Below are 60948 nucleotides of genomic sequence, written 5' to 3'. Positions count from 1 at the left end.
ATAAATTACAAAAGATTGGAGATGGAAAATAAACAGGGTGAGCAACCAGCTGGAGTTAGCTTTTGATGGATGGTGACCGGGGCAGAGAGTGATCGAGCTTGGTGTGGGTGCTGGATGCAAAAAGAAAAAAGTGGGGAAGAGAGATGGTGGTTTGTGGTGATCACTATCTTCTCACTTCTTAGCAAAAAATTGTTTAAAAGTCTAGAAATATTATGGTCTAGGATAATGTACACGCTCAAAAACTAAGACCGCCAAAATACCAATCTGTACTGGAGATGCATATCTCGATGGGTTTTATTGTCTCAGTATGTGGATTCTTATAATATTCACTCCGCATGACCAATCCCAAGCTAATGTATAGTACATAGGGCCAATCAGCAAACTAGCAAGCATTACTTCTTCCAAACAATAAACTAAATACCAGTTTGATTTTGGGATGTTGAACCAAACTACTGGTTGTTATTTAGTTTTGGCATCCATGAATGTGCGGACCATGCCTTGGATGCCTCAAATGATTCCCTCGTTTGTGCCAGCTCGATCAAGGTTTTGGATAACGAGCTAAGTCAACCCTTTCCGAGATTTTTTTTTCAAAATTGAGTTATTCTTATTTATTACAACCTCCTGTATCTTTTAAGTATAATAGAAGCATTTTCGTAACGAGCCACCAAACCAGCTTAACGAGTTTTTAGTCACATAAGCTCAATCCTCGTTCACACACGGAAATAAATTTTGGAGGTGCTTGAAGAAACACTCTCATTATATTACATGACTGGAAATAAATAGAAAGCTTTTACATCCCTTGGGACGTAAATTATAAATTACGATGCATCAAAATTTAGTACCTAAAATAAATTTTATATATAGTTCCCAAGTTGTAATTCAGTGCTCCCTTAGTCCACTACTAGGGAAATGACCTTCTTTACCAATTGTGAACACCCTTTAGTACCGGTTGTGCAACCGGTACTACTACTTCGGTACTAAAAAGGGATCTTTTAGTACCGGTTGAAATAATCGGTACTAAAGGGTATTAATTTTTTTTTAAAAAAAACAAATCCTGGCCTCCCTCCCCCGCCACCCCTCCGCCCAGCCCCCGCCGCCCACCCCCCACCCCCCCCCCCCCCCGCCCTCCGCTCGGTCGGCCCCCGCCGGCTACCAGCCTCCCCCCTCCCACCTCCAGCCGGCCACTTCCCGCGGATCCCGCCGCCACTCCCACCATCCCCGCCCGCCCGCCGCCGCCGCCTCACCTTACCCCGCCACTGCTCCTCACTGCCGGTGAGGGGTGAGTGGAGGGGGGAGGGGAGGGGAGGCAGAGGAGGAGCGGTGGGTGCTGAGGAGAGAGAGAGGAGGAGGAGGGGGGAAGACGGATGGATAAGAAACTAAGCGACGGTAGCGGGTAGCAAGGGGATCGGCAGATGGGAGCTCTTTAGTACCGGTTGGAGGCCCCAACCGGTACTAAAAGGGGTCACGAGGAACTGTATGTTAGACCCGGTACTAATGTGAGCATTAGTACCGGGTCAAAAACTAACCGGTACTAAGGGCTAGGACCAGTACTCAGTTTTCCAGTAGTGGTCTCTTGTAGCTACTCCCAATGATAATTATATAAAAAGTACATGCATATTTATATAAATTTGCAAGCACGGGAGTATCGTATACATAGTTAAGGGATTCCTTACCGTGAAGATGCTTCCTTCCTTTCCTTGCATGAATTTTTGCCCTACAAGTTGCCGTTCAAGTGGTAGGTTATATTTTTGTGTATGACTGATGAAATGAGCTAACATTTAACAATTAACTCGTGTATATTATTATAATATACACTATGACTCCCAAGTTGTAATTACTATGATATAACATAAAATATTAGGTGGGCCCTATATGACTAATTTTGCATTCCAGCTAGGTCTTGCTTACTGGCTTAGGGCCTCATTTGGCATGGTCTGGCTTACAAGTTACATGCGGAACAAAACATTACCGCGAGCTTGTCTAGAATCTAAGCCAGTAACTAAACCAACCACGGCCTAGGGTAATCGCACTAGGAAATTATTATGAGATAATTCTCTATTTGACATCAGAAAATCTATTAGTTCCTTTCTTGACCCTTAAAAAATTCCAGTTCCCTATTTGATACCGAGTTTAACTTTCGTTTCTTATATGACACTATGTTAGATTTTCCATCCCGGAACCGTTAAATGCCCTGCGAAAAGATGATTTTGCCCCTGTGAGCCCCACCACCCTTCCCCCTCCTCTCCTCCTCCCCTTCTCCCTCCTCTGCTCCACATCGTCGCGTCTGCTGCCCTAAACAACGCGCTCCTTGCCATCATCTTCGCCCTCGGCGTTCTCATGGGCAACTTCTGGCACGACTTCACCAACATGCTTGTGCCCCTAGTCATCGCGTCGCGGCGGTATGGTGGCGAGGTTCAGTTCCTGATCACCAACATGCAGCCGTGGTGGCCAGTGGCGTACAAGACCATCCTGCACGGCCTGTCCAAGTACGACATCGTGGATCTCGACACTGACGTCGCACGCGTCCGGTGCTTCCCGCATGTCACCGTCGGGATCCACCAACACAACGACCTGAGCATCGTTCCCACCGGACGGCCGCCTTACCATGCCCGACTTCACCCAGTTCCTGCGCGAGGTCTACGCGCTCCCGCGCGGCGCGCCGGCGAGCCTGGTCCAGGAGCCGAGCAAGAGGCTGCGTCTGCTACTGGTCCACCGGGGGCACAGCCGCCGAATCATGAACGAGCAGGAGGTACTGCAGGCGGTAGAGGTGGCGGGGTTCGAGATCGAGGCGGTGGTGATGGATCTCCGGCGGTGGTGACCGTTGGGTTCTACTTGGGTCAGATCCTAGCGCCGAACCCGCCGGCCAGCTTGCCCCAGCATTGCGGCCTCCCGCGGGGGCACAGCGGATGGTGGCGCCCGGCCTCCCACTGTGGCGCGTGGCCTCCCGGGGGCACGGCGGCGCACGGCCTCCCGCGGGGGCACGGTGGCTGGCGGTGCCCAGCCTCCCAAGGGCCCGCCGGGGCCAACAAGGCTTGGCCTCCTGCAGGGACACGGCAGCCGGCAAGCCGGTGTAGAGGAGAGGGAGAAGGAGAGGAGAGAAGGGAGAAAGGTGGTGGGACCCGCAGGGGCAAAATCATCTTTTCACAGGTCATTTAACGGTTCACGGATAGAAAATCCAACAGAGTGTCATATAAGGAATGAAAGTTGAACTTGATGTTAAATAGGAAACGAAAATTTTTTGAGGATCAAGAAAGGAACGAGTAGTTTTTTTAGTGTCAAATAAGAAATTCTCTCGATTATTATCCACGCTTTGGACAAAAAAGAATCAACGCCTTCCAATTTTGAAGCCAGTAATCTTGCAGCTGTTATTTCTATGCCAGCAATCCACAAACGTAGTAGTGTGACTGTGTGAGACAAATCAGAAAACTTTTTCAGTGACATTCAGAATATCAGATTTTTTAAGTCCCTAAAATTACTATAACTTGTATGGTTTGATTTGTATCTTGTGATGATTTGAAATTTATCCATAAAACTCATAAAACCTACAAATGACATGTTTAATAAACTATTAATTTTAATGATTATATTGTCATTAAATTACTAAAATCACGAGTATTCAGAGGGTCATTTTCCTTATAGGTGTCTGCCACCGGCAGTAGGTAGGTCGGCCGTCCTACCTCGCCCTATTGCTGAGTCCACCACTGTAGTGGTTTCGTTTCCTAAATTAAGTTGCAGCAAAAAGTATCTACTATTTTACAAACTCAAATCGAATTCGAAACTGATGTAGCGCGTGGTCTATCAGACAAATAGAAAATATATATGTGCTATTAGAATTATTTTTTCCATCATCATAAATCCATGTATTCACATTCAAACTTTTTTGAGTTTTCCTTTCTGCAAACCACAAGAGTGGACACTTACATACACAACACATGCACATTCACCCTTTATGAATACACGCACGCAAACTCTACTTTTATGAGCATCTTCGAAGGATTGAATCCGCAAATCTTGAAATTCATGAAGTTATCATAGATGCCTCGTTATCGGTTGGCGCATCCTTATCACTAAAAGAATAATATTGTTAATTCCTGAAATAAATCAAGGAAAGTTCGAGCACCCCATGCGTTAAGAATATGAACTTAGATGGGCAAGTTCCACCATATGAAACCTAACCAACCATGCTATGCAAGCTCCCGTTTGCAAACTTGTTTGCATTTGTAATTGAAAAAAAACACAGACATAAATGTTCACAACCACACATGCAAAAAAAATGTAACGCAGATCATCAGTAAAAAAAGACACTTTAAGGTAAAGTTCCGTTGCCTTGCACGAATTTTTCCATGTGTATGTGGAAATGGAAACTGATTCACACAGCTATTTCAAGCGCCGCCTCTCCCTGCACCTCTCGATTGTTTTTTTCCCTGAACGTTCGTGTGCCATCCAACGGCAAAAACATCCTCAGATCCTGACCCCTTCGCTTCAGCCGCCGGCTGGCCACGGTCACCGACCGCACGAATGCACCATGCGCCGGCGGCGGCGGCGATTACTGGGTAGTAGCAGTAATATGCCTTTACGCCGCCTGTTCACCGGTCTGGCCCGCTCCCACTTCACACCGACTTCCTCTCCACGGCCTCACAGTCACCGATGGTTTCTCTCCCCCACCCCCTAAAAAATGGTTCATTCTGTTGATTTCTCTACGGCACAGTCCTTGTCTTCAGAAGAAAATATGTCAAATGTTAACTGAATTTTCAAAAAAAATTGAGTTAATGAGTCTATTTTTATACTTTTAAGTATCGTCAGTTTCCGTAGATTCCAGTAACTTTGTCTTGGACATGCGTATTAATTTCTAAGAAAGAAAAGAAAGCTTGTATCCATATCAACATATGTCATATGAGTGCTGCGGATGAAAGGGCATACGTACTGCTATGCATTTCGATGCTGTGGGTGGAAATAATTTTTCTTTTATGTTTCAACTTTAGATGAGATGCCACTTGGAGCAAAGCAAACTAAAGTTTATTACCTGATTTAAGCACATTATCCTGTTCACGGCATTGCTCATTGTTGTGTGCCAATTGTCTTCATCTTTGTGCATGGGAACTATGTTTGATTCGGCATACATCGTAATGTCTAATTCTATATACTATGCTTGCTGACAATCTTTGGTTCTGAACTAGTTGGAGAGTTCAGACCTGATAATTGTATTAGCTGATGTATATTTTGCTATCATTTAATTACTCATGAGAAAACCTTGCTGACCGCCCTCATGTGTCTTTTCCTTGTCATGGGGCAAGTAGAAAGGTGAAAGGCTTTGTGAAGTGATGCAATGCCTAAAAGTTGAGGAATGTTGAATGTAGGGTGTGGAGTCTAGCTCTTTGATGGTCTTTGAGTGATGTAGTGCCTAAAAGTTGAGGAATGTGAAATTGTGAATGCAGGCCGCGTGGAGTCTAGCTCTTTGATGATGTTGGCCAATAAGCCTGGAAATAAGCATGGGGATCTCAATCTGCTTGACTATGTCACGCTTAAAGGGTAACTAGAATTGACCGATACAAATACGTGTAGCAGTTGAAAAGGAGATGGAAAGCTAACCAAGTCTATGTTGTCAAAAACAGAAAACAACAGCTAGTTATTTCTGGTGTCCACTGAAAAAGATGGATCCCAGGGACAGTAGTTCAGTGGCATAATCAGTATTACTAACTCAAATCTTTCACACTATAGAGCCACTTCACCTCTCTTTTTGAGATACTGTGGCCGCCTTTAAGGTAAAATAAGCACAGTGGTTGACGATTTAGAGCATTTTAGAGAATTCATGTAATAGCTTCTGAACTCTTGCATATTGAGTATGGATTGCTGTTTGGGGGGCAGTAAGGATCGTACATGGCCTTTATATTGTAAACGAAAAGAAGACTTCAGGTCATTTCTTTCAGTTTTTATATGCATTTTCTATTTGTTCATGTTGCCCAAAAAACGTACAAATATTCAAAACATAAACTCCTTCAATCTAAAAGATTTAAAATTAAACCCTACAGATAATGATCAAAGTTCCTACCGATCAATCACAGTTGCTCTGCAAGCACTGATTGTATCCTGAACTAAATTACATCCGATCCAAGTCACTATCGCTTATGCATGATTCATGATTGACCTTTTGTGCTTGTCTCTTCACTTTCTCAAATAGGAGAAGTTTCAAACCAGATACAGATGAAACCACTAACTTTTGGCTCAAAGCAGCTGTCAAAAGGGCTTTGCCGCATCGGATACACCGTCATCATCTGGATAATTTCGTCAGACACAGACATGACAACTACAAACAGAGATGATGACAAAGCGTTGCTGGTTTATATGAAATAAGGAACGTAACAAAGCAAATCAAGAAGAAAGGATGGTAAAAGTTTCCTAATAGCTGTAGATCCAGGACTCCACCCTATGAATTACTGTCATATCTATTCTTGTTTAAAACTGTCTCCTTAGCAACCATCCAACATGCCTTGTGTTCATAAATTAATTTTCTTCAAAATTTTGGCACAACTGTGTTCGCTTGTGTGTAGATAAAATTTCTTGGAATTGGTCGTACCAGGAGTGATGCAAAATGTGCAAAACTTTAATTGGAACTAAAAAACTATGTAAAATATGATGCCTGGAACTGAAAAACAGCTGTATTATTTTAAAATATAAATAACTAGATTTAAATAAGATGTTGGTGTTTGACTTCTTAAACCTATGCTACAAACTTCTATACAAATAAAAATAGATTTGTATTGCAATATAGAATAAGAAGGTTTTTATTTATGAGAAGTTATGGTGCTTGCTTCCTACTGTATTTTCAGATTCATCTCTTTTTTTTCAGTAGCAAAGCAAATAGAAGGATTTTGTTGATTTGGATTTGTTTTCAAACAGAACTTGGTTTTACAACACACACCAGAAGCTGATTCAGCCTAGCCTATATGTATGGCTAGTTTATGGGTGGTGCAATATGGAAATTAAATTTCCTTCCAGAGTCCTTTGACGTAGGAATCCAAGTGGATTGTCATTATTCAATGGAGCAATTTGCATCAAGTTAGGCTACCTGACCAATTCAAGCCCACAAAATACCAGATAAACAATTAAGTTTGGCCTCACCTAAAAGTTTGGAAATAATAAGACACCAAGTAGCAACCAAAAGATGAAATTTGGACGTATTATGGACCCTGTCAAAGCTTCAAAGTTTGATAAAGACATCAGGGTCCCTTCCTCCTCTTTGCTTCTTTTCCCACTCTAGTCTGCCAGTCACACCATATTAACAAATTAATTTGTATGTTATGAAGTAATCATGCATATTCATACTACGAATAGCCTAATTGATATGCATTACTTTTTTGTTTCAAAGTTATTTCGTTGTTGATCTTTTTTTACATAAAGCTTTAGCTGTAGCTTATCATTTCAACTATGGCAATTGAATATCTTGGCTTCCTCGTTCAGTTAAATCTGAATGCATTTTTTAGCCCTACTTGGGACCCATGTATATTTTGAAGTTCTTTGGGAAATTGTGTTCTTCCATGTGAAATGTCTGCAAATCCCTTATGAAATCCCATGTTGCAAATTATTGATGTCTAATGCAAGGTACAATGGTACACACGAAACACTACTAATATGGCATGGCACCTACAAAATATGCCGATCTAGCATACCATATACCACTATTATGCTACTGTGGATCACGAGCCACACCATCTCACTATTGTGCTCAATAAAGGTCTAGGAAAATGGCTGAAACAAAGAAATGAGGATGGATTTATGAAACTAACCCATCAAACCCTTCAGTTTTGGACTCCTGATTGCATTCATCGCAATATGATAACTAGCCTACAACAGCATAGCTAGCTAGGATATTTCTAAAAGTGATTAGGGGGTAGCAGACTCTAGCAGTATACTCCTATTGCTTAACTTCATAATAATATGATATTTGCATGTTGCCTGATTTTTTATTAAATCCAACTCACTTTTAAAGTCCCTTGTCAGATAGAGATTAGCAGGTCGTTTGATTGAATGCTGATCTTAATATATGATATATGTGAAACATATAGTGTCCTAGTCTTTCTTGTATGTCTCTGTCAGGTCGGACAAAAATAAACAGATGCATGTACCCTGGACGAGACGTTAACAGAACACTAGACTGTAGGTCACTTTCAGGTTGAAAATCCTGATAAAAGATGTGTGCAATTAGTCGTGGATCATTGATATTAAAAGTTAATATGCGTGAAAATCTATGTGCACGCTAAAAAAAAGTCTAGTTTCAACTGGATCTGACGACATTAGTTATATGGGACTCTCGGGGAGAAAAGAGAAACACTGTTCTGAAAATTGTGGACAAGGTTCAGTTTCACCATTTATAATCACTGTATTTGGTTGGATGTCAAAAAGAGAACGTAACACCATGAGCTCTAGAGAATAAGGTCTAATTATGCCTAGGTAACTAGACTATTTACTGTCCTCGGATTGAACTACCAAAAGGTTAAAAAGAAGACAACAAGAGAGATTGGCCTGGTTTGGAATGCAGAAAATGAAAATTATGTCTTGTACAACAGGAAAGCACCATGTCAAGAATTACTATATATAGGAATAGATGCTTGCATAATTCACATGAAAAAACACACAACCATATGAACAGAGCATACTAGGTTCCGTCAATGAATTGGTGCCTGCTTTTCATTCTCTCCACACATTATTGTCCTTCCAAGTTTTTGTCCAGTCCGTGTTCCAAATAGGCTTTACTTTCTGTCTAGCCCGGACTACTTGGTCAAGACCAAGAAGTATTGTCAGACCCTATATATGTTAAAATTTTGGATCAGGACAGTATCAGCCAAAGTATATGAATTTAACTAAAAAAAGTCTGCAATTCCAGGCTTTATCTAGGCCTAAATAACACATATATATCAGGTTAATTAAGTCATGCCAGCATTGGTCGGGTCAAAGAATTTGCATCCTCTTCTTCAGCAGCTTCCATTTGTAAAGCTCCCAAGCGTCCAAGACACTACCCATCGAGATCCAAGAGCAACGCGTTCACTGTTTACACAAGCAACGAAAGCCATTTCCTCCTCCATCCTTCTTCCTCATACCTTGCTCCACACCCTTATTTATACTCTCTTCACCCACCTCATACCTGGCAGCGAAAGCGTTTCACCTTCACCGTACCTCCAACCATGGCGCTCAAGCGCAAGGCGTCTTCCGGCTTGGCCGACGACCTGATGATCTCCTGCGGCGGCGGCGACCACAGCCACGCGCCGCCGCCCCTTGCTACCGGCAACAGCAGCTTCGTGCCAGCAGCGGCGTCGTCGAGGGCGTCGTGGGCAGAGGCAGTGGGCGCGGCGGCGGCGGCGCAGCGGGGTCGGAAGCGGTTCGTCGGCGTGCGGCAGCGGCCGTCGGGGCGGTGGGTGGCCGAGATCAAGGACACCATACAGAAGATCCGGGTGTGGCTCGGCACCTTCGACACCGCCGAGGAGGCCGCGCGCGCCTACGACGAGGCCGCCTGCCTCCTCCGCGGCGCCAACACCCGCACCAACTTCTGGCCGCGGGCTGCGGGCGCCGCCGCCGCTGCTGCCACGTCGCTGCAACACCCGCCGCCGCCGCCGTCCGCGCTGCCCTCCAAGGTCACCAACCTTCTCCTCCTCCGCCTCAAGAAAGCACGCAGCAGTGCAGGCGCTGTTGCACAACAAGCGGCGCCTCCAGTGCAACACCGGCAAGCCCAGCAAGTGTACGGCGGCCAAGAGGAGTACAGCTTCCATGTCGACGACTTTCTTAGCTACGACGACAACAGCACCGGCGACGAGCTCCAAGCCGTGAAGCACGAGGAGGGGTCCAACTGCTCCCAAGAAACGGAGGACGACGGCGAGGAGGAGGAGGAGGAGGCGCCCCTGGACTTTGGGTTTATGGACAAGCAGCCATCGCCGGCCAGGGAGGCCGATGACGCGGCGGGGCTCTACTCGCCGTTCGAGGTTGTGGCGGACGAGCTCGGTGGCGCGGCGGACGTGGAGCCGTCGTCCGCTTATGGAGGCGAATCCACGGCGAGCGAGCCGTCCGGAGCGATCGACGAGGTGATGAAGAGGATGAAGTACGAGAGGAAACTTTCTGCGTCGCTCTACGCGCTCAGCGGGGTATCGGAGTGTCTCCGCATGCGCCTCGGCGACGGCGGCGATATCGGTACCGGGAGGCACGAGCTGGCGCTCTCCGGCCTGAGGGACGCGTGCAGGAAGCAGCAGCAAGAAGTAGTAGACGAGGGAGGCGTCAACGTCGTTGGCCATGACGAGAGCTCGAGCTGCAGCAACAGCGTCTCGTCGGAAGCGACAAGCTCGTCGCCGGAAGCAGCGAGCCCCCCGCAGGACGCGAAAGCTGTCGACAGCGACATGCTTCTGTGGAGCTCCCTTGATCTACCTCCTATTTGCTAAAGTTTATTGTTACGTTAATGATAAGCTTAATTAATTTATGATTGTAGTATTAGAGGTTGTCATATTGGTTTTATTTGCCGCATCTCGATAGTGAATGATATATGAGTAGCCCTTTTCCAGGCATAGCTTTGCTTACTTCCATAGCATTATCTACTCACTGCAGTGCAGGGAAGTGACGTTTTTGCTTCCAAAAGAAAAGGAATCAATAAGATCCCAATTTAACCAATCTTAGCTTAATTTTCATATACCGTTACAACATTTTCGCAATGTTCTTATAACAATTTTCATATCAGTTCATATTCAGTTATGTATGCTGCACTAACATTAGTCATTCTTAAAATTGTTTGGCTCAATACAAATAACGCCTTAATCAGTATCTATATTAATTTGCTTTATGTTTTCTGATGTTTCTATCCTATCGCCCGATTATCTTTACGGTATAAATTCCCGCTACTATAAACTATACGCGGCAATTATCTATAGAGAAGGCAAATTAAATGAAAAGCAGAAGCACTGTAATAAGAAAATATATAGAATATAAAGGGTACAGAGCACAAACTTAGTTGCATAACTACTTTTTTCCGAGGTCTCGACGGCTTGTCTCTCTCCATCCGATGAAAATTAAGTTGATTCTACTCTCTCACGGTAAAAACTATTCAGTGCACACCACTATTATGAGACTAATCTTAGAATACTAGCAAACCATGTTAGCCGCATTATTGAACATATTGACAACAACAATTACGAAAACAATTAACCATACACTAAGGCCATTGGCCTTATAAAGAAGTCAACATAATTTGACTATTTGACAACGTCATTACTACTCTAGGGCTAGCTTTTTTTTCTATGCAGTTCAGAACACAGGAAAGGTTAGTGCTTATGGTTTGCAAAGAAATTTGTTTTTGAGTTTCTACAATTATGTGCTTGAAGTACGCATGAAAACCTGGGAATAACGGACCATATGTGTCTTGGTCATGACCCTCAGATCAAGGAAAACAACGTTTACAATGGTTTTAAAGTACGTGATGTACTTTCCTTTAATATTTTACTTAAAAAATTAAATAGATTTACACATAATTAAAAAAATATCATAATAATTTCTTAGTACTTGGTCTCGTCAAATTGGTATTTTTATTATTTCTTTTTAGATACTTCACGATACCTGTACTTCTCTTGTTTCCACCGTTCGATTTCTCGAGATGGACTGCTCTTATTTTTACTAATCACTCTAAGATCTCTCTTTATATATTGACAAGTTCGCTAAAATCCACCTTTGCATCTTGGGATTTACTGCATTTTGTGCTGTCCCGGAAATGTTTTGTGGAGAGACAGTGGGCTAAGGTGAGCTCTGCATGCATGTGTATATGTGACCTCTGACCTGGTCAGGATATACCATTTGTGCCTTTGGATATTTTCTCCCCAAGAGGAAAAGGAAGTGCTGAGCTGCCTTCACACATATCTGTGTATTTATTTATCACTTTACGCAAAAACAAAGAATGTTCTGAGCACTTGATATGATTGAACACCAAAAAAAAATATCCAAGACTACATATGGCCTACTGCTCATAAGATTGATAGGCCTCATATCATAGGCCGGCCCGCCATGAAAAAGGTTCACAAACCAGCAGCTGGTGGCGGACAGCCCAAAGACACAGCCCAGCAGGACATCTTTTTTTATTGCCGCAGCCCAGTAGAACTCGGGCGCAGGGAATATGCACCATTCGGTGTGCAAAGCTTTATTTTGTTGCATGCCCTGCCTGGTTTCTTTTTTAAAAAAAAATGAAAACGAACTAGGAGAGCTTCGATTATATTAAAAAGAAGAATAAATTCAAACTGAGTCCATAACAAAGAAACAACACCACTGGTCGGTTGGATTGGAACATCAACCGGATCTCTCTCAACTCTGACCGGTCGGATTGGAACATTGACACGAGTCTCAACAAAAACTCCGCCCGGCCTGATTACTTCTTGTGCTAGAAAAACTTTGGGTAAAGCTAGTCAAAAAGCAGTCATAGAGATCTTGGAGAGATTTGTTCCTGGGCATCTAATGTAAGCAAGAAAAAATATGTAAATCATTGGACAAGAAGGGAGTACCCTGTCGCGTCTTATACACAAGTAGAATGCTCATCTTGTGATGCAGCGGCTAATAAGAAAAAATTATTTTTATTACCAAAAATAAAAGAAAAAATTCCATGTGTTAGTGGTTTAACCTTTACATCGAACCACGGTAGGCGTCAAAATTAACTTCAAATGTTGAAAATCATAGTAAGGAAGTAAAAAATCAGCAGGTTTATGTCAAAAAGAAACATATATACCATCCTACTAAAAAATGTTTTTGCAATGAAAAAATTGAAACAGTATAAAAATTATGGAACAGGTATGTGATGTTGCAATTAAAAATATATAGCAATATTTATATTATATTGCAATAAATATCTAATATGGCCATATATATATGTGCAACCTCCGTTGCAAGAGTTCGGCATGTATTGCAACATAAAAATATGTGTGTGCATTAAGGTGATTGTTTTGCCATATTCTAGTATGGCAGTAGTCCGAAAAATGGTTGTAACAAAAAAACATATTATTGGCACGAATGAAGTATTATTGTTGCCCATATGTTTACTATTGCTATTTTTATTGTGCATTCTCATTCTCATTGTGAAGAGAGGGGATAACACAAGATTATTAGCAAAACCTACGACAAAAGTAGCTCTAGTGTAGTGGTAAAGGACCGTCTATATGGTATGTCCTAAGTTTGATTCCAAAGGTAACAATTGTTATTATTTTGAATTCTAATTTTTTGCCACGGCATCGGCCCAATCTTTTAACCCCGCAAGTACTTACCACGGCCGCCAATGGATTAGCATATTGTGGCAGTTGGTAGATATATTGACATGATTTTGATCCTATTGCAATAATTTTTCACCGTTGTTGAAATACCAAGTTTCCAGTAGTTTGCAGGAGGTGTGTACTGATTGGGGGAAGTGGGCCACCTCATCAGTGACCGCCTTTCAGATGAACAAAGTATACGGTGGACTGATGGTGCCTCCACTTGGCGCGCCCCGGTCTGTTCCTAGGGGTGTAAGCGGGCGCAGGAATGCCTGCCAGCCTGCTAGGCCCTCCTGCGAAAATAGCAATAGCGGGCTCTGCAGACACCCTGCATGTTGCAACGCCGGTTTAAGCGGACGAGCCTGCAAAGACCAGCAGGTTTTAGTGGACGAACCTGCAAGGTCTGCGAACAGCCTGCCAAGGCACCGCCGACGGTAGCTTGGCCGAGCTCGGCCTCGGCGTCCTCGCCGCGGGTGGTGCAGAGTGCTACAGGTTGATCTTCACCAACTCGGTCCAATGACCGAGTCGAACCCCAATCTCGCGTCCTGATCGGGGACGTGCAACCAACTCATGGGTGCGGTCCTCGTCGCGCAGCGCTATAAAGAGAGAGGTGGGGCCGAGGAGGCACGCACGCCAAAGTTCGTCACCGTATCTCACTCGCCCACCTAACAAACCCTAGACCCGATCTACTAGGCGTTGTAGCGGCAGGAAGTTCCACCGCCACCTACGCCGTGCTGCTGCCGCCACACTTGCCGTCGACACCGCCGTCATCGCCCATGGCAACCCGATGGTCGGCGTCTCTAATCTCTCTCTATCTCTCTTTCTCCTTCTCGGTTATTCTTGATTAGCCGTAGGACATATTGATTTTAGCCTAAGGATCAAGTTAATTACCCGCTAGATTCACACCTAGAGATCCAAGTAATTCTATCAATGGTATCAAGAGCCTAACACTAGCGTCTAGATCTAGTCGGGAAGTTTTCGTCTCAGCAATTAGAAGGAGGGGATTTTGATCTCGAGTCAAAAACGGAAGAAAAATTTCAGAATTTTTTTTTCTAAGATTGCGGTCGCCAGATCCACCAACAACCGCCGGCGGCGCTCCGCCGCAAAACCTAAAGTGATGGTCGCCGGATCTCGAACCGGCGGCCACCAGTAGCTAACCCTAACCCTAAGCAGAAGGGGAAGTGAGAAGAGAAAGGGAAAGGGTCAGGAAGACTTACCTCGACATCCACCACTCACCGGATCCACTCCAGGAAGACCCTCTTGAGTCACCGACGTGGCTCACCGGCGCGGCCCAGAGCCACTAAGGGCGCCCACCCGCAGCGCCACTCGACGGCAGCGCGCTCACCATCGGGTGAACTCGTGTGCCGGCGAGGGGCCTACGGGGGGACCCACAGGCCTACCGAGGGAAAGCCTCGGGCCAGCGCTGCGCCGTCAGCCTTCTTCGTCAGTGCCGCTCTGCCACTCACTCGACGCTTGCTCGCACTCGCCACCGCCGCTCCCTCTCGCGGGGGAGGAGGTTGTTCCTCCAGAAGCAGCGCGCGACCATTCGATCGCGACGAACGGCTGAGATTCACCGGGCCAGCTTTCGGCCCAGGTGGGAGGTCGAATTGGCGGCCCAAGCCTAGGTTGCGGCCTGGGAGAGCGACGCGAGCGAACGCGCCAAGCAGGTCAAGCCACATTGTCGCGTGGGCCGGCAAGAACAGTAGACTTTTGGCCTGCCAGGCGAAGCGGCCGCTCGTGCCGGTTTGGGCCGGGCCGTTTCCTCGGGTGGGCTGAAAGCGCAAAAAAGATTGCACCCTTTTCTTTTTTTTCTTTTTCCAGTGAGAAATTGATTTATGGCTCAAATAAAATTAGTTTTGGGGAGTTTTTCCTGTGGGTAAAATCCACAAATTAAGTTTAAGGCTCAGTAAGCTTCCGCTGCATTAAGTTTGAGATAAGTTGAATTTTTAGCATTATTTTGTCAATTTATGCATTAAGTTAAGGATTTTAATCTATTTTTCTAATTGAATCGGAACCAACGGGGAAATTTAATTAGAAAATAAATAATTTTTCTGAGTATAATAATTTTATCTACTGACCAACATTGTTGATAAGATTATTATAGTAGTAAGTTTTATTTTATCATTATTGATTCTATTTCTGCCCAACAGTGATATAGAATTAATATTGAGAAGTTTCTTGTTTTAATTTGACCAACATTGAATTAACTCAATGTTTTTCTGAATTTTGTTTTCAGGCAATCCATTAAGTTATATCCCGTCCATAGAGCCCCTCAACGGAAGGAATTACAGCTCATGGCAAGAGAAGATTGAGATAGCGCTTGCGCTGTCAGACATTGATCTCGCACTAACGGCTGCGTGTCCCATTGCTCCTGAGGACCCTGTGAGGGTTGAAAATGAGAGCGATGACAATTTCACTGCCCGAGTACATGAGCATGCACCTGTTAGAATGAAGTACGATCTTGATCGTGCGCAGTGGGATCAGTCGAACCGCAAGTGCTTGATGGTGATTAAGAGCTCCATTGTGGAGGCAATAAGAGGAGCAATCCCAGAGCGTACCACTGCCAGGGAGTACCTAAGGAAGGTGGATAGCTCTTCAAAAGCTTATGTAAGCACTCTTATTAAGAGGCTTGTCACTGAGAAATACACTGGTGGAGGGGTAAGAGAGCATATATTGAGGATGAGCAACATGGCATCCAAGCTCAAGCCCATGGACATGGAGCTCAGTGATAAGTTTCTAGTCCATTTGATCTTTGCCTCTTTACCCAAGGAGTTTGAGGCTTTTTGTTGTTAATTACAACTCACAGCTAGACAAGTGGGGTATTGAAAAACTTATTGCCATGTGTGTGCAAGAAGAGGAGAGAATTAAGGGTTCATGTGGTGATTCTATCAACTACGTGGGGAAAAATAAGAAGAGGAATTGTAATTCTAAGCCACAAGGGAAACCTCAGTGGGACAATACCTTCTCTTCTAAGGCACATGGAAAGGCTCCACAAAATGATCACTATCAGAGATCAAACCATGAAGTGGTGGACAAGGACACTTGCAAGTGTTGCAAAACGAAGGGACACTATTAGAAGGATTGTATGGATTTCTTGAAGCATCTGTGTAAGAAAGGTGAGGATCTTATTACATTCGTAGATGAGTCCTTCTATTTAAGTTATGCAAAATCTACTTGGTGGATTGATTCAGGTGCAACTATTCATGTTGCAAATTCATTACAAAGATTCCATACGAGTAGGACCCTACAAAGAGGAGAAAGAACCATTAAGGTAGAAAATGGTGTCAAAGCTGAAGTCGAAGCTATTAGAGAACTCCCATTAGAATTAATTGATTGTTTTGTACTTCATCTACGAGATGTTCTCTATGTACCATCTTTGTGTAGAAATTTAATAAGTGTCTCACACCTAGACAGTGACGGATTTGCTTGTTACTTTGGTGATGGACAATGTAAGATTAAGTTTAATAACAAGTGTATTGGTCTTGCCTTCAGATAAGATGAGCTTTATTTGCTATCACTTGGTGAGAATCTGAATGTTGTAAGCACTGAGAATGTGAACACCTCCTCGCCTATGAATGTAAGAAATAAGCGGAAAAGAATTGATGACGTACCTCCAAAATTATGGCACTATCGTTTATCGTTTAGGCCATGTTTCGAGGAGGAGAATTGAATGATTAATTAAGGAATCAATTCTTCCACCCTTAAAATTTTAAGATTTAGAGCAATGCACTAATTGTATTAAGGGAAAGTATGTTAAGAAAATTAAGAAAGACGCTAAATGAAGTGCAAGAATTTTAGAAATAATTCACACAGACATCTGTGGTCTATTTCCTGTGATATCTGTGGATGGTTATGATTCATTCATAACATTCACAGATGATTATTCACATTATGGCTATATTTATCCAATTAAGGAACAATCAGAAGCATTGGATAAATTTAAGATATTTAAGGCTAAAGTGGAAAATCAGCATAATTTAAAGATTACGATAGTAAGATCCGATCGGGGGGCAATACTATGGTCAACATAACTCATGTGGGCAAGTTCCTGGACCTTTTGCATGGTTTCTACAAGAAAATGGCAAAGTTGCCCAGTACTCCACACCGGGCGAGCCTCAGCAGAACGGAGTAGCTGAAAGATGCAACCGTACCTTAATGGATATGGTAAGAAGTATGATAAGTTACTCCACTTTACCAATTAATTTGTGGATGGAGGCATTAAAAACCGTCATTCACGTTCTTAATCGGATTCCCATTAAGTCGGTGTCTAAAACACCATATGAGTTGCGGAAGAAGAGAGCCCTCACTGAACTATTTGCGTGTGTGGGGCTATCTGGTTGAGGCTAAAGTATTTAACCCAAACATTCGGAAACTAGATCCTAAGATATTCGGTTGCCATTTCATTGGCTATCCAGATAAGTCAAAAGGTTATCGTTTCTATTGTCCTAACAGACATACTAAGTTTGTAGAAACGAGACATGCTGTCTATTTGGAGGATGAGATGATTAGGGGGAGCATGGTAGCCTAAGAAATTAACCTTGAGGAGAAGCAAGTATACGTACCCACTCCGATGATTCAGGAACCGTTTTTCTCGATACCTGTTGTTGCTGCACCGACAATGTAGGACACTGTGGTAACATCACCTGTTGTTAGTTCTTCCGTGGCAACAACAAATGAAGATAAGGAACTTATCCTTCAGTATCCTATAAAACATGTTGTCACACATGAGGAAGAGCTGCAACAGCCCCATATGGAAGATGCGCCAAATGTTGAGGCCCCCAGAAGGTCTCAAAGAATTAGAAAACCAACTTTTTTTGATGACTACGAAGTCTATGTTAGTGAACAAGTTCAAATGGAGGGAGATCCCACCTCACTTGAAGAAGCCATGAGAAGCGCTCACTCATCGAAATGGCTTGAAGCTATGGAAGATGAAATGAGATCTATGAGTAGCAATAAAGTTTCAGATTTAGAAGAAATTGCTAAAGGAGCCAAGAAAGTAGGCTGTAAATGGGTTTACAAAATAAAATGTGACTCCAAAGGGAATGTGGAAAGATATAAAGCGTGACTTGTGGCAAAAGACTTCACACAGAGAGAAGGAATAGATTATAATGAGATATTTTCTCTAGTCTCATGTAAGGATTCTTTTAGAATCATAATGGCTTTAGTGGCGCACTATGACTTGGAATTACATCAGATGGATGTAAAGACGGTATTTCTCAATGGAGATTTATATGAAGATGTTTAAATGGCATAACCCAAAGGTTTTGTCATGAAAGGAAAAGAATATATGGGATGCCGCTTAAAGAACTCCATTTACAGATTAAAACAAGCCTCTAGACGATGGTATTTGAAATTTGATGAAATAATAAGAAAATTTGGGTTTAATGAGAATAAGGAGGACAACTACGTTTATGCAAAGTTCAAGAATGGGAAATTCATTTTCCTCGTCCTGTAAGTAGATGACATCTTACTCGCTAGTAGTAATGTTAATCTGCTATTGGAGACGAAGAAGTTTTTTTTTCCTCGAATTTTGATATGAAAGATCTCGGTGAACCTTCATCCTTCATTCGTTTTAGGAATTGAAATTCACCAAGATAGAAGAAAAGGAGTTTTAGGATTATCGCAAAAGGCATACTTGGAATAATTAGATTACCTAGCTGGCTGATGCGCGTGGCTTGCGGACGCCTGCAGACAGGCCCGCTTGCATCCTTACTGTTCCTGAGCTTCGCCCCGGTTCAGGCCCGGTCCCGAGAATTTTGTGGCCTGGAGCGAAACTAAAAGAGGGATCCTATACTATAAAAGTAGTAAAGGCAGTAATAATTATAATAAAACATTTAAAGCATGTGTCCAAAGCTAACATTCATATCAAGCAATTTATATTACATCAAAAATTTCTTCTAACATTTCTAAATGTGAAGTCATTGATGATGGCATCAATATCGATCTAATCCAAAAGGAGGCAAGTTATTAGATGGGATCGACTTAATCAAATTATTAGTAAATTATATAAGTTACAGTACAAATGAATTTTGAACTTCGAAAATCAATGGAGGGGGTAAGTTTGTGTTACCTATTTTACTTCTAGCCATGGCTCGGTGGCTGCCTGTGGTGTTTCCGCGTTTGTCGGCGTCGGACAGTCGGAGGCGAGTTCCTGGAGATCAGATCCCAGATCAGGCAGAGGGAGCGGTCTCGGGCCTGTTCGCTTCAGCTTATAAGCCGGCTGAAAAGCTGAAACGGCTGATTTGTTGTGAGAGGAAAATACTGTTTGGTGGCTGATAAGCCGGCTGAAGCAGCTGGAGGATACAGGCATACAGGCACCGCACAGCCAGGCCGTTGCCCGTCAAGCGTCACCGGCGGCGGCACTCATCGCGTCAGGGACTCAGGGTTTCGGCGGAGGCGCGCACAGAGCTGCAGAGGAGGTGAGGAGTCGCGACTCGCCAGTCGGGCGTCAGGCGTCATGTGAGGGCTCAGGCGTCAGGGTTTCGGCAGCATGCGAACAGTCATCGATGATTCATGATCGATCCGTTCGTCAGTTTGTGCCTTCGTGGATTTAGATGCTGCAGCCTATGGGCCTGGCCCAACTGATTAACTGAACGTCTGAAGTCTGAACCACGCAAGTAAGCAAGCAGGAGCTCAATACCCTATACGTATGTATACATGAGGATGGGCCCCTCCGTTTTTGGAGCCCAAGGCGACCGCACTGCTCGACCCCCCAGGGCCGTGCCTACCCCGGTCCTTTCTTGGCGCGCGCGAGCTCCACCGGGCTGCCGGCGAAGGGGCCGGCTAGGGCCGCTGGCGCTGGGGCGAGTCCGCTTGTGGAGGGCCGTTGGGCGACGCTGCCCACTACACGCCAGGCCTCACGGGCGCACGGCAACCCCTCTTGCGAGGTCAACAAGGAGTGAAGGATCGATTCCAGCTCGCCTCCGATGGATCTGGCGCTCCTTGAGAAGCCACTTCTTAGAATGGCACGTATATATTTACCACCAGAGAGATGTTCTACTAACAAATTTATCATTTTGTTCGACGTGGCACGTCAAGTCACCCTTCCACGCTAGAATCCGCTTGCCAAATGACCCCCATGCCCCTAGCCTTTATGCTCCTTGCGCACCGCTCTTCTCTCTTCGTCTCCCCCTCAGGACCCGCCGCCGTCACCTCCTCCGCCGGCCGTCAAGCCCGCTTCGCTGCTCACGGGTCACCGCCGTCATCGGGGTCGCGCCTCCGCCGGCGTCGATTCTGCTCCTCAGCCCCCTCAGCCTCTCGGCGGACGAGGCGCTTGTGCGCGGGGCACTCTATGCCATGCTCTTGGGCGCGCCCGTGGCGCCCGCGGACATGGCGCACCTAGCGGCCGCGGTGGTCGCCGGCGGGGAGAAGGCGCGGGCGACGAGGAGGAGGATGAGGCCAGCGGCGTCACCCGCTGCCACGGCCAAGGTAGATGGGGAACAAGCCGAGGATGAGGTCGAGGTTGGAGGTCGGGAGCACGGCCGGGAAGCCCCGTGGCGGGTCAGACGCCCGCACCAGCGTCCCCGTGGCGCGTGGGAAGCAGAAAGCTAAGGACACGGGAGTCATTTCGTGTGGCGATTCCAGCGTGGAGGGATGACTTGGCATGCCACGTCGGACAAAATGGCAAATTTGTTAGTAAAACATCTCTCTGGTGGCAAATATATAGGTACCATTCTAAAAGTGACTTGTCAAGGAGTGCCAATTATAAGGATGGCACCCGCATCCGACCCGCACTTTAAGTAGACCCGTTTCGCCCCGCCCCAGTCACCACGACGACGCCCGGGCGACGGTGACCGGTGCTACGAGCTTCCTGCGACTGCGAGGCAGCTGCTGGTCGATAGCAATCTGCATTCAGAGCATTGCCGTCATTGGTAGCAACTGAATCTAGCTAGGCTAGGCCCTCCCGGTGCCGCCGTCGTCGCTGCCATGCGTGCCGGCCCAACGAAATCCAAGAGTGGTGGAGGGTCGAAGGCGGGAGCCACTGCGCTTGCAGTACTGCAGGTTGGTTGACTGAATCGAATAGGTTCTACTAGAGGTGGTGGCGGTCGCAGGCTGCCGCGTCCTGATTGCCTGAATTCTGCCCCGTCTCTTCGGCGTCGTTTAGAGCTGTTTCCAGAAGCTCCATCATCGCCCTCTCATATGCAAACAAACAGCATGCGCAGCTGAATATTCCCGCTCCGTGCTCTCGAGACATTACACGCTTTTTTGTTATTGTTTTTCTAGGATAGAGACGTGATTTGCTTTTGCGCGAATTTTTTATTATTAGAGGTGTTTGGTTGAGTCAATCTCTTTGATCGTCACAAAATGCGCCGATATATCCTCAGGATCGAGTGTTTAGAAAACGGGAAAAAAATGCCCAGCTTCTGCAATCGCACGCAGTGATGCGTTAAATTTTGTAAGGGATGTGTTTAATCAGTTGACACAATCTCTTTGACGTCCAGAAACCCTCCGATAATTTAGCGAGGGAATCAAAGTGTTTTGACCAACAATATATAAAAAGAAAAACTTGAATTGCAAATAAGGCCTCGGTTATCTCGACCTGATAAGATTCAAGATACGGACCTTAATTACAAAGTGCTCGATGTTAATCTACCTATGCTATGCATCACAGCCTAATTTGGCACACCAGCCCATCCTTTCTGTAGCAAAGCAAATTAACACACTCGTTAATTCACCAGCTTAATCAACAGCTGGATCGCTTCAAAAGCATTTTCACACCCCAAAAACCTTTGTCCAGCACCGACCGACTCCTGCAACTAATTACCACACACACACACACCCTCTGCTGAACTCCCTCTCTGTCTCTCTGCACAGTTACATCTTCTTACAAGAAAGAAAGAAGGGCGATGACACGGTCACGGTCAGTCAGTTGAAGAGGTTCAGCAGCGCCGGCGCCCTGGGCTCCACGTCGCCGCCGGTGGCCTGCAGGTCCTCGCACGTCGTCGTGGCCGAGTACTCGTCCGACGCGCCGCAGCCCCGCCGCCCTCCCGCCATCGGCGACGCCGGCGTCAGGCAGAGGTCGAGCTCGCACGACTGCAGCAGCCCCGCCGGCGGCGGCTGCTGGCAGGCGCCCGTGGCGCGGACGGCGTCGAAGCAGGCGATGCCGCCGCCGCCGTTGTTCCTGCGCTTCTTGGACGGCGTGGAGGAGGAGTTCTCGGGCGATGCGGAGGAGGCGGCGGCAGCGCCGACGTTGCCGTAGAGGCCGTCCATGTCGCGGTCCTTGAACGCGGCGGGGATGGTGGAGAGCGCGCGGAGGGACGACTCGCCGCGGAGGACGGCGTCGGCGGCGGCCTGGCAGAGGTCCCAGTTGCCCGTCCACATGAGCCCGATGGCGCCGCTCACCGGGTTGATGGTCCGCCCGCAGGCCTCGTACAGCAGGGACCGGAACAGGGCTGCATTTTTCCATTGTGCATGGCACGTCAGTTCACTTAACCAAGCCCCATACGCATACAGTTTGCACACAATATAAACATGATGCAGCTAATTAAAACTTTTTTTAGAGTCCGGCTAAAACTTAAACCCTTCAGTAACCAAGCGTGCTCTACATCATACCTAGTTAACTGGCTCTTAGTCACCCATCAAAGGTCGAATCACAACCAAAAAAATCCCATGAATTAATTATGTAGCATATCTGTGCCAGGGCACATATAATCGAGTCGGTTTGGTGAAGTAGCAAAGGGGTTGGGGCCTGACCATAAAGATTCTGCTTTTGCGGCCTTGTCCCATGGGACGTCGGAAGGCCGCGTCCGCCATAAAGAAATGTTAAGACGATGGTACTTGGGCAGATACCTTTGTGGACAGGTCAGGTCGTCAAGATAACATTGTTGGACTAGGCGCCTAGCTAGACGATGGAAACAAAGTACCGGCGGTAAACAGACACTAAGGTTGAGCTTATCTTACCCATGCCATTACTAATTACTTCACACCAAACTTTGAAGTAGTAGGCTAGTAGCTAATGGTTTCGCAAAAAAAAGAAAAAGTAGTAGCTAATGGAGTAGTAGGAGGAGGGCTATCAATTAGTAAGCAGCTAGTATTAGTTACCTGGGCGGTGGTGCAGCGGGACTGCGGCGAGCGATGCGACGAGGCCGGCGCGGCCGAAGAACTTGGCGACGAAGACGGTGGCGTTGGCCTGCGGCTGGGCGCCGTCGATCCACTCGATGCTGGGCCGGAGCACGCAGGCGTCGCTGCAGCCCTTGCGCAGGACGCGGCAGCCGTTGCAGCTCATCTCGCGAGATGATCGATCAATTCCCTCGCCTCGCCTTCTAGCTAATAATCTTAATCTCCTCCTCCTCCTCCTCCTCCTCAGCCGGCGCGCACCGCACGGTGTGTCTGCGACGAGGGCGCGGAGCTACCGGAGCCCTGTGGCTGCAGTGCCTTAGCTTGTAACGATCGAGCTAGCTAGCTGTCGGCAATGGACGGAGACAGGAGCTACTAAGAACCAAGCTCTGGTGTGTGAACCAGGTAAGACGAGCAGTAGCAGCTATAGCTAGGAGAGGAGGAGGCCGGGGGTGGTTGCTTATATAGAGGGATGGAGGCGGTCCTCCGGGGTGTCAGGGGGCTGATGATGGACGGAGGAGGAAATGGATGTTCGGCTGCCACAGGTTGGGGGTTCCGCTCCAATGACATTGGCGGTCGTTGGCGCCTCCGTGTTGCCGCAACGCCCCCACTGTCCGCCCTATTGTCACTTCCCCAGGATCCTCTACGCATGCACGCAGAGACACTATGATACACACACACGCCCAGCAAGGCCAGCTTCAGTAGCTAGCCAGCCAGCCACAAGCCACTTGCATGTTTGCCGACGACGTCCGTCCCCTCAAGCATAGTATTGCCGCTATCGCTGTGAGAGGTAGTGTCTGAATTTTGCGGGCTGAAACTTTGTGACCGCAATTCTAAATAGCATGCTGCTATAGCGGGTCGCAATTGCATGTAGCAAACCACAATAGCGTGGAAGCAAATAACTCTAACTAGTCCAGCTCACTACGACTCACACAGTTACACCCTCAACTCAGACACTCCACCCATCGACTGCCTGTAGGTTGCCACCACCCTTCGCCTCCAAATTCGGTGGCGCCGTTGCCCGTCGGTGTGCTGGTCGGCCGCTGCCGAGTTGCTAGTGCACGCCCACATGGAACGCCATGTTTGTTTTCTTAATTTAAGTATGTGAGACATCAGTTTGTTTATACTTATTATTCATGATATATATAATTAAAATAAGTGAGATTATTAGGTGCCACTATTGGAACTTAGCGTCCGCTATCCGTAATCCACTACCTCGACGCCAACCCGCTGCCAACCCGCTGTACGCTATTTATTACCTTGACCGTGGGGCTGGAATGGAACAAGATGCCGACCAAACCAGTACATGAAAACAACTAATTGACCTGTACTGTATGTATGACTACAGTACCTAAGAAATGATTGATACCAGATAATTATGAATATCAACATCCCCCACCCAACACAGTGCACATGCGCACATCCTATTTCTGTGACTTCGTCAATATTGGAAATCCACTAGCCTGACTTTGTTATTCCACTCGGTGTATGGCTTCGTTATTCCTTCTATATGATGATAAATGATGTCTACTGCAATGTTGATATATGTAATCTAGGACTTAGAGCTTAGTACATTTATACTTTTTACCTCCGCACCACTATCCTTACGTTTAAGCTGGTAAGGCTAAGGATATGTCCAATGATATCGATGGTTGCTATCTATAGATGGTACAATAGAACCCATCGTGTGAGTTGTCGTCCACGAGTAATCTAAAATAGCACCGAACCGAATGGTTTAATAAAATGTGACCGTGCCTTTAAAATGGGAAAAATGTTGTCAATGCAATATTCCTCTTATCTCAAAAAAAAACATTGACTAAAATGCACCTCTTCTGGATAGCTAATGGCATGCCACCGTGCACTCCCTAAGCGTGTCGGCATCTATCCATGCGAATGCAACCGCGCGCATGAGGCACTGAGGCGACCGGAGACGCACAGAGGATCCGAGCTGGGGGCGGGGCTTATTAGTGCGGATGTTTAGGGGTAATCTAAGCCGCGGAAGGGGGTTGTGGATAGGAACAAAGGGAGCGCAGAAGAAAGCCGGAAAGCGACGCGCCGCGGGGGGCCCCAAATGCAAATGCAAGGCGAGGCAGGCAAAAGGCATATAGGGACGAGAGCGAGATGGCCCCCCTGGCCCTGCCCCTGCCCCTTGGCGGCCGCCAAGAGCTGAGGTCGCCGACCTCGCAGCCGGTTGCCATCACCACAAACAAACCGGCCCCGGCCCCGGCCTCCGCGGTGCTTAGCTTTATTTCCTTCTCGTCCCTGGCTGGCCTCCGATTGCCTGGCCCTTCCGTCGCCCGTAGAACCCGCGCCCGCGTGCGGGTTCTGGCTGACTCCGGAGTCGCTGGCGCCCCCCACCCCCACCACGCCGCTCTCCCACGTATCTGGCGCGGGTGCAACTTGGCGCCTTTTCGGCTAGCTAGCTGGTAGCTGCGTTTCCCTTTTGGCGGGAGCTGGAGGGTGGGCCTACTCCTCCTGCAACTTGCGCTCTCTCGGAGACTGATTACTCCATAGATAATCCGGCTAGCTGGGCCATTAGTACTAATCATTTCAGATTGGCACTTTTAATTTTCGTAGTAGCGCGCCTTGTTAATCTGTGTGTGGGTCACCAGTGGGTGTGGTGTGGCTGCGCGGTGCGCGCCGGTGGTGGTGGAGACGTGGGGTGCGGCGTGACGTACGCCGCCGGGCAATTCGATGGAATCGGTGGCTCCGCAGGCCGCATCAGATTCACATCTTATGCAGCCTGCCCGCGCGCGCGCTCGGGTTTCTCCGGCTTTTCTTTCTCTTTTTGGGCGACGCACAATGCATGGCTGGTGGTGATCGCCGGCGCCACCCGACGCGGCAACCAAACAGGCCCATCCAGAGCCACACACACACACACCCGGGCGGGCCGTCCCAGCGTATATAGTATGCGCTCATGATTTTGTCTCAGCGGCGGCCTAAACACTCCAGGTGCTCTCGTGGCTAGCGCGGCCATCACCAGACAACAGCAACCTCGAGGGCTCGAGGCGTGGTCTCTTGCCGTACGTGCACGAGCTCGGTGCTCGACTGTCGATATGTACGGTCTGCAGGAGCAGGGCGGATTCAGAACGGAGCTGGGCCCAGGCTGAGCTGTTGAATCACGTCCAAAACAGTCTAATCTTGTCTTCTAAACCTCATTTTGTTAGGTTAAACATCACATATGTTAAAGGGACTCCATGGTCTCGTTCCGGGCTGCAGCCTGGGCAGCCCGGGCCCTAGATCCACCCCTGTGTAGGAGAATGTACATGTACGAGTAGGAAGGAATCATATAATTATTCATGAGGGGTGCACGCAGACAACACGCTTACACACACGCACCGCTAGCTGGGGCGGATCTAGAACCCGGGCTGGGGGTTGCAGCCCGGGTCCAGCCCATGCATGTAGCTCCTAGCTAGTACCCCATGTATGGTTAGCTCAGGGGAAAAAAAAGGGTCCAGCAGAGAGCGTCAAACAAGACAACAACCCAACCTGTAAGAGACCCGCGTAAGGAAAATATCAATGCTGCTATTGGCTACTTCGTTCCTCAAATTCTTTGCGTAGGATAGACGGATGGTAGAGGGTTCAGCCCGGGTCCAAATTAAACTGATTCCTGGGTCCGCCGGCCCCCGACCACTAGTTCCAATCGTAAGTACCAGCAGCTACCATCCAACCATGTACGTCGTATTCGCAAATAATCACGACGTGGATGTGGCATTTCACCCATCGAAAAATCCAATGAATGAAGTCTCGCGCTTGGTAATCGAATAGGATTTTCTAAAATCACCATGCATGTTTACTTTTTTTTTCGAGAATAAATGTTACTGGTAAAAATAACCATTTCGATATGTTGATCGTAGTATTATCTACTAGTGTCATTTGTTGATTTGCATGTGACAAACCTTTTTTTTAGTTTTGCATATGCTAGTAAATCTCGACCATTCACGCTCATCTGATCCAATATCATCTAAGTCCAAATGATTGTAGCAAGCAACGAAGCAACTAGGACATCAAGGGCGAAGGCCAATTACTCCACCGGGGTCGGCTCCATTGCATTGGGACCCCTATGGGCTAAGGCAGCTTCGCGCCTGTAGATACAGGACCTCATACTGTATTTAGAAGGAAGGTTAGGGGGCAGAAGATGGGCTGCTCGTGGCAAGTGGTAGGTGGGTAGGGGTCAGAGAAATGTCGAAGAACCGGGCCGGCGGTTCATCATGACGCACGCTTGGATTTGTTTCCTGTTCCAACGACGCTGCAGCTGTCGGACGGAGTACTGATAGAGGCGAGGGAGGCTCTCGGTGCCGGCCGGAGAAATGACCTTGAATGCCTCGGCAGCTGACGACCTGGAACCCGGCTCGCTGCAGAGCGTGCCCGAGCCCAAACGTTTCCAATCCGAAAATGCATGATAAACAAACCTTTCTTGCAAGTTGCAAACGATAATATAGGATCACTGTGCAAAGAGAGAGCCTAAACACATATTCTCTTTTAAGATTAGCACAGTACTGAGAAGCAAAACTAATCTAGAAGATATTATATGCAATGCAACATGTCGGTGTTCCTCTTTGCACGTGCACATACAGAGAAACCAAATGACCAAGGAATCATGTGCAGCCAGGAAAAAAGAATTGGCAAACAAAGGATAGGCAAGGCCAGATATCTTCTGGGTACAAAAAAAAACACCAAGACTCTTAACCACAACTCAAATATACAAAAAAAAAACAAACATGAAAATGGTTCGGAGAATTTAAGCTAGTGTATTAGCCTTCACCTCACCAATGGCCAGCATGGAAATATATAAGCAAATGACAACGGCGTTTATTCTGTCTTTCGCAGAAAAACAACAGCGCTTATTCTCATCTGGATCACATATATGTTTATATAATAGCAGGCCAAAAATAATGGAAAACCTAAATAACTTTGGTTCAGATTAGGCATAACAGGAGCAACAAGATTAACCTTGGTGCACACGAAATTTTGTTAGCTGCCTGCACTCAGGTGCAACTGCGCCCATGATCGAGATGACTCTTCATGTCATACTGTGGCGGAACCGTCCAAATTAACCTAACTAAAATGCATTGAAGTCACCTGACACGCGATTATGCACTTTAAGCAAGTCAACTTGGTCGACCGTCGGATTTCATCCGATTAACCACATAAACAGGATCGAGAAGCATCGCTCACGTGACGGTGAGTAGCACAGAGGTTACAACATTCCATCACAACAACAAGTTCCACATTTTATTACATCAGAGTTTTCGAAATTCAGACCGAAATTGCAAGGTTCGAAGTCAAATTAAACTAGCGGAAGCTAAACATCGATACATGACATCACGACGGAGCCGATCATGACATCAAAAATTCCTTCCTTCGCCGTCCGAGGAGGGATCCCACTCGATTGTCCAGCCTGGAGGAAGCTGGGTCGGCCAAGTGGTACCAGCAACCAAACTAATGGCATTACCTGAAAAAGATTAGCCACAACAAGGCTGAGAAACTAGTACTCAGCAAGACTGACCCATCGGAAAGACACGACCGAGACCTAGACATGCAAGGCCTTCTGGCTCTGGGTTTTCCTTGCCAAAGCGTCTAAAGTCAGTCCTTACTTTCAATATTTTAGCTCATGTTCTACATTCTTTATCCAGTCTAGATTAGCAACTTATTCTAAACAAGCATGATTTCCAAGCAATTACTTAACAAGCATCAACTTAATCTCATAATCATGTTTTATTGTTACTCAGTGCAGAATAGCGATCAAGTAGTCCCAAACTGTGAGAGGCAGACGAATCGATTCGAATTTATTAACCATGCATGGCAAACCTAATCTCACGACATCCGCGCACCATGAAGGGTCACTTCATCTGTCCGCCGTCCCCATCGATCCCTTAGGCACGTGTTAGGGCCAACTGCCTTTGGCGTGCAATGCTCCATAATCCCGGCCTCTGCCATACTATGACCGCACTTGCACCCACATGATGCACCATGGGAACGACGTTCCAAGGACAGCCGGAGGGTATGCCACGCCCCAGTTCAATCAGGTACTAGGCTTCCCCATCCCATATTGGTATGAGATTAGTGCTTTCAAACACTTGATCACGAACGCCGACACGTTTCGACCTTAGTTCATTTTCATTTAGACAGACGGGGTAATCCACCAAGTATCGAACATAAGCCTGACCCCATCTGTCGTCCTTATAGTTGCGACATAACTGAAACATTCAACTCCTATAACTCGCGAGTGACAAGAGATCACTCGACTTTTACCGAAACCTATTAAGCATTGCACTACTCGACCTTAGCAACTAGTAATCAGTAATCAGACAAGGTACTAAGTTTATGCATCTAAGGTTTTATTACAACTCCTAGAAACGTAAATGCGCAATCAAGTAATCAATAAGTGACATGAAAGTAAAACAGGGAGTTTATGCACCGGGGCTTGCTTTCAGGAAAAGTTTGCGGGTCCTCGGGGTCTGGCTCTGGTTCGGGCTCTCCTTCGAAAGGGTGCAGTTCCTCGACGGGGTCTTCTTCCGGTGCCAGGTGAAGCTCGTACGTTTCGTCGGCGAGATTCAACTCTACACGGAGATGCAATGCAGGGGTTAAACATTTTAGATGGTTATTTCAACACACTCATGTTTTAACTCGGACACTTGTAGCAAAGCTACAGGAAAGGTGGGGGAGTTCAACTTCTGTTGGTGGAGAACAGGCTGAGAGGGTTGGATTGGGAGAAACTTAGGGTCTGACCCTCAGATTTAAGGAAAAACCGTACCGAGATCCTCAGACTCAACACAGAGAAATTCCCAAAAATATTTCACCGATACCCTCGGGTCATAGAAAAAGTTACAGCCGAGCCCTCGGGTGAGGCAGAGAAAGGGTCGGTGAAACTTGGCAGGGTCGGGCGAGACGAAAGGAAAAAGGGGTCGGGCGAACCGAACAGAGAGGGGTCGGACGAACCGAAACAAAAGGGGTCGGCCGAGACGAAACACAAGGGGTCGGTCGCTTACCTCCAGGTCTACCGGTGAATCCTTGGGGCCGAACGGAGTAGGCTGGGCGGAAGGCCGTACGCACGAAGGCTTGGGCGGCGGCGAGACTTCAAGGGTGCTCCGGTGGCGGCGGTGCTTCTTGCGGACACAAGCGAGCTCGAGTACCGCGCGGAGGAGCGGGCAGCTGGTGGGTTGGAAGAAGCGGCTGGAGCGGAGAGGGGAACCTTCTCAAGAGTGTGGCGGCGAAGTCGCCGGAGTGTGGGGTGGCGCAAAGGGGTGAGCTCCATGGAAGCTCAGCGGCGGCGCAGAGGAGAAAGCAGTGGCGCAGGTGCGGGCGGTGGCAAGGGGTGGCATTGCCGGTGAGGGGGTTCCCTTTTATAGGGCCGGGGTGGCGCGGAGGGTCGAGGCGGGGCTCCTGTGGGGAAAGGATAAGGCCGTGAGCGGCGAGTGCGTGGGCAAGGCGGCCATTGGCCGGCGGCACCATTGAGCAGAGGAGGCGGAGCTCCGGGTGGTCTTCGGCGGCGATTGGCCTTGAGCGGCGCGCGTCTGGGGCTTCCGGTCTGTCGGGCGGGCGAGGCGGAGGGCTACCATGGAGGTTGGGCGAGCAGGCGGAGGCACGGGACGCCGTGGCCGTGGCAGCTTTCCCGTCGAACGGGCGGAACGGGGTTGGCGGAGCGGAGCCGTGGCAGGCGGAAGGCCACTTGCGCACGGCCGGCAGTTGGCTAGCCCGGCGTTCGCTCCGTCCTGTCGCGGGCGCAGGTTGGGCGTCGTGGCTCTCGTCCTGTCGCTATCGCGCTGGTGATAGGGCGCCGACGAGCTGCCGGTGGCCGGCGGCCACGCAGCGCGCGAGCGAACGTGCTCTGGCGCGCGGGCGTCGAGGCTCCCCTTTCGGGTAGTAAGCTTGGCCAGCTTTGGAGCGATCCTCCTCCGAATCTTTCAACACAACTTCCGAAACTCCCTTAAACAAACTTGCTCAACTCTGATCGTTCTTCAAACTTTGTTTAAGGTGTTGGTTTAGATTGTGAAAGGATTCAAAGATATTTCCTGCCAAGGTTAGCCAAAAATCTGGAATTTCAGACCTAGGATTCTTAAGGCATTAGGGGTGAGTTGACTGGTTTACCTCACTTTGACCGGGATTTTGAATAAGTTCGGACCCGATTTGGATCTGGGTCAGTGTAACAAAGTTGGAACACACTCGAGGTACTACAACTTTCAGTTAGGTCCTAACTTGAGTTTAGATAGGAAAATCGGGAGATGAAAGCTTGCAAAGATGGAGGAAAACTCGAATCCCTGGACTTAAGAGATTTTTAGGGTCCTTTAGTAAACCGGTTTTGGATTGCTGTTTTTGTCTCCCTTCCACTCCGATTTAGTCAAGGTGTCTTTAACAAAAGTTGTTTAAATTAAAATGTTTTACAACTCTTATTTAGGCAGAAACTCAAGTTTGCATATAAAATTTCAAGCTTTATCCCAAACTCCAAAAAGAGCTTCTTAGGGTTATAAAGGTCATTTCAATTCTTTAATTAGGAAATTATCACTGGTTTATAGTTAAAAGTACTTAATTTAGGTAGAGTTGTTACACATACACTCCAACATATTCTACAATAAAAATGTGGGTTTTCTCAGCGGTCCTTGGGCACCGCATCGGTCGGCAGCAACCTTTTCCGTCTCCGCACATGGCGATGCGGACTTTCATCAGACCATACGTTTTTCTCCTCCTCCTCTTCTGCAGGCTAAGCTTGCGGTTTCCTTCTGCCCGGGGTGGCAGGGTCACCGCTAAGGATGCAAGCGGGCCTTTCTGCAGGCGTCCGCAGGCCACCCGCATCAGCCAGCTAGGTAATCTAATTGTTTCTGCAGAATCCCGCCAATACCTGCTTCTCGTGCTGCAATGTCCTGCTGGGCTTCGCCGGAAAAAAAAAAAGCAGCCTGCAGGCGCCTGCTGGAGCCCGCGCACGCGCACGGCAAGTTCAATTCAAACACGCCGGAAAAAATAAAAGCAGTCCGCGGGGCGACAGAGCTCGACGACGGCGCATGCTTCGGCGGCCTGGCTCCTCCGCACGCCCGGCCTCTGCGATTTTCATCCTGGCATGATTCAGAGTGAAAAAAGCTATGTGCCTATGCGTATGCTCGGATCGATGGAGGTTGCCTACGATGCGTGCGGCTCGGCGGAGCAGCTGACGGCGGCGGATGCGGCGCCGCTCGACGATACAGCAGCCCGTAACGGAGCCCGTGCAGCTCACATCGGACCCGGCGCCCCGCAGCCACGCCGGCCGCGGCGCTTCTCCTTGCCAACGCCCATACCGGCTACCGCGCCCACGTCGGCCGCCGCGGGCCGTCCTCTCTGCACCACCCGCGGCGAGGACGCCGAGGCCGAGCTCGGCCAAGCCACCGTCCGCGGTGCCTTGGCAGGCTGTTCGCAGACCTTGCAGGTTCGTCCACTAAAACCTGCTGGTCTCTGCAGGCTCGTCCGCTTAAACCGGCGTTGCAACATGCAGGGTGTCTGCAGAGCCCGCTATTGCTATTTTCGCAGGAGGGCCTAGCAGGCTGGCAAGCATTCCTGCGCCCGCTTACACCCGTAGTCACCGCCGTCAGCTGCACGGCCGCCGCGGTCAGCAGCGGGGGCGGACGTGCATGCGCTGCGCCGACTGCTGCCGTGACTCTGACGCAACAGCCAACACCAGAGCACAAGTAATGCCTCTATACATCGTTGCATTTCGGTTCATCATAATCGTACGCTTGGATTTGTTTCGTTCCGACAACGACGCTGACCTGGAACACAGCCCGCTGGAACCGATGTGCAAGATGTTGCCATCGGGCACACCGTGCAGGCTTACCCAAATAATTCCAGTCCAAAGATGCATGATTACAAGCCTTAGCTTTCGGAAAGATGCAAACGATAATCTAAGCTACGATCGATCTTCAGTAGAACCAAAACATCATTAGGAAAAAAGACAAAGTGGCGTTATTATAGTATACACTACTTTCTTGTTACTGCAAAACAGCAGTAAAATACCTTCCGAGCCTAAGCGCATGTTGTTTTTTTTAGGATTAGCAGAGTACTGACAAGCAAAAGTAAGAAAAACCAAGCTACGTCCTACATATCTGCACAGCCATCAACGAGCTTCAACCAATATCAAAGACAACCCTCAGTGTTCCTCCATCTCTTGCACGTGCACAAACTGAGCAGAAACCAAATAATCAGGGAATCCTGTGCAGCGCGGCCAGGAAAAAAAAAGAACCGGAAAACAAATGAATGAAGAATTGAGAAACGATAGGCAAGGACAGATATCTTCTGGGAGAAAAACACCATGAATTAAGCAAACAGTAAAACAAACATGCTCACGGACGCGTGAGTTTGCTGAAAGACTATAACCACAGTCCATAACTCCAGTAAAAAACAAAGATGAAAATGGTTCAGAGCATTTAAGCTAGTGTATTAGCCACAACCCAACAATGGCCACCGAAATAAGAAAATGCCAACCGCGGGTTTTCTCATCTGGTATGTTTATACACCAGGGGAAAAAAAAGACAACCTAAAACTTTGGTTCAGATAAGTATGTGTGTACACCAGGGGAAAAAAAAGAGAGAATCTAACAAACTTTGGCTCAGTTTAGACGTAACAAGAGCAAGAAGAAGATAACCTTGGTACACTGGAAATTTTGTTAGCTGCACTCACGTGCAACTGCGCTAATGAGATGGCTCTTGATATCATATATAATATATTCTTACAATAAAAATGTGAGTTTTCTTTTCCTGACATAGCTTTTCATAATGTGTGGGATGCAGTCTGAACTCTGAAATTTAGTAACAAATGCTACAGATACATGTGAGATTCCCGTTTTGCTATCCTGCCTCACCGTAAATAAGAAAAAAAAAGCAAAACTAATCACCCTTTATTCGAAGACCTTTTCGCCGGTCGAGAAGGCCAAAAAAATCACAGAACTAAAAATACAAAGGTATGCTGGAACAAAAAAGACTGTTTTCCAGGTTTCCGTGTTTGTTAGATCCTTGTTAGAAGCCTTTGCCCCCTCCAGAATATTCCCAGTGAGGCCAACACCAACAATTCCAGCCAGTGTACCCGCCGTATTTGAGACCCCCATTACTATCCCTGCAAACTTTGGAGCAACATCCATATGGTTTACAGCAAACCCTGCTCTTCCTAGAGCCAGAAAACCAAGAGATATCGCTGAACATGTTACAGTGCCTGAGGGTGTACTGAAAAAAGGAAGGGCCATGAGTGCAAATGCTGAGACAACGAACCCAATGGTGTTCAGAAGCTTCCTTGTCTTGGTAACAGATAAAATCCTCCTTGTAATCAAGTGATCAGCAACCACACCACCGATATTGGAGAAAATGAACATGTTGAAATAGGGAAGCATCTTTGAGGAACCCATATCCTGGAGCCTAAGTCTAAGGCCTAGCTCAAAATAGGTAGGGAGCCAGTTCATAAGAACATACAGGGCATAGTGGAAGGTGAAGTTGTTGACAACAATTGCCCAAACAGGAAGACTGAAGATTATCCTTCGCCATGGGATCTTTACAGTGCGAGGTGCGACAACCCCTCCTGCTTGTGCCTTGATCATGTCTCGAGATGCCACTTTTGGCATTGATACCTTTGGAAGATCAGTACGAGGTGGATCACTGGAAAATTTCAACCATATTACAGACCATACTACTCCCAATACCGCTTCAACAAAGAAAACTGACTGGGGTCCCATATTCTTCACCAGACTTGGGAAAAAAAGCATGCCACAGGCTGCACCAAGATACATCCCTGAGGTAGTAAGAGATACTGAGCGAGAGCGTTCCTGTGGTGGCACCCATTGCGCCAGAACAGTGTGAATGGCAGGAAATATGAAACCTTGTGCTACACCAACAAATAGTCGAGAAAGGACCAGAATGGTTACTCTGTTGGGATCCAGTGGCATTAAACCACATATCAAAGACCACAATATGAATGACAGTAGCAGAACACGTCTACCTCCTATTCTCTGTGCTGCCCACCCACCAGGAATCTGTGATAAAACATAACCATAATAGAACATTGAGAGTATCATGCCCTTGTTTGCTTGATTCACACTGATGGCATCAGCTGCGACAGTGTAAGCAATTGAGAAACCAACACGCTCGATGTAGCAAACATTTGTGCAGATGAACGTCAACAATACTATGACATATCGTTTTGGGAACTTCATCCTCATCATTAATGATCTAAGATGAATCACACTGTTTTTTTACCACACTTAGTCAGGCCAGAACTTGCTGACCTCCCATGAATATTCACCAGGATTTACCATAAGCCCGATTCTCTTCCCCCCATCATCTCAGAGGATACTACAATCTGAAAATGAGAAATTACTGATCATCAGTGCTTCTTCACTTGTGCTTCAAATGCCCTTATCAGTCTGCTAATCTCATAAGCAAATTAACATAGAAATTCTTGATATCCAACGCATTAACCGAAAGACAAAGACCTGCCAGATGACAATCGAAGGAGCTAAAGTTAGATATATCAAGAACTGGATATGTTTACACTCTTGGGCTGACTAACAAAAGGAATAGATGAAATCCTGCATAATAATCAATCATGGCCGAAATACAAAGAATGTCATATAGTCAATATAATTCTGATTGGCACAAGCTCAACACAGCAGGAAAGGAAAAACAAGACACTGAAAATGGATTTTGGCTTCTAGAGGAGAAGAACTGTTACTCCTGTAAGATGGCTGAATGAACCAGTCTAGAAGCCTGCACTTTCAGAGACAGATCTTGCTAAAATCCAAGTAGTCAGGATCAAACTTTTGCTAGTGTAACGTATCGCAAACCTTGGCTCGGGAAAAAAGACCTGACGCTGCAATGTCTGAGCTAGATCTTACTCTGCATTCCAAGCTCTTTTGTTTCCTTTGCAAGATACTAGGAACCGAAGGCTGAGAGCTAGAACTAACTCGACCCCTAGCTCAAATTCGCCACTGGAGCTGCTTCAACGCAGTCAGATAGCATTGGCATCGTGCACTACACCCAGAGATTCAATCAAGCAAAGCAAGAACAAAAGGCAGGAGCAGTACCCCGGAACCGTACAGCTAAACAAATCAGCAACAAACAAACAAACACGCAGCGCTCTCTCGCAAATTGCCACTGCCCCCGTGAGATTCAGGCCAGCGTCGACTCAGTGGTGAAATCACGTTCGCGGGGATCTATGATAAGCAGATCCAGCACTCACCTTGCGGGGAGACGGGCCGGATCTGGATGCCTCGGGTGCCGGCGAGCAGGGGCGGGCAGATACGACCCAGCAGCGCGGCTGGCGCTGGTGGCGGCGAGCGGGCGGGCGGCGGGGGCGGGAGCGGGCGGGAGGGCGTGCGCTCCGGGAGTCTGCGCGTCGGGGGGGGGGGGGGGGGGGGGGGGGGGGGGGGGGGGGGGGGTCGCGGGTGGAGGGGAGGAAGGGGGTTTTGTACCACTGGTACCAGATGCTGAAATCGCCGGGAGGGCACAACCAGCAGAGCTCGGCGGTTGGTCAGTCCATCCACGATTCCACATGGAACCACCGGCCTCGGCACTTACACCAAAATCAGCTAGGCAGTCAGCAAATTGCCTGCTTTTTTTTTGTTACAAAATCAAAGTACAAATTTGCCTGCTTTTTTTTTACAGAATCAAAGTGCAAAATTATTTTCCTGGTTCTTAGATCCTTTCGCATCATTAATGCTAAGAAGAAGATTAGTAATTAGGCTTTTTCTGACGGTAATATCTTTATAAATAGAGGGAGTATAAATTTTATTTGATCGTATATGCCTTGGATGCTTAGTAGTAAGTTAGTTTGTACTACTCCATATTCTATGGGAATTGCATACGAATCCTCGTACGTAGTGGATCACAAACTTCCAACTTGCTGTTTATAATATGGGCGCTGGATCACATGTTCCGATCTCATTCAGTGATGCCTTAACAATATCTGTTTGAGTGAGACTGATGATGGGCTGTTAACGCCCACATGAGAGCCCATTGCACACACAATTGGGCCGTGCATGATGAAATCAAATGACCTAGTGGATTCCAGCTACGAAGATCTAAAAGGCCAGGCCAGCATGTTCACCGACTCTAAGAACTCGAGGAAACCTCTCAAAAACATATTTTCAAAAAAAAATGTGTTTCTGCTTTACCGCAACAATTTAAGACCGTTTCACTTTAATATGATGCTATGAGTGCAACGGATGTAATAGCAATGAGCAAACTACAGAACATTCTGATTCCACCTTCAAAAACACCAGCTATAAAGGCCTGTACTTTCATCATATTCCTACCAGGAAAAGATGATGACAGAAATAACCCCTGCAACTGTGCTGAAAACATCACCAATGACCAAACCTACTCCAATTACAATCATTTCATGCTAAAATGTATCATTGGCGATATCACAAGTGAGGCTAGTAGTAGTACTCTGCATTTTGAGATAGCTACTACTGTCAAGTGAAGGCAAATCAAGAGCAAGAACAAAACTATGGCTGTGACCCCGTTAACCCCCGTGACTAGGACACCGAGTGCCTTGTGATCCGCGACTGCGTGGACTTCACCTCCTCTGGGTTCACCGACCCAGGGCTCTCCGACGTGTCTGAGCTGCTGTTCTCACCAGCGTTCGTTTTGCCAGACCAGAGCTTGCTCAGTATCTTCTTCGGCATCAGCATCCCCTTTGCCTTCCCTGAGGCGCTCTTGTCATCACCGTTCTTGTTCATGTCGCTGCTGCCACTGCTCCTCTCGCTGCCGCCGCTGTTGTTGGCCAGCCTCATCGACCTCAAAGAGTTGATGTCACTTGATGTCGGGACCCCACACTCCTCCTCCGTTGTCGTTGTGGCAGCTGACCTGGAGCTACCAATGGAGTTGCCATTCTCTCTGGGAAGAAGCGAGCGAACAACAGATGGTAGCTCAACTGAAGGGTCGCTCCTTGCAGAAGCAACTGATGCCCTGACTTGCTCAAAGAAGAGAACTTGCACAACCACGCGCAGGGGGAGGCGCTCATTCTGCACGGCATGCATGCACGCATCCTGCGATAGCTGCTTGCAGTCCATCAGTCCGCATAATTTCTTCTTTTCGCTCTTCGATAGGCTTGGGTGCTCCTGTAAGCATGCAAAGCAGCGTTAAGTTTTCTAACTCCCAACGATGCAAATACTCAGTGGAAGTAGAAAGAGGTACCTTCAGATACATGTCAATGGCACGATAGAGCCCATCATGTGTTGGTCGGGGTAGAGATGACGCCATTTCAGCAAGCGCCATCAACTTTGGAAGAGGAAGGTTGGGATCTTTGGCGATCTCAGCAAGATATCCATCGATCAGCTTCGCAACTGCCAGTTTCGATGCACTGGGAACAGTCGTCACACTCACATTCTCGACCTCCACGATTTCTTCATCATCTTGAAATTTTGCCTTGCCATTATCACTATTCTGCGACATGAACTCCTCCACAATTGCCATAATCAAATCTATGTTATATACACTGTTTTCATCTGTATTTACTGGTATAAGGAGATCCGAAACTGATGCACCATCCAATTGTGTACCTATTCTCTTGATCAAGTCACTGCGATGGGACTCCCCAGATTCCAACAAGCATGCAGCTCTTAACAGCTTAAGAAGAAAACCACATGACACTGAACCTTCCTCAGTGGGCAAGAGAAATACAATAGCATCAAGAGCTGCACGACGCTTTGTGCAATCAACTCCATTACTCACAGCATCTTCCAGGGAACCAAGAAGTCGCCGATATGCATAGGCCCTCAATGCTTCTCCAATTACAACAGCTGGTGTTCTTCCCTTTGCCTTGATCGCCATGATCACCCGCTTGTACAAATCCACCTCGAGCTCACAAAGGTCCTCAACCCACCAGTCGTTAGGGACAGTCGGTTGCTTCCTGACACCATTCCAATGAGAATCAATACCATTCTCAGATGGGAGTTTCCTTCTGTTGTAAGTGTATGACCACTCAACCTCTGATGGATCAATTGAAGCCTTCGATGCAATAGAGTCAATGCAGTGGTTGATTACCTTCAAATTCTCACACCAAGGTAGCAGTGACTTTGTGCTCTGTAAAACTATGATTGAGTCCTTCCAGGTGCGAAACACACTTGATGTCAGGAAAACATCAATTTTGTATATGAGGTTTCCTTTATCAATTGTCTCGAACATCTCGAGATACTCAGCTGCACAACGGGCAGCGAGGACATTGTATGCATTGAGTGTTACAATCATGCCATAGCAGAACTTAGCACAAATTTCAAATGCTGAATGTCCACCAGGGATGTCAGAGATATCCACTTCATCATTTTTCTCCTCATTGCTTGAAGCCACTAATCTTTGCAATCGCGAACTCTTTGATAGAAGAGGGAACTGAAAATAATTTGCACAAACTGTGAACTTTTTTCCTTCGTACATAAAAGAATTTAAACTAATTATTTGACACAGAACAAAGCTGCACTATATGTAAACCAGCTGCTAATCAAATGAATATAGCTAGAACTGAACCACAGTTGGCAGAAGGTGTGCAGTACATCTACCACCTGGGTCAAGTCTCTTTAGCTGAAAATCTGCCTTCTTTGTAAGAAAGATAACTAGTTTCTTTCAAGTTACTATTGAAGGAAAAGACATATATTGTAAAACACATGTATAACATTTCATTCTGTTGTAATGCAAGAGTTCATGGTAAACAAAGATGACAAACTATGAAAGCTTTCATGAACCTGAAGATGGAATATCCAAACAAAAGTAGGATGTCGTGCACTAGCAGACAAAAAAAACAAGGCATCAATATCATCATCTACACGTAGGCACCGTTAAGATTTTCATGTGGCACAGCACAAAATGTCTCTTCCACAATGAGGGCTTGGCAGTAGTGTACACTGTACAGTCTAGCTTGTTCAATGATTCTGGGGCTAATAATGCGTGAAGCATATAGAAGTTGCTACCTTGTGAAGATAAAACTTGACATCCCCAATGGAGATAACAATGTCCGTTGCCAGCTCTGTTGCAACAAACCTGAAAAGCATGATTGCAGTTAACATTAGCATGGAAGCAAAGTGACACAAGTGGAGGAAAGGCACATCCTTACAAAGCAGAATAGCAATAGGAGCAAATATGTGAAAATATTGCATGATAAACAGAATTACGCAATGCATGAAAGCAGCATAGTTTAGAAAGTGCACATGTATTATTACATGAAGATATGATTAGATACGTTAGCGGATAAAAATATTTTTCTTATGGATGCAAAGATGGTTAGGTGAATCCTTATACTCCAAATTGTGCAATAATGCAGAGCTGAAATGACATGATGTAACAAAATCGCCACTCGAATCAGCTAGAGTTTAGACTACAGTGACAGAGTATTCACGATTTGGCCCAAGTACATGAAGAAAAACTAGAAAAAGGCAAAAGCAAGTTCACATATAGAAGCAGTGTGCATCAAAGGCATAACTAATTGAACTGATATGTGGTCCAACAAAAATGACTAAAGAATAAATAGTTTATCAAGGTAAGAGAACGCATTGAGCTCTCAGATTTAAATTTGCATGATGGACCACACAATGTCACCAACCAATCCACTAATCAAAAAGGTCAATACTAAGCAATGCAGAGAAAGGAACTATGAGTAAATCGTCACAAGCCTCCAAAGTACAGATGAACTTTAAGAACATATGCCATTGAAAAGAATCAAGGACAACTAAGCCCATAAATAATCTCAGTAAGGCAATTAGCCATCTGCGTGTCATCATAAAATGTGCTACTTAGCATGCCAGGTCATTAGTTTCATGGTGACTGTTAAATGAGAGGGCAATCCACAGCTTCATAACTGGCACACACGCCACATGATATAATGCACGCTATGAAACACAGAGTAGTTATATAGTCTTAAGAAGATGGAACTGATCCAAAAAATGTTTGTTCTAGGAGTACACTTAAAACCATAATTAGCTTAGTGGTGTTCAAATATTATAACACTAGTTTTCCATACGTCAAAATTATTGGATGCTCCATGCTGAATTCCAAAATCAAATAAGTATAAAAGAAAGTAATAGCACCTATGGATATTGTGCTTCCTTTCTTTTGGTTTAAGAATAGAGTGCAGAAAACTACAGAATTAGGCCCTCTTTCCATCTGATCTACATGTGACCAGTTACCAGTATGATTAGCCCATTGAGCAACTCCATTAATTTAAATTTTCTTTTCTAAAAATAGTCAAAAGTAGATCCACTAAAACTTGGCGCATTAGAAGATTCAAGATGCATACTAAGCCACGAAAACATAAGGAAAATGGAACCAATTTCGCTGAGTCTTCTTTCCACAAAGTGAAATCAATCTCAAAATTCATACCATAAGATCTCTAGAACAATTCATCAGACTAACATTCAGCAAAACATGACCAAGCAGAGTAAATCAATGAGACGATTTTAGAATGCCCAGTAAAAGACAAGGCATGTCTCTATAATCTGAAAGAACTGTGGAGCCAAGACAGGAACAAATCAACTAACCTGATATTACTGCCCTCTGTCTGAAAGGCATCCGGCTTTGATCCAAGCTTCATGTACTTCATCGTGCCACGCCAAGAAATGACCGAAGAACAAGAGAGAAAAACTTCCTACTTCCTTTCTGTTCCCCTAGCTCTTCTTCTTCCCCACACCAATCACCACCAAATGAGACGCAAGGAGGAGGAGCACAACAACCCCACAGACAGCGCTTAACCAATCCGTCAAGAAAGTACCAAACCGGTGGCCACCGGCATGTGAATGCTTCCCAGCCCAACGGAAAGGACAGGACCAACAACTGGTGATAAAGATCCAGCAGGCCTAACTGTCCCCCTATCCCAGTGGCAAAGCCCCCACCAAATCGGGTCAATAACCCAACCCCTCCTCTAGATCAGTAAACTACTCTCCGCAGACGCATCAAGATCTGGGTCGCAACGTCTAGAAGGCAAGAGCTCCTCCTCCTCCTCCGAGCTGGATGGATCTCACACCACGCGGGCGGCAGAGGGAGCAGCAGCACCTGCAGAGCACAAGGGCAGCATCTCGTGGTGAGGGGACAGTGGGAATAATTGGCGACTCGATGTTGGGAGACCATGGGAACAAGCACCAGTGAGGGGAGGAATCTTATCTCGTTAATTTTGCAAGCAAGCACATGAATGAATGGCAAAACGGGTTGCAACAGGGAATTTTTTTTAAGGATCTAGCACATGTAGGCAGTCAAACGGGTGACTAAAGAATTGCAATCCACAGACCACAGGTTTTGGATTTTTTTTTTCCGTAGACAACAGGATTGGAATGCGCACAAGGAAATTGACAGAGAAAAATTTCCTGTGGGTTGATCCCCATTACTCATCCCGACACCACACACACTCACCCCCCCCCCCCCCCCCCCCCCCCACCCCCGATCTCCTGTCTCCTCACCGTGGAAGAAAAGGAAGAACACACGTGGCTCCGAGAAAAAATTGCGAATTTCTTTCAGCTAACCTGAAGCACAAGTTCAGCAATGCTAGCCTGAGTGTGCAACCAATCTTGCCAAACCACAAATTCACTCCAATTAGAAGAATTTGTGACAAATTAGTCAAAAGAGAAAAAAAAGATATCTCGCTGGATGAGACCGAAGTGATTCCCAAGAACGCGGGGGAGCGGATGGGGGCGACGGCAATGGCGCGACCTACCTGCGCCGGCAACGAGACGAGCCTGCTGGCGGCGCCAAGGAGGCAGCTTGTGGGAGGATTTGCGGAGCGAAACGGGGGGTTCTTGGGACGGAGCTTTTGCGCCCCAAAGATGGCAACAGAAAAACTGCGATTTTTTTCAGAGGGGGGAAGTGGACAAAGGGCAAAAGAAGAGGCAGCTTTTCAGGACGAGGAAATGACCGAACCAACATCATCAAGAAACATTCCTAACCAACTCCAGTACTACCAGAAAACAGCAGCTGATCCCAGACAATTTTTCTTTTTTAAAAAAGAAAATTTTAAATAGAGAAAAACTTTGATGCAGATTTGAGAAAAAGGCTTGCTCGACGCCAAAATAAATTCCAACTTCTTCTCTTCAGAATTGTACCGCAGGGGGGGGGGGGGGGGGGGGGGGGGGGGGTTGCAAATCAGCAGGAGCAGCTCACCTCCCTCCTCCGGGCAGTGCCGCCGCCCTACACGAGCTAGCTGCTCCAGGCGAAGCTCGCGGTAGCCGGGGCGCGGCGCGGCGGCAAGCAGGCGCCGATAAGGGCAGCGCGGGTAGCGGAGGCGGAAGCGATCAAATCGCGCTTTCTCTTTTGGCCGTTGCTCATCAGCCGTGCCTTCCTTCTAGAGCAAGTTGCAGCTTCTCTGCTGCGGCGACGCAGGAGGGGCCATGGATTTGGTTTATCTTTAAAAGCTGGTGCGGTGGGGGTTGTGGTGGGGTGGGGTGGCGATGCATGGCCATGGGGACATGGGGGTGGGCTTGTGAATGGACAGCTTTGCCCCTCCTCCAAAATGTTTCATGGCCATCCTTCTTGCTCTCGCTGGCCCCTCCTTTTTCTCCCTAGATCATGTAGCTGAATTTATTTTATAATCATATGTTTCTGCTTTTTATCTCGCTTTCCCATGCTTAATTAAGTTCTTGGTCATGGTTTTTCTTGCTGGAGGATTTAGTTTTGTATAGGAGAAGAAAGTAGGTACACTTTTGGTATATATTCAGCTTCCTTTTCTCTCCAAAAAAAAGAAAGTACTTCAGATGAGACCTGAGAGGGTGAATATAATTGATTTGTTGCACAGTAGTACTAATGCTCCTTTGGAATTTTATCAGTGTTGGCTGAACAGTGGCTAGACTTTAACTCTTTGATGAAGTGTGCAGTGGTTAGACTTGGGGTCAGTCCCATGGAGCCCTGCTGGACCAGGATGAAATGAAATATCTGCATGAGAAATGGCCACAATTCATTAGGCTGTCGCAAAGGCAATCAATTGCATGCAACAAAACCGTCCATCGTCCTATGCTCCTATGGTTGAACCCAGCTAAACGTCTAAATTCAGCTAAAGTGATAAAAGATCAAACTGCTCCTCCACCTTCCTCAGAAAAAATATTTAAAGTGGGAGAGGAGAGAGGAATATGCTAGATAAATACCTTTTAAACTATTATTTAGCTAGAGGATCCAAACATCCCTAAATAAACTTTAGCTAGCTAAAAGAAAGTTTCTAAACTTTAGTTGGGTGGATCCAAACATGCTCTATGTGTGATTTTCAGTGCAACAGTAGTGTGGTTCTTGTGAACTGTCCCAACTAGCAAATTGTTAGCCAATAATCACAGAAAAGCAAATTTTCCAGCAATATATGATGTGGCCAGGTTTACATATTGTATTGCCATTTACAAAAAAAAAATGATGCCAACTCCATTTGCGTTTTCTTAAATTAGCACGTATTGATTTTGCTGATTTGTATTAGAGAACACTTAATTTGAGTAAAGTTTGGCCAAATACAATATTTATGTTTGATATTTATTTTTCCCCTTTTCCTATCGAAGAAACTGAACACACTTTTGAGCGGACACTCCAAGGTTCGATACAAATTTCGGTGGAGCTCTTCTTATTACACAAATGTTAAAGAAAAAAAGGTCGGAAATGCCATCTACGCACGCACAAGCACACAAACCACACACCACCACAGGTCTAACAAGATTGAAGCCTAGTCTCACTTAGCACCGGCACGTGCTTAGAGCCATAGGACACTTATAACTCACTTACGTGTGCCTAAGATAAAGAATAACTCTGAAGCTTTAATATTGAATACATGACTTAAATCCAGACGAACAAGCTCCACCATAGGGATCACTTGGGTTCGTGTTGTCTTTCTTTTCAATAAATTTTGTCTACACACCCATCTAGTGGCTCGCATTGGTTCCGTACGTGTCCTTCCTTTAGTTCATGAACTAGTAGTAACACCCAACTTGATCATCACCCACCCTAATTCCACGCATCCATAACCAATCAGTTCACCAGGTAATCCCCATCATTCATGCACGCTGATCGTTTCAACCAGTTGCTTTCGACGAAAGGCACACTGCCGCGGATGGTGTGCACATGTTGCCCATCGACCGATGGGAGTCGTCTTGACGTTTTCCCAATCCCATCTCGCGTGTACGTCGGCGCAGTACATGCAGTCCACAAAAAGTTAACTGCAGTTTATCCTCGTATGCTAAAACCTGGATTTTTTTTTCCTGCCTGGATTTTCTCTCCCGTGAATGGTGACATGACAGTGCACGTAGCCTTCGGTGGGCAGACACAATCCTCCCTGTCGCTGCCAGCGGGGGACACAGGTTCCCTTGACAATTGACCCTGCTGCTGGTCAAAATTTGTCTCTAGTACACTATTTGAGCTCTTGCTTTTTTTTTTCTCGCTCCGGAGAGGATTTTTTATGGTGCCTAGATATAAGTACTGTTTTGAAATCTTTTTTTCATATATTTTATTTTTTTTATAGCTTTCTGAAGATATTCATAGTGTGTTTGCTTTAAGATGAGGTGTGGTGCATCATGAGTCCATTTTACGAATTTTAGTGAGATAAAAAAATTTACATTCCTTATATGCTTATACTATTAGCTTATTAGCTTAGGAGGGGCGAGGTGGTAATGAATAATAATCTCATTCCATCTTACAAACCAAAAAGCAAAAAAGAAATATGAAGACGATAAACTATCTTAGAGCTCCATTTTCGGGGTGCTCCGGCTTCAGTATTGTAGCCGGCTCCTTGTGATTTTGTAAGGGAGAGGGAGATGAGAGAGAAAAGAGACTTTATTGAATAGTAGATGAATAGTAACATGGCAGGTGAAGCTGGAGTCGTTTGGAGCTCGACTAAAGGAGCCCTTGTTCCTCAAATGAGATATTTTTTTAAAAATCTTTACAGTATTATTATTATGAACGTATGGTTCGTAGATATGTACAGGGTCTGTTGTCTCCTCGACCAAACGATTGATGGTATATCTCGGGGGTTGTTTGGCTGAAATCCAAACCCACTGCTGGCCGAGCGATCGATCGACGGCCGGCGTTGGCAAGAAAAAGAATAAGCTTAGTGGGCTGAATACAATTGTCATGTCCGCGAGATATATCTGTGGCAGACAACGTATCTCGATCACCTCAACCTCCCAGTGGCATGGAAGGCACGGATGACTGCGACGTCTGAGGCCCAGCGCCGCACCAAGATTTCTGCGGTGTACACGCCTTCGTGAAGCCTTTCGTTCTGTGTCTGATCTTTTTTTGGCTATTACCACTCTCGGCTCGTGTGCTTTCAGCTACTTGCTGCATACTTCGTGAAGCCTTTGGCCGTTGGACAACACAAGTGGCCGGTGAACAGGACAAGTGGCCGGAGAAGCAACATAACCTAGTGGAAGGTCTATCAGATACGAGAGTGACCAGAGACCCCAGGTAACTGGCGTGACGTGACCCTGTGGTTACCTTTTATGGGTAAAAGTCATTGCAAGTGCTGTTTTGCGCTGGCTGTTGGTGTTAAAATATGGTAGTCAATTTACTAGCTTAGCGGTACTACTGTTATAGTCCCTCCGTTCCAAAACGTACTAGCGTGTATGCAGAATATGGATCTCACGTTACTTCAAACTATACCCTTGCATTGGCTACATTTCCACAAATTTTATGAACACGCAAACTTGTGTAAATTTGGTCTACTAAGCATTACTTTTACAGGAATTTAAAACGAAACATCCCATTCGTACAGGGATCTTGCATGTGTATGTGCTTGGATGGGGTATCAACAGGAGAACTTTTGTGCATGTTCTTTTTGTGAGCAACTCATCCATGTTCATGTTGAATGGATGTATTCACTGATGAATATACAGTTCGTACGTACGTTTCAGTGCAACAGTTATCAGAGAGGGATAGATGTATAAAGGTTGGCATGCTAACCAGTAGCCGGGTTGGCATGGAGTGGCCAAAGTCAAAAGTGTGATTTGGATCACTCTTCCTGTCTGCTTGGAATGGGTAGGCAGCAGCTGCGCGAAGCAATCCACCCTGCATGGCTTCATTTGGCATTCAGTTAGTGGCATCGAATCTTTAATTTGAGACCTCCGTGTGCGTGGTAACCTTATATTAATCATTAGTTCCCACTTTTCTTCGAGTGCTGATGGCTGTTAATAGGTTTAACGTAAACCTAAGCCTAACTACCTCGGATAATACAAGCTAGGCGTGTTCAAGTATTACTAAATTAATTTGTTTATTTATTAGTCACTAGTACTAAAGAACACGTCGTCGTCAGTTAATTTGTCTCTTATATTAATTGGAGGTAAACAAGGGACAGCATCGGTCGACATCGCTTTGTAGTAACATGCTTTAATAACGAAGAAACAGGGTATTTGTTCATCTTCCTTAATCAAATGACTACCAGTATAGTTGGAAAGGACGTGTCACTGTCGGATAACTGACCTTCTAGGTGCTTTTGTTCCGGTTAACGTTAGACCCGGGATTAAAGTGTCTTTAGTCCCAGATTAAAAATGAGGCACCGAAGGCCACCGCCGGGGAGAGTTTGTCCCGGTTGTAAAGATCAACCGGAACTAAAATCCCCCTTTAGTTTTGATTGTAACGGCTAAAAAATCTAGCACCAACGCCCCCCTATCCCGGTTGGAACCGGTTGGAAATTCCAACGGGACAAAAGGCGGCTTTTGTCCCGGTTGGTAATTCCAACCAAGAGTAAATCTTTTGTCCCGGTTGGTGCCACCAACCGGGACAAAACGTCCTTCCCACGTGGCCCCCCTCTCTCTCCACATTAATATCTTCTCCTCACACCGGCGCAGATCCCCTCTCTCTCCTTTTCCTTATCCTCGCGTAGATCTCCTCCACCGGCGCCTCCTCTCCTTCATCTCCTCCTCTCTCGCGCAGATCTCCTCCATTGGCGCCCCCTCCCTTCCCTCTCTTCCTCTCCCACTTCCTCCACCTCTGCTGCCCCTCCCCTTCCCCCTCTGCTCGCGTCTTGGCAGTGAGGAGCAGTAGCGAGGCGAGGGCGGGTGGCGGTGCGCAGGGGAGCGGCGCCAGCCAGCCAGAGGTGGCCCCGCGAGCTGGCGCCCCCGAGTGGCGACGGGCGCGGGTGCGGGCGGAGCCGAGGCGGGGTGGCGACGGCTAGTGGCCCATTTTTTTTATTTTTTTAACTTTTAATCCCGGTTTGTAATACCAAACACGACTAAAGAGGATCTTTAGTCTCGGGTGAATGATCCGGGATCAAAAGATCCCTTTTTTATCTCAAAACTTTAGTTCCGATTGGATTTTAGGATCTATGGTTGTATCCTACCGGGATTAATGCGGCGTTTTCCAGTAGCGTGGATGACCTCGTAAAATCTCAAATGATCAACGTAGACACACGGAAAGTAGTTATCTTTTGAAATAATGCAAGCACACCGGATTTTGAACGCGATTAGCCTTACTTACTGTGGTTTGGTAGGTCCGATGCATGTATCGTCCGTGCGTGCTGCAGTGCAGTGTCACAGTGTGTGAATCGCATATAGCGGCTTGACGGCAGAGTACCATCTAACTTTGCGTACTGGTTGGCCAGGCTGGTTTCTTTTGCCGGTCCAATAATTAACTTGGACGGCCCATTTCTGTTTGGAGGAGGAGCTATCCCAATTTATTGATGACAACAACGTTTGTAGTACAATCTCGTCTCTCCATGTCCATGTCCCGACGTCCGTCTGTACTGTGGGCACATTCAGCACAGGTCCTCCAAGTTTCGGCTTCTTCTACAGTAGCAAGTAGCAACGACTTGATGAAGGGAAAAACACTGACTTTATCGGCTCTTGGTTCATTTTAGGGGTCCAGCTCTTTCTACATTGCTTTTGATCGACTACTGCTACAGTGCATCTTTTTAAAGAATCCGGAACCAGCGTAAACCCTGGCAAACGGGATATACAGCCGCAGTTCAATATATGGGGCACTAACTCTAACGAGGAAAATTATTAGAAATATCAAATGACACTAGAAACACCGCATTAAATGAAAATAACACAATCTATTTTTAGCATATATACGAATTTCACACACCAAGATTATGGGGTATCTTTATGTGGAGTTCGATAGAATTCACGTACCCCTTCCCTCCGTTCCAAATTGTAGGTCGTTTTGTTTTTCCTAAATACATAAATTTTGCACATAATTTATATCTAGATGTATAGCAATAATCATGTATGTAGAAAAGCCAAAACGACCTACAATTCGAAACAAAAGAAGTATTAAACATATGCTTGCAACTAGCTAGTCATCCTCAGCAGGTATTTTCGTCTCAAAGTTATCCACGACGAACATGCTCCAATAAACATCTCGATCACATTCACTCACATCACACATGGACCTCATGACCTACACGGCTCCACCTGTGAATCCATAATACAGTCTATAGTGTCCTATCCCACCCCGCATCTGGCCTGCAGAGGCCGATCTTCTTGTCACGGCTATCCCAATTCGACGCCGCGCGCGGTCCTAACTTCAAATTTACTACTACTACAAGAACTCAAGAAGAGCAAATTAAAAAAGAATACCAGTTGACATTTTATTTCCCGAGACAGTTACAGTTAGGCCGTGCCCAACGAACCGTATCCCTACCCACTCAGTACAATACTAAAGCTTTAGCTTTTCTATATACTAACGTCAAAAGAATTTAAACAAAGGACATCTAAAAAACAATTAATTAATTCAACTAATCAAGAAGCATGAGCATCCAAAGGAGGAGGAGAAAAAGAGATAGATGCATTCACATGCATGCACGCACTAGCATGGGATGATGCCACATAGGATGCCACTGACTAACCTCAATAAACTAAATAACGATTTCTCGAGGAACCAAAAAGAAATAAAGAAATAAACACATTGAACTTGGTATCATCAATCTGAAGAGAGAACAATGGAATCCCATGCATAAGCAGTGTGCTGCATCGAATAATTATGTAATTAACTTGACTTGTGGTTCGATCGCTTCCTGGGTTTCTTTAAAATTCAGGTCGGTTGACATCATGTGGCGCCGGGGTTTAAACTAAGGGCGCCTTGTCCCCCTGCGGCGGGGGAGCTGGCCGGAAATGGCGCCTCGCCGAACGTGGCTGCTGGCTAGCAGAGAGGAGGGCCGTCCCTTACAAGCGGGGGTGACTTTCCGACCCTTGCCGTGTTTAGCTACCAAAAAAAAATGTATTTTCTTTTAACAATTTTTGCATTGAATTCTTCAGGAGACATATATACTTGTGTCTAGATTTTACTACATATACTATTGTCCATACAAGAGCGAGGCTTCTAAAGAATTGATCCACAAGTAGCATTTCTTTTTGAAAGGAAGTAGCAAAGTATATTTTTCTTTTCTTTTGTATACTGTCTATACCTATTTGTGTTAAACTCATGTGAGTTACGTTCGTTCGTCTACCGTTTCAAAGGAGAGAAATATCTAGAAGCCCAATTCTTATCCTCGGGCTAGATGTCTGTGCGTGCGTATGGATATACAAGAAAGGAAACATGGCTTGTGGATCCATATATAATGCCAGTTCAGCCCATATACATACAAAGAAAGGAAACAAACGAAAGAATCAATCCCTTCACTTCAGCCCAACAACACACACGACCACGACGAGTTCTCTCCAACTTTTCCTTACCGATCAACCCACGCAAATCCGAATATACATCGATACATTCTAGCTTTTCTCTCTCTCTCTCGTAAAGCCTGAACTGGATATATGCGGTCAGCTTACAAAAAGATCGATAATAAAAGCAAGCACTAGTATAGTACGTAGTGTCGATCGTGTGGTGGAACATGTTGTTGTTAGATTAAATGGGATTAAATCCCAAGACCCATTCACCCGGTGGTATACAATCGTAATAAAATCGGGTCTCTAACCAACTTATAATGAGGAGCTTGCACTTGTTGAGAAGTTGAGAAAGGGATAGTAGGATGCCACGCACGCTCGCTCGCCGCACCACGACGTGTGGGCTAGGCTTGGTCTAATTTTGTAGTTTTTAGGCTTGGTCTAATTTTGCAATTTTTAATCACGAGTTGATGACTAGTAACTGACGCAATGCTTAGTGACCAGTAACTTACGTGGATTAAAAGGCTGACAACAACGGTTGCCCGTTAACGATTGGGGTTACTAGTAACTCACCATTTGATGGTAGCCGAATAACGGCAATAAATCTGGACACCCAAAAGGTTTGTGGTGCCTATAAGAGTGGCGCTCCTTCTTAGTCTTCCATGCACAATACACCAGCCAACGAGCTCTCTCCACTGCTCCACTGTTTTTGCTATTCCCGTTCCGGTGCCCTGTGTGCACAGATCACGTCGGAAGAGCAGGCCTCCGCCCTTACATGAGACTCTGCACCTGAGGAGTAGAAGGGCGATTAAGTTTTTGAAGAGCGCATCTGTGCGACTGCTCGCTGCGAACCACATCAAACAGTCTCATGCTATATCGACATCTGATCGACTACATCAAACAGTCTCGACTACCAATGTCAGGTAACGACGCATTCGATTCCTCCAGAAATGGCCTCGTCTCAGGGTACTTTCTTGTGAACTTTCCGATTCAGTCCTTGTGTTTCATAATTTCCATTGCATGTTTTATGTTTGTTGCTATAGACACAAAGTTTCATGCTCTATTGTTTATGTCATGTTTTTATTTAATATTTAGAATTAAAATAAACCGTAAAATGACTCCGATTGCAACACATGTAATCAGTCCGCCTCGTCTTCCCCCGTGGCGAGGAACTGCCCGCAGATGCTCGCCTTCTTGTCCTGCCAGGTCTGGTGCGCCGCGACGCAGCTCTCGGCGATCTCGAAGAGCTCCAGGCCGATCTCGAGCATCTCGGGGTCCTCCGGGTTCCAGAGCTCGGGGTCGAAGCGGGGGAGGGGACGCCCATCGCCATGAAGCCGTCGATCTGCGCCTGCGACAGCTTCACCCTCTTTGTCTTCTTCTTCGTCTCCATCTTTCTCGTCTCGTCCTCCTCTCGCGTCGTACCCTTCGCCTCCAACTCCGCGCGTGCAGCTGTAGCCATATCCCCTCCTCCATCTCGCCGGACCAAAACCCTAGATCGAGCGGAATTACCCATCCGAGGGATTATATGGTTGGCGGCCGGCCAACACAATTGGATAGAGTCGGAGACGGCAAGAAAAGCCCGCCCAAGTCCATGGGTGGGCTTCAGCGGCGCGGCAGCCCAAAAAGGTCGCCCATGGCCCAAAATATTGAATTGAGGCATCAAGCTTTTCTGTCTTTCACTCTTTCTGCTTCAACGGTTTTGACATGTATGCTGAGGTCTATAAGAAAGGAGACGTTACATATCAAGATGTTCTAGAATTTCTATTTTCCTGACATGTACTCATCGGATCCCTCCGGTCAGCAAAAGCTGACATTCGAAAAGGTGAGCTAAATGCAAGCGAATATGTATTCCTGTACGAAACATCAAATAAAGTTGAGTGGAGTTAGTAGCATTTCTGATTTAACTAGACGGATTAGTAACACTGATACGCCACACTATTTCTTTACCAAACACACAAAAGCTTACAGCAACCAATGAAACAAAAAATCTTTGTACGGAATTAAATACATGAGCATATACAGCAATCAAAGACCTATAGTTGACCGGTACTCCTGTGCAAGAAGCGTACAACTGCTCACCAAGCAAGACGGCATTCAGCAACTCAAACAGGAGGAAAATCGACTTGCAGCAACCAACTAGCCAACTACCTACGCTACGCCAGGATCATTAGCCTCGGCTTCTTGAAGGCCAAGGGGCTGAGCACCTCCTTCTCTTCTTCCGCGGCCGCCGGCATGCACCGATCGCCGAGGATCATTTCCGGCAGGGCGGGTATGTTGAGATCGAACCCGCGGCTGAAGCCTGTGGTGCTGGTGGTGGAGGCGCCGGCGGCGGTGCCGTCGTAGTGGCAGCGCTTGTGGCCTCCCAGCGCCTGCCCCGTCGGGAACGTCTTCCTGCACATGGAGCACTCGTGCACCCTGCTGCCGGCGCCGGACGTGGACGAGGACGCCGCGGGCGAGGCCGCTGGCGCCGGCTGCTCGGCGGCTGGGGTCGGTGGTGCTGCCGCCGGCGGCCTGGTGCGGTGGCTGGACTTGTGGCCGCCGAGGGCCTGGTGGGAGGGGAAGGACTTGCCGCAGACGGAGCACCTGTGCTCCTGCGCGGGAACGCGGGGAGCGCGGGCGTCGCGCTGCCCGCGCGCCAGCATGAGGAGGCAGAGCGCGAGGTGCTCCTCCTCGGTGGGCGCGCGGCGGAGGTGGCGCCGCCTGGAGCGCTTCCCCCTGGCGCACCTCTCCTGCGCGTAGACGACAGCACGCTCCTCCTCGTCGTCTCCCTCCTGATGGCGCGGCGGCCACGGCACCGCCGCCGCGTCGAGAACCGCCGCCTCCACCGTGGCTGCCATTCCTGTAGACGATCTATCGATCTCAACGAGGCGCGCGCGTGCACGCCTTGTTGCCTTGTTGGCACAGGATTAATGAAGCAGAGTAGTGGGGTAGCAGGTGGAGGAAGCGGAGGAGCTTGGGTTGCTTGTGTGTGAGTTGACAGAGGAGGCAGAGTGGCTGGCTCGTCTTATACTAGTAGAAGAAGCTGGGAGAGGGAGGTGAGTGGCAGCAGGGAAGTTGGTGGTTTGCTGGTGTGAGCAGCGACTGGACTGATCCACTACTGGTGGTTGGTTGATTGGTTCCAAAGGATGGATGCAAGTGTGGAGTACAGAGTGCTTGCAGACTTGCAGTGTTTGGTCAACTAGGGAGATGGATGATGATGCTCACACACACACTTCCATATCATGTGGTGACAGCCCGGTGGACAAATTAAAGGCCCTCGCTGTTTGGAGGAGGTCCGGTCAACAAGAGGGTGTAATGTAATATGGACAGCGAAGATCAGGGGTGGATCTAGTGGTGGGACGGACGGGCGGAGCTCAAGCCCTTCTACCGCTGTTCGGGTAATGGAGCTCCATAAGTTTATCCATAATTTTTTAAGGAAGAAGAGAAGAAGGGAAGGAAAAGAGGAAGAAGAGGAAGCCCCTCTTAACTCATAGGCTGCATCCGCCACTGGTGAAGACCAGTATAGTGAGTAAAATTGAAGGAGTGAGTTAGTTTTGCTTCGCGTGGAATGCAGACTGATTCTCGAGTCCACGCCGTGGATAGAAAAGAAGATTCAAGATGGAGCACGTCAGTGGAGTGGACCAGGGCGTTGGCATGGCCGGGATGGTGGCATGGTGCATGCCAAATGGGCGGGCATATGCGATTGCGAGAACAGGTGCATTTCGAGTGTGAGTAGTGGTAGTTGGGGTCGGCAGCGAGCAAAGGCATATTTGTCCCCGGGCGGCAGGGCTGTGCGTCCAGCGCGTCGCCGCGTGGAATCAAAGGAACGCGGCCGACTCGGCGGCGCTATAGCGGCTTACCTTTTCCACTCGGGGAGCTGGACTTGGAGTCTTGGACACAGGTGTGACGACGACCCGGCGAGTGTAGTAGGAGGCCGGCGGCTTACCTTTCCAGAAACTGCAGGCTGGCCGGCCACCAGCTCGTTCCTCCTGGGAAGAGGACAAGGGCACGTCACGGCTGTTCTTCATCAGCTGTGGCTGGCGCGAGAGCTACACCGTCACGACGGTCGGCCGTCACGACGTGCTAGCCTAGCCTTTTCTTTGCCTAGTAGTCGGCCAGCACTACTCTTCTAGTGCGTGGTCTCTACCTGCATCCACAGCCACAGACCCAGCAGGTTGACGGATTAATGTAAATCTTTTGTTTTTGAGTTCCGTTCGTTCAAAAAAAGTATAAAGCTTTTTGAGTCCACTGATATGATTGGACCCAGGCTACCGGCGGTTATGCACAAAATTAAACTTCACCGACGATCCTGCAGCATCAACGACGTTTACGTGGTTGCTAGCAGATAGGCGTTGCGTGCAGCGTTGGTGGCTGCGGCGTAACGATTGGAACTGCCGGATCACCGGATGGGACTGGGAGAACGGCGATAGCCGCAGTCTGAGACCAACGCGTTAGTAGTTACTAGCACAAGCAAGCAAGGTGATCAGCTGCGTGGAGCGCACCACAGTAGATGCAATGCGCGTCTCGATCTGCTCGATCTTGTTCCTAGCTGGCGCCGAGATCTCGGCCGTCGTCGTCGTCGCCAGGCCAGCGCGGTCACCGACACAGCCCGGCCGCGTCCGGGTTCGCAGTGCAGGGTTACGCAGAATAGCCTAGCTCTAGGTAGCTGGGGAAGCACATGCATCCACCGAATCCCGCCGTGGAATCCACCGCCGACTCGCGTTCGGTGCGCCAAGCACCACAACACCGCAACAACCCAACTCTTTTTCACGCCGTCCTCGAAAAAAAAGAACACTCTTTTCACGCCACATCTGCGGCGCCTGTCTGCGCGCCGGGGCGGTGGCAACGTGCAGAGCGAACGAGTGTACTATATGGGCCTGACAGGCCCGCGTGTTAGAAATGCGTGGTCCGGTTGCGATTTTCTGGGCCTGTTAGGCTGGATTTTTTTTTATCTGGACGCATGCATTCTGTCAGGCCCATATATCCCGGTATTTAACACGCAGGCCCCCGGACCAGCACGACAAACGATTCAACGTTCAAACCCCTCCGCCCGTCCAGAAAGAAGAAACAAGCACCACCGGACCCCCGCCCCCCGCCGTGTGGGGGTAGCAGCTAGCAACGGGGGAGGGACCCCAGTGTGTGCTGCCAACATCGCCGGAGCTCCTTTGGCGGAAGTGGAGATCTTGGTCGCACGAGCGAAGCCACGCGCCATGACTACCCAGCTAGTAGAGTTAGTTTGTTTCGGTAGAGTTAGCTCCAACTTGTTAGCAATGTGAGAATCAATTAGTACAGTTAGTTTGTTTAGTAGAGTTAGCTCAAGCTTGTTAGTAGAGTTTTGTAAGAATCAATTAATCAATAGAGTTAGTTTGTTTAGTAGAATTAGCTAAGTAGAGAGAGTGCTCAAATTGTAAGCTGGCAACCTAGTATCTCGATCATCTGTATTCTCATTACTTTCTAATAAAACTAGGCGAATGCTTTTGATCTAAAAAGATGCCCGCCAGCAAAGAACCATTTGTGCGGTACTCACCAGCGCAAACGACATTTGTGGTGGCGGATGCGGTACGTGCAGCAAAAATGTTTTCTAGCCTAGTAGTTTTGTACGTATGGGATCGTGCGCAATCATGACGATCGAATACGATTCGGGTTCGCGTAGCGTATCTCCTGGACCGCGTGCGCTGTGCATACGACCATGCACAAAAACCCAGTTAGTCCGATGACAAACCCAAGTCCGAGACGTACGCGATCCCTCATCTTCCCCGTCCATAAATAGGCGCGACGACCCGCGCCGATGTCGATGGCTCCATCCACGCCGTACAACGGTACAAGGCCAAGAACTAACGATCCACTCCCCCACTCGACACGGCCATGGCGGCGGCGGCGGCGGCCGATCACCCCAACGACCACGACCTGATCGCGTTCGTCCTGCGCCCGATGGCGGTCGCCGGGCATCATCACGGCTTCGTCGGCGGCGGCATCATCCACCTGGCCGACGTCTACTCCGTCGCCCCCGAGAGGCTCGCCGAGCGGTACGCGCCCGCGCCGGGCACCGGCGGCTGGATCTGGTACTTCCTCTGCCCCGCCCGCTGCCGACACAGGGCCGCCGCGGCGGGCGCCCTGGGCCAGGGGTGCTGGGCCTCGTCCTCGGAGACCGGCGGCGTGGCCGCCAGGCCCGTCAGGGGACCGGGCGGCCGACGCGTCGGGCAGTCGCGCGCGCTGTCCTACTCCTCCTACGGCGCGAGGACGGCGGCGGCGCCGTGGGCGGCCGCGGTCACCAGGCACGGCTGGTGCATGGTGGAGCTCGAGCTCGACAAGCAAGGCGGCGGCGGCGGTAGGGCAGGAGGGGATTTCGTCCTGTGCAAGCTGTTCAGGTCGCCTCGCAACGAGGCGCCCACCACGGCGGTGCCGGGGCTCGTCTCCGGCTGCAAGAGGAAGGCGGCGGTCGACGACCACCCGGATACTCCACCCGGCGTGCGGCAGCACCTGATGCAGCGTTCATACTGATAGCTTCTCCACTCTCCACCAGCACGAAGGGATGCTATATGCTACGCTGTTCCTGTTGGGATAGGAGAGTAGTAGAGATACGAAAAGCTTTAATTCATTACGAATAAGCCCCAAAGGTGGAATGAACTGGGAGCTGAATCACAATCCACAATCAGATGCTTCAAGCAGCAGCACGCAAGCAGGTGCAGCTGCTTTGCAGCTATTCTGTTCGGCTGGCTGCTTTGCAGCTGGCTGCTGCTGCTCGGCAGAGAGCAAGCAGCTGCAGCAGCACGCACCAGCAGGCAGCGGCAGCAGCAGCAGCAGCCATGCAAATACGCTTCAAAGAGTCAGACATGAGAGGATCTTTTTGTTTCTAACACAAACATCTATGACTATGAGCTCTTTATACTTTTATATAGCAGACTATGTATATGTGGTCACGACAAAAAAGCTGCACAACTAATTCGATATTTTCTTGATCGGCCGATCCTTTTATCAGCCTTCTTACTCTTCTATCAGTATGATACGCGCCCCTCTACATCATCTAAACTCGACTAATGACTGCGATTGCTTTTGTTCTGCGATAGCAGAGAGCAGCTATACATAACCCAAAACGAACTACGACGTCAGCAGCGGCCAAAATTACCTCCACTAATCGACCTACAAGCCTATCGCCTTAATGTTTTGTTTTTGGCTTCATTTTTCAGGTGCAAGAGTTGGATCCTCAGGCCGTCTTCCATCACCTACACAGTTGGGAATGTCCAAAACTGTCAGTTCAACGAGTATGTAAAAAAACCTAAGTGTATAGCCACATAGGAATGATTGAATAGAAATAAATTTGTGCCGATCAAAGGTATTCATTTTGTTTCTGGTAAAACCGCACCTGAATATTGTGCGCTTGATGTAAGAGCTCAGCACACTCTTCGAGCAACATTTGTTCACTTCCCATCACCTCAACAAGGTCAGAGGCCACATCCTCAACGTCTTGAACCTTAATTACAAGATTGTCAATTAGTTCCAGCAAAGAACTCGAAAGAAAAATGACCATATAGAAAATTGTTTTCTTGAATGGGAGTGGGTGAAAATCAGCAATTCATCTGCCCAGACCATGTTCCCTTTTACTAACGTTATTAGTTTTACTAATACCTTGTTTTTAAAAAACTTCTATATTCTTGTTTGTTTCATCTCCAGGCTACCCTAACTTGCTTGGTACTAGAAAGGCTTCTTTGTCATTGTATATTGCATCGACCACATCAATCATTACAATATGATGAATTACTTCTAGCAAACAACTCCTAAATAAAAATGACTATAAAATCATATACTACGTCAGTTTGTTCCAGAAGGTATATTCTAGATATTGCTATTTCCATGAACGAAGCCGCTGTCAAACAATCAAACTTGCAACAGTTTTAGCTCATATTCATTTGTGGTTGCATTATTCATGGACGCAGAAAACTGAGGATACTGAGTTTTATAAAATTGAATGTTATATGAGTTCACAGACCCAAATGCAGTACATGAATCATAGCTACAGCAAAGTTTTACATTTCTCTTACCTTTCCTGAAAAATTTTCAACAGAATGAGACAATTCTTCCAGAATTTTCATTCCAGATTGAAGAGTTTCATTGACTCCTCCAATATTGGTCTGAAATATTATGAAAAGCATAAGTCAATAAACCATGTACACAATAAGAAATTTAAAAAATTGATATGAAGCACAATGAAAAAACTGGATCAATTAAAGCTTACCCTAATGTTCCCTATGGTTGGTACACGTGATGAAGCATCACGGATGGCTGCTGTTCCTCGTTCAAGGCAATTTAAATGTTCTTTCTCAAGATCACTCCATTTTTCCAAGAAAGGCACCTGACGGTTTAGAAAGCACATTTTGTGATGTGCGCAAGTCAAGAATTTGAATCGCTTATTTGCAGAAGTCTTCAATTCATAGACTTTCAGAAGGCATTGTGTGTCAATTTTATTACATGAAGCTAGCAGTTAAAACAATTTTGTGATTTAGATTTAACTTTTAGTTGATAGAATCCAATATGCTTTCACTGATAGGTAGATACAGATTTATCAAATGGCTCTATTTTGAGGACCATTACGATGAGATGAGTGAGAGAAGCAGAGGATTGTTACAGAAATTAGAGGTCAGAAAAATGTACATAAAGGAAAATCCATGCTAAACCATAATTTTGTTTTGAATTGGAGAACTACCAAACTTATGCAATATACATGCCTAGTTGGGTAAGGGTCAGAAAGGCAGAAGAACAGCCGTGAGCTCTTGTTTCATGTTGGTCAGGATTCTAAGGCTACTTGAAGTAAGTAAACAACTTCAAAATCAAACAATCTTGACCCTAAAGAATCAAGGAAACCAGAACTTATCCATCTAAAGAACAACTATTGACATATCTCCCAAGCAAACCTTCTAGCTACATTCCCGTTGCGCAAGGCCACACAGTGGGCCTGCCTCATAAGTAATTATTGTTGTCGGACCCTAGCCACAGAAACTTCTATTCAACAAATTCATTGTATCCTAAAAAAGGTTTTTGAGTTGTTCCTAAGATTTGTGTTTTGGGATCATTTAGGGCAAGTATGAATAAAAACATACGCTCAAGCCGATAACATAACAACATGCGATGTAACTAACTCTGTTTTGAGAAACAAAAGGCAATGGCATAGCCAACTATAATTTTCTCCATGAGGTAACTAAAACTAGGTCTACATTTTTTTATAAATAGAAGAACACAGCTTCGCCGTACCTGAGCACCAACAACAGAATGCACCTTCTCTACCCTCTTGAGACGCTCCACTTCAGCCTTCTTTTCTGCAACAGATTGCTGCAGACCAGCAATCCTCTCCGAGAGTCCATAGAGTGATTCCTGTAGAACCAACAGACGAATAACAACATGACTGCCGCAGTCAAGCATCCAACCAACAAATAGTGGTGAGAAAAGGGCCACAACTTAAATATTCATCACCTCAGCTGCTACACTCTTGGCCATCGCCATGGCCTCCGCCAGGGCATTCAAGAACCTGTACTGAACGTGGTGATTGTCCAGAATCCGCAGTTGGTGCACATCCTCCTGCTTCGAAGCAGCCTTGTTGCCTCCCATCATTGCACCCTTCTTGACCACTACAATCTTTCTTGCAGGGGGCTGCGGTGGCTTCACCAAAGCTTGTGGGAGTGTTGGTTGGCAGTCTGACAGTGCCGAGTCGAGTGCGCGGAAGCAGAACGGGTTTTGTGGCCGCCGGGACCCCTCTGTCGTTTGCAGTGATGACCGAACCTCAGAGCACGAGGCGCGGCGAGGGCAGGACGACGCTGGCACGCCGAAGTCAATGGCTGCCGTTGATGCGAGCGAGGTCTCAGACGAGGCGCTGCGGAAGCTGAAGCTGGTGCGCGGCGCTGGCGTCGACGGCCGCGCGCAGCCCCTGCGGTCCTGGAGCGCCGGCGTGGCCACGTTAGCAGAGGCTTTGGAGGGGCGGAGGATCGTCCTCCTCAGGCTGGGAGTGGCGGTGGCGCGGGAGGCACCAGCGGCGAGAGGACGAGCGGGCGGGTTCGGGCTGGGACCCTGGCGCGGGCGGTGCATTGCCTCGAACAGGTCCGGGGCCGCGCCGCGCTTGCGCGAGCCCGGCGTGGGCGGCGGGCGGTTCTCGTCGGCGAGGCCGAAGACGAATGGGGC

At 47.2% G+C, this 60948-nt stretch overlaps 7 protein-coding genes and 1 pseudogene across 8 annotated transcripts; 3 read left to right on the top strand and 5 right to left on the bottom strand.

The window, feature by feature from the left end:
- The first annotated feature begins 8936 nt into the window (after nt 1-8936).
- LOC117835265 (uncharacterized) lies at nt 8937-10664 on the top strand. The gene has a single exon (XM_034714631.2). The coding sequence runs from the start codon at nt 9180-9182 to the stop codon at nt 10419-10421; it is 1242 nt and encodes a 413-aa protein (XP_034570522.1). The 5' UTR covers nt 8937-9179; the 3' UTR covers nt 10422-10664.
- A 2924-nt stretch (nt 10665-13588) lies between these two features.
- Nucleotides 13589-20807, top strand: LOC140221084 (uncharacterized; annotated as a pseudogene).
- A 940-nt stretch (nt 20808-21747) lies between these two features.
- LOC117840802 (uncharacterized) lies at nt 21748-23856 on the bottom strand. The gene is made up of 2 exons (XM_034721338.2): nt 23298-23856; nt 21748-22648 (listed from the first exon to the last, which is right to left on the bottom strand). Exons 1-2 carry the CDS (start codon nt 23479-23481, stop codon nt 22122-22124), a joined length of 711 nt encoding a protein of 236 aa, XP_034577229.1. The 5' UTR covers nt 23482-23856; the 3' UTR covers nt 21748-22121.
- A 10107-nt stretch (nt 23857-33963) lies between these two features.
- On the bottom strand, nt 33964-36654 carry LOC117839786 (probable anion transporter 7). Of its 2 annotated transcripts, none has more exons than XM_034720203.2 (2): nt 36501-36654; nt 33964-35754 (listed from the first exon to the last, which is right to left on the bottom strand). In XM_034720203.2, exon 2 carries the CDS (start codon nt 35482-35484, stop codon nt 34174-34176), a length of 1311 nt encoding a protein of 436 aa, XP_034576094.1. In that variant the 5' UTR covers nt 35485-35754; nt 36501-36654; the 3' UTR covers nt 33964-34173. The 2 variants fall into 2 exon arrangements, with proteins under 2 accessions (XP_034576094.1, XP_034576095.1); XM_034720204.2 differs by having other exon boundaries at nt 33964-35621; nt 36501-36632.
- Nucleotides 36655-37497: 843 nt separating this feature from the next.
- LOC117838315 (phototropic-responsive NPH3 family protein NPY4) lies at nt 37498-41930 on the bottom strand. The gene is made up of 4 exons (XM_034718290.2): nt 41791-41930; nt 40228-40297; nt 38462-39652; nt 37498-38385 (listed from the first exon to the last, which is right to left on the bottom strand). Exons 1-4 carry the CDS (start codon nt 41850-41852, stop codon nt 37801-37803), a joined length of 1908 nt encoding a protein of 635 aa, XP_034574181.1. The 5' UTR covers nt 41853-41930; the 3' UTR covers nt 37498-37800.
- A 10789-nt stretch (nt 41931-52719) lies between these two features.
- Nucleotides 52720-53877, bottom strand: LOC117837231 (zinc finger protein 1). The gene has a single exon (XM_034716819.2). It carries the CDS (start codon nt 53637-53639, stop codon nt 52956-52958), a length of 684 nt encoding a protein of 227 aa, XP_034572710.1. The 5' UTR covers nt 53640-53877; the 3' UTR covers nt 52720-52955.
- A 2769-nt stretch (nt 53878-56646) lies between these two features.
- On the top strand, nt 56647-57282 carry LOC140221083 (uncharacterized). The gene has a single exon (XM_072290412.1). The coding sequence runs from the start codon at nt 56647-56649 to the stop codon at nt 57280-57282; it is 636 nt and encodes a 211-aa protein (XP_072146513.1).
- A 333-nt stretch (nt 57283-57615) lies between these two features.
- On the bottom strand, nt 57616-60859 carry LOC117835264 (protein ENDOSPERM DEFECTIVE 1). The gene is made up of 6 exons (XM_034714630.2): nt 60247-60859; nt 60028-60147; nt 59015-59131; nt 58821-58910; nt 58145-58252; nt 57616-58004 (listed from the first exon to the last, which is right to left on the bottom strand). Exons 1-6 carry the CDS (start codon nt 60853-60855, stop codon nt 57930-57932), a joined length of 1119 nt encoding a protein of 372 aa, XP_034570521.1. The 5' UTR covers nt 60856-60859; the 3' UTR covers nt 57616-57929.
- Between the last annotated feature and the right edge of the window lie 89 nt (nt 60860-60948).

Source organism: Setaria viridis, chromosome 9, assembly GCF_005286985.2.
Source record: "Setaria viridis chromosome 9, Setaria_viridis_v4.0, whole genome shotgun sequence".
In the NCBI taxonomy this organism is placed as follows: domain Eukaryota; kingdom Viridiplantae; phylum Streptophyta; class Magnoliopsida; order Poales; family Poaceae; genus Setaria; species Setaria viridis.
The sequence above is the reverse complement of the archived record's forward strand: the minus strand, read 5'-3'. Positions and strand labels throughout refer to the sequence as shown.

Coding starts and splice junctions, on each gene's coding strand:
- LOC117835264 (XM_034714630.2), bottom strand. CDS start 60,855: ATGCACCGCCCGCGCCAGGGTCCCAGCCCGAACCCGCCCGCTCGTCCT. Junction 60,148..60,246: donor CCAAGAGTGTAGCAGCTGAG/GTGATGAATATT, acceptor TTGGTTCTACAG/GAATCACTCTATGGACTCTC. Junction 58,253..58,820: donor TTGAAAATTTTTCAGGAAAG/GTAAGAGAAATG, acceptor CTTGTAATTAAG/GTTCAAGACGTTGAGGATGT.
- LOC117838315 (XM_034718290.2), bottom strand. CDS start 41,852: ATGAAGTACATGAAGCTTGGATCAAAGCCGGATGCCTTTCAGACAGAG. Junction 39,653..40,227: donor TCAAGTTTTATCTTCACAAG/GTAGCAACTTCT, acceptor AATTATTTTCAG/TTCCCTCTTCTATCAAAGAG. Junction 38,386..38,461: donor CCATTGACATGTATCTGAAG/GTACCTCTTTCT, acceptor GCATGCTTACAG/GAGCACCCAAGCCTATCGAA.
- LOC117840802 (XM_034721338.2), bottom strand. CDS start 23,481: ATGAGCTGCAACGGCTGCCGCGTCCTGCGCAAGGGCTGCAGCGACGCC. Junction 22,649..23,297: donor CCCGCTGCACCACCGCCCAG/GTAACTAATACT, acceptor GGAAAAATGCAG/CCCTGTTCCGGTCCCTGCTG.
- LOC140221083 (XM_072290412.1), top strand. CDS start 56,647: ATGGCGGCGGCGGCGGCGGCCGATCACCCCAACGACCACGACCTGATC.
- LOC117839786 (XM_034720203.2), bottom strand. CDS start 35,484: ATGATGAGGATGAAGTTCCCAAAACGATATGTCATAGTATTGTTGACG.
- LOC117835265 (XM_034714631.2), top strand. CDS start 9,180: ATGGCGCTCAAGCGCAAGGCGTCTTCCGGCTTGGCCGACGACCTGATG.
- LOC117837231 (XM_034716819.2), bottom strand. CDS start 53,639: ATGGCAGCCACGGTGGAGGCGGCGGTTCTCGACGCGGCGGCGGTGCCG.